General features: G+C 36.8%; 1 long non-coding RNA gene across 2 annotated transcripts; it reads right to left on the bottom strand.

Moving 5' to 3' along the window:
* Nucleotides 1-17,462: 17,462 nt before the first annotated feature.
* Nucleotides 17,463-56,492, bottom strand: LOC112448560 (uncharacterized). Of its 2 annotated transcripts, XR_003036958.2 has the most exons (5): nucleotides 56,419-56,492; nucleotides 21,105-21,316; nucleotides 20,459-20,661; nucleotides 17,912-18,012; nucleotides 17,463-17,670 (listed from the first exon to the last, which is right to left on the bottom strand). It is a non-coding gene; the product is annotated as an uncharacterized lncRNA (long non-coding RNA). The 2 variants fall into 2 exon arrangements; XR_009496185.1 differs by lacking the exon at nucleotides 21,105-21,316.
* Nucleotides 56,493-72,089: the final 15,597 nt, after the last annotated feature.

Below are 72,089 nucleotides of genomic sequence, written 5' to 3'. Positions count from 1 at the left end.
ACATTCCTTCTGAATACACAACATGCTGCTGCTGCTGCTGCTGAGTCGCTTCAGTCATGTCCAACTCTGTGCGACCCCATAGATGGCAGCCCACAAGGCTCACCAGTCCCTGGGATTCTCCAGGCAAGAACACTGGAGTGGGTTGCCATTTCCTTCTCCAACGCATGAAAGTGAAAAGTCAAAGTGAAGCCTCTCAGTCGTGTCCGACTCTTAGCGACCCCATGGACTGCAACCTACCAGGCTCCTCCATCCATGGGATTTTCCAGGCAAGAGTACTGGAGTGGGGTGCCATCGCCTTCTCCGAATACACAAGTTAGAAGAGTCAACATATTTCTCATCTAATAAAATCAGTTACTTCCCACATTTTAATATATTGAAAATTGCTTCAAAGGTAACATGTTAAAACTGAAATCTTATATTTCATTTGCCTTTTTACACAGTTCATGGGGTTCTCATGTCAACTATACTGTGGCAGTTTGCCATCATCACCGATGCAATAGACATGAACCTGGGCAAACTCCAGGAGAAGGTGAGGGACCTGGAAGCCTGACGTGGTGCAGTCCATGGAGTCACGAAAGTTGGACATGACTTGGCAACTGAATGACAACGTATTTCATTTTAGGTGCAAGCTATTCTAGTTAAATGGAGAAGGCAATGGCACCCCACTCCAGTACTCTTGCCTGGAGAATCCCAGGGACGGGGGAGCCTGGTGGGCTGCCATCTATGGGGTCACATAGAGTTGGACACGACTAAAGTGACTTAGCAGCATTCTAGTCAAACAAATAAAAAAGAGCCTCACCTTTATTACTTAGAACTCTTATTTTCAAGCCAATCAATATATTTGTGAAAAATATACAAATGCATGAAGAAACTTAGGGGAAGAGCATTAAGTGATGAGAATAAAATTAACAATAGCTAATATTTATTGTGAGCATATCATCTTCCAGGTAAGTGTGACATAAGTGGTTTATCTATATCTTTCATTTAATCCTCACAAAAGCTGTTTGAGATAAGGTACTGTCTTTATCTGCATTTCTATATGAGAACACTGAGATTGAAAAGATGAGGCAACTTGTCTAAGATCAAAGAAAAAGGGCTAAGGAATTGTCTGACTCCAGACATGGAGTCAAATCATTTCAAATCTGATTTCACTAACTCATTCATTTTTTTCTTTAACTTATTAAACAATATTTATCAAGCACTTAGAATGTGCTAAGATACTTTCTTTATGCAGGGAACATATTAATAAGACAGAAACACATATTTAAGCAGAAACTTTATGGAAGTTAAGGACAAGCCTTCTTAGACTCTAGGAAACCAAAGTGAGGAGCAATACTTATAAACAATAACAACAGTAACAATACAAACAAAGAGGAGGAAAAGAAGGAGAAAATGACAATTTCAGCGGAGTATAAGAGAGGAGAGTAAAGAGGAAACCTCTTGGCATACATTGCTTCAATTACTCCTGTGATTTAAGTACCTTGGGACCAGTGACAAGATGGCATATTTTTTGCAGAGTGGCTTTAATATTATTTATTACAAATTCTAGGAAGTATTCCAAAACTATTCCTTTCACTTTATCTGGTTACCCTATGGAGTATCTTCCCCAGTGGCCATCACATATTTGATGTTTGAGCACTGCATATTTTTCTCTCCTTGGAACTCTGTTCAAAGCAAGTAATAATTCTAGTGAATGCAAATGTGCATGTTTGAGCTGATAAGCATTAAAAGACAATCAGCAGTAATAGAAGACAGACCTTTCAAGCAAACTGATGACATCTTTCTCTTTCTTTGACTATATACTTCATTGCTTACTGATTTAGAAAATAGGTTATAAGATTAGCATATGGAAGAAAGACACTGAAACTATTTTTTATGGGCACTTATTCAACAACTAATTAGATCTTGGATGAAAGTTATTTCTTTCAACTTGCTAAATATGTTTCCCTATTGGGGTTAAGAATTCCAGTTAACAACTCTATTTTTAGCTGATAGAAAGTGTTCAAAGGGCTGCATCAGCTTGCCCGACAGCCTATGTGATTCTGTGGATAAATCACCATGAGTAAAGCCATACAATCTTAAAATGATCTATCACAACTGAAAATCAATATATCAAGCACATAAAATAGTGTAAGATAATTCGCTTGCCAAGTGATAAATTACACATGCATATCAATGCCACATGTAATGCAGTGCTCATAAAAAGTAAGCTTAAAATTCTTAAAATATATGATTAATGAAACTAGCATAGTCTGAAAAAATATATATTATACTGCTTACACTAACCAATATATTATACTCAGAGTTTTATGCTTCTGAGAAGTGACATTTACATATACAGTACCAACATTGCAGATAAATCAGGATTTCTTGCACTGAAGTCCAATTCTTTGGGTAGTGATTCATGTTTCACTTTTAAAAATGGTGATTTACACTAATGTGTTTCTCATAAAAGATTTAATACTCCCTACAATTATTGCCAAAACTATGTTCTAACCCTCTCTATCAAGATGTCCACAGCAATGCTTCCCAAAGCAATAATAAATTTGTGAACTTTGATATTTTACAATAAAGCAACAATATTTCAAACAGAAAATTCTTGTGCTACAAACCTGAGCCTCCTCCTCGGCCTTCCCATCTGCTATAGATATCCATGCTGATTATGCATAGGGCGGGGAGAATTTACTGGTTTAATTTGATTTTGGGTCTATTCCATTTCACTTTCTGCACTAACCATAGTATTCATAAACGTAACCAAAAACAGCCTTTGGGGGAATTCTAATTAACAATTAGATTGTTAATTAGAATTATCAATTCTATTGACAATCTTGAAGGTTACCTGAACCACATACTCTTGGAAAGAAGTGATGGTTAAGAAAAAAATCTCCCAGTGGGAACTCCCCTGGTGATCCATGGGTTAGGACTCCATGCTTCCAAAAAGCAGGGTCAGGGTTCAATCCCTGGTCAGGAAACTAGGTCCCATATGCCACAACTAAAGATCCTGCCTGCTGCAACTAAGACCCTGTGCAGTCAAATAAATAAAAAACGAAAAAAGAAGAAGAAATAGAAATATCCCACTGCTTTGTGTCCCAGGAAACGATTACTGCAAAGAATCACTCCTCTCTATGTGACTTAGATAATATTGTTCCTCTTGTTTACCAATGGCAAGGCCAAAAATAGACTCTCCAAATCCCAGTCACTGTTTCATAAACAATTAGCTGAACTGCGTGTCCTTGCCAACTAGTCTGGACTAAATGTTCCCTAATTTAAATTGATCCACCTTTAGTCATGCTTCAGCATGTCCCTCAGGATCCTAAACTTTGGCCCATCCTTGAGCATAATAAAGCATTAGAATACTGAACAACCTCCCCTTCACTGCTCCTCCTGGGAACCAGCTGACCACAAGGAAAGACATTACCTGGTCAACTGTCCCACCATGTCACCTACTCATCCTCTCTAGCCACATGTATTCCTCCCTATAAAAGCCTTTTCTGCCTGACTTTGAGATACTTAGAGCTCTCCTGAGTGGGCATGTCCTCCTTATTGCAATAATATTAGCTGCTCAGTCACGTTCAACTCTTTGTGACCCCATGGACTGTAGCCCATCAGGTTCCTCTGTTCAAGGAATTCTCTAGGCAAGAATACTGGAGTGGGTTGCCATTCCTTTCTCCAGGGAATCTTCCCATTCCATAGACTGAACCCAGGTCTCCTGCATTGCAGCAGATTCTTTATCATCTGAGCCATCAAGGAAACCCATCACAGTTGTTCTCCTTCCCCCATTACAATCGTATTTTAGAACAAAGTCTCTCCTTACCAAAGTCAAGATTTGTTTGTTTGTTTATTTGACAGCATCAAAAATATATAAAATAAACCATTGCTACTGATAGCTGAATATTTTTCTCTTTAATTGCTACATTAGAACATTGTTTTTTGGTTTTTTTTTTTTTTTTTTTGTCTTTTAGTAACAGCCTTATTGAAATACACTACATATAACATAAAATTTACCCTTTTAAAGTATATAATGGGCTTCTTCCCAGGGGTGGCGCAGTGGTCAAAAAAGCCACCTTCAATGCGGGAGACCTGGGTTTGACCCTGGTTTGGGAAGATACCCTGGAGAAGGAAATGGCAACCTACTCCAGTATTCTTGCCTGGAAAATTCCATGGACAGAGGAGCCTGGTGGGCTACAGTCCATGGGGTCACAAAGAGTCAGATATGACTGAGTGACTTCACTTTCATTACATGAGATTCCATGAACAAGGCAATCTGATCTAGTAGGGGGAGATGGGAATTGATCAGAGAAAATTTTCCTGAAAACAAAACAAACCTTTTGGTATGACCTCCAGTTAACTTGGAAAAGATCAGAAGTGAATTGATCTGGAGGTCTGGAAAGAACTTCCATGAATAGGAAACAGAAAATGCCCATGGGCCAGAATGAGGTTTACTAGGTCTGGGTCAAGAAGAGCTACAGATCAGTGTGGTCTGCAGTCAGAATGAACAAGACAGTTACACTATGCAGGACTGCAACATGTCAAGTATTTGGGGTTTTCTCTGGAGAAGGCAATGGCACCCCACTCCAGTACTCTTGCCTGGAAAATCCCATGGATGGAGGAGCCTGGTAGGCTGCAGTCCATGGGGTCAGGAAGAGTCGGACACGACTGAGTGACTTCACTTTCACTTTTCACTTTCATGCATTGGAGAAGGAAATGGCAACCCACTCCAGTGTTCTTGCCTGGAGAATCCCAGGGACTGCGGAGCCTGGTGGGCTGCCGTCTATGGGGTCGCACAGAGTCGGACACTACTGACTACTGACGCGACTTAGCAGCAGCAGCAGCCCAAGAACAAAGGGAAGCCATTGAACAGTTTTCTGCAGGGCAGTGACAAAATGAGATTTGCATTTTAAACAGATCGCTCTGGCTCTACTGCTGGGAAGAGATTGGAGCGGAGCAAGAGAGGCTCCAAGAGCATATTAAGGCTACATTTTCAGTCCAGTGATTTGGATCTGAAATGGTTTTTCATCATAACTATACAATATAATATTCTTGTTATTTATGGTCTTCCTCAGAGAGAAGCAGTTTCATAATATGATGTCCTCAGACTTTGGTTTTGGCCATCCAAATTTGAAAGGCACTATATTGCCTGTTGGCAGAAAAACCTTTCCCAGAACTCCTGTGTATTGGGTGAATTTGGCAAGTTTCATGGCAGACCATCTGTGCAAAAATTCTCTGCTTTTCTAGCACATTTAGCTCTGTGGCCCCATTCGGAATTGCCTCAAAATGCTGTTTCATTATTTCACTTCAGTTTCAAGCAGAGGAAACAAAAATAAAGAGTTTCTTTAAAAGGTTTACACTTAGCAAATTTTAATTTTTGCTCCTTTATTTTTATCAGTATAATTTCTGAAATAGGTGGTGTTAATTACCAATTGATATGTGTTGAACATATAATTTTTAAACTTCAGCTTCTTCTAAAGTGTCTCATATTAATAATTAAATCAATGATTCTATGAGAGGCCTCCCCTATTTCTTTCTGGCCCTTTCTATATGTGTGAAATATAGCAAATCAGGCAGATTTCGTATTTACTTGCAATAAATATCTACACTTCTATAATGAATTGTTGTAGACTTAAATCTCCAATGTAGTTTCCTAAAAAATCAATACGGTAAAGATAATGTGAATAAGAACATAAAGCTAACAAGTTATTCACAAGATATGTTTCTGTGAATAAAGAAATAACAGATATGAATTTCTGAGAAGGAAGTCAAATTTAAGTTTAGTATTTTTCTTACAAAAGCAGTACAAATTATTAACTCATGCTTTTCCAAATCACAAGTAAAAAATACATTGTGTATATTGTTTTCAAATTTGGAATTCATAATTTAGCACTTAATCCATAAATAAAATTAGGTGTTACAATTTAGGGTATGATTTCATATTTCTAGTTATTTCTAGAATAAAATAACTATTACAGCATTCAAAAATGTTCATAAAATAAGTTTAATGACTGTCTTATATACATTGTTGTTAGTTGCTAAGTCATGTTCCACTTTTTTGCGACCCCATGAACTACAACCCACCAGTTTCCTCTCTCCATGTGATTTCCCAGGCAAACATACTGAAGTGGGTTCCCATTTCCTTCTCCGGGGGATTTTCCCAACCCAGGGATAGAACCTACATTTCCTACATTGGCAGGAGGATTCTTTATCACTGAGCCACCAGGGAAGTCCCACATCAGATATATAATCTAAAATTTTCATAACTGAAAATAAATATTAGATGATTTCCTCAACCCACAGCAGGCTAAACCTTAAAGAAAATGAGTTTTTTTAGCTAGGTCCATTGGTAGATGGACTCCAAGTACCTAAGTACAGAAAAAAGAATAGAACTTTCCAGAGAGCTCTAATTATAGGAGAAGAAAGCATGAACTGTCATAGTTATACTTGGAAAAGTGAGGAGAGAGAGAGGGACTAGAAAAAATTTTAGAAGGGAAAGATAGAGTGTAAGTAGAAAGATTATTACAAAAGTCACCCTGTGAAAGGAACCATGGTGGAAGTCTGGCATTTAAAGAGGATTTTTATGATGTCCACTCTTCTCCACTGTATCATGGAAATTTCATTAAAAATATATATCATCCATTAAGGTTTTCGGAGTCAGGTATATGCTTTTGTGTATGTATTTATGTGTTTCCCTTTGAGTGTGTGCTGTGGGGCAGGGAACAACACAAAGTCTGCCAAGACTGAAGCCTGGGAAGCCCAGTTGCTCTTGGGCTAAATTCAAGAAATATAAAAAGAAGCAAAGGTAGGTTTTTTTTTTTTTTTTTTTTTAATTCAACCTGTTAGATTTGGTTTGCAAAGTTAAAATAAATCATTACCAGGTTAAACCTAGGGAGTGGTTTGGGTCAAAAACTTTTATCTTGAACACACCAGTAGTTAGAAACCTCGCTCTATCATTCAGGATGCAGAGATCTTGCTCAAATGATTGAGTCAGTCAGTTTTGGCATCTATAAATGGGAATGAGAAAATGATAAAACCAGGGATATAAGGATTAAAGTGGATAACAGATGTGTAATTATCAGTGCAGTGTTTGGAACATAGTAATTGCTCAATAAATGGTGGATTGTATTATTTTAATTAACTTTTCAAAAGAGAATCAATATTTTTTGAGGTATATGCTGCTTTAAGACTTTGTTTTTTCTAAATAATATGATTTCCTCAAAAACAGACAATAGTTTAAAATAGTACAGTATGTGTTCAAGTACCTGGAAAAGGTCAGTGTTCATTTCAATACCAAAGAAAGGCAGTGCCAAAGAATGTGCAAACTACCGCACAATTGCACTCATTTCACATGCTAGCCAAGTAGTGCTCAAAATTCTCCAAGCTAGGCTTCAACAGTACATGAACCTAGAACTTCCAGATTTTCAAACTGGATTTAGAAAAGGCAGAGGAACTAGAAACCAAATTGCCAGCATCTGCTGGATCATAGAAAAAGCAAGAGAATTCCAGAAAAACATCTACTTTTGCTTCATTGAAGTGCTAAAGCCTTTGACTGTGTGGATCACAACAAAATGTGGAAAATTCTTCAAGAGATGGGAATACTAGACCACCTGACCTGACTCCTGAGAAATCTGTATGAAGGTCAAGAAGCAACAGTTAGAACCAGACATGGAACAATGGACGGATTCTAAATTGGGAAAGGAGTACATCAAGGCTGTGTATTGTCACCATGCTTTTTAACTTATGTGCAGAGTGCACCATGCAAAATGCCAGACTGGATGAAGCAGAAGTTCAAACCAATATTGCTGGAAGAAATATCAATAACTTCTGATATGTAGATGACACCACCCTTATGGCAGAAAGTGAAGAGGAATTAAAGAGCCTCTTGATGAAGGTGAAAGAGGAAAATGAAAAAATGGATTAAAACTCAACATTCAAAAAACTCAGATCATGGCATCTGGTCCCGTCACTTCATGGCAAACAGATGGAGAAACAATGGAGACAGTGACAGACTTTATTTTTTTTGTCTCCAAAATCACTGCAGATGGTGATTGCAGCCATGAAATTAAAAGATACTTGCTCCTTGGAAGAAAAGCTATGACTAACCTAGACAGCATATTAAAAAGCAGAGACATTACTTTACAGGCTAAAGTATGTATGGTGGAAACTATGGTTTTTCCAGTCATCACGTATGGATGTGAGAGTTGGACCATAAAGAAGGTTGAGCACTGAAGAATTGATTCTTTTGCACTGTGGTGTTGGAAAAGACTCTTGAGAGTCCCTTGGACTGCAAGGAGATCAAACCAGTCAATCCTAAAGTAAATCACTCCTGAATATTCATTGGAAGGACTGATAAAACTGAAGCTCCAGTATCTTGGCCACATGATGTGAAAAGCTGAGACATAGGAAAGACCCTGATGCTGGGAAAGATTGAAGGCAGGTGAAGTGGACAAAAGAGCAGGAGATGTATGGATGGGATCACCGACTCAATGGACATGAGTTTGAGCTGGCTCCAAGAGATGTTGTAGGACAGGGAAGCCTGGTTTGCTGCAATTCAAGGAGCTGCAAAAAGTTGGACATGACTGAGTCACTGAACAACCCACTCAAGTGCTTATGCTGATAGATATCAGCCATTCCTTAGCTACCTTTATAAGACACAAGGTACTTCACGTTATTATATATAGAGATAGATAGATAGATACATACATACATACATACACACACACACACACGTTATTGGGTTAGCCAAGAAAGTTCAACAAATCTTTCTGGCCAACTCAATATACAATATGTATTGTGTATATTGCTGCAACACCATATATAAAACACATTTATATATAGATCAAAGGCTACACACAGCACACAGAATTTAATAGGCACTTTTGCTGTTTAGAAACATCCATGGTAAACAAAGGGCTTCCCTTGTGGCTCAGATGGTAAAGAATCTGCCTGCAATGCAGGCAGATCCCTGGTTTGCGACGATCCTCTGGAGAAGGGAATGGCAACCCACTCCAGTATTCTTGCCTGGAGAATCCCATGGACAGAGGAGCCTGGAGGAGTACAGTCCATGGGGTCTCAAAGGGTGGGACACGACTGAGCAACTAATACTTTCACTTTCATGGTACACATATCAGTATTCTACTTAGATTCCCCAAACAATTCCACACATTTATTTCTTCTCTCAATAATATCATATTCTTCACAATGAAACATGACTATTCTTAAATTCTAGTCTTCATAGGTCAATTTCTAATCATCCTCTTTTCCTATGCTCTCTGTGAGTGTTGGGTGACAAATTTTGTCCAAAGTCAACCCTCTGTTGCAGTAGTTCTCTCCTTCCCTTTCGTCTTCCACCTCACCCTCGCCTCTGCCATCACTTTTCCTTTCGGTGGAATTTGTTCCACATATTCTCTCTCTCTTCAGATATTTCATCTCATGGATTTATGGGGAAAAAATACTTTTGTATATATTTCCTAAAATAATTTATATCAAAAATATTTTCTCATTAAAAAATTCTTCCTTTGTTCACATTGAAAATTCCTATTAACAAATGCTACCTAGTCTACGAAAACTCTATGATTCCATTAGAGGGAGTTAGAAACTATGTTCTCTGTGCTTCCAAAGAATGATGTGCATATTTTCATTATCTTCTGATTCCTTTATACTCCCAAAATGCAAACATTTTATTGGCAGACTGTGTCCTGAAGCATTTCATACTTTCACCCTTCCCCCTTTATTTTGTGTCCACTAGTCACAGGTTGTGCTACATCCACAGTATGAGAAGCCTCAACCTTTCTTTCATTTGAGATTAGATTACATTTTCACAAAAATGATCTCAATTTTTCTTGTACGAATTGCTCTTGGATGTCTATGTGTTTTCTTATATTCCACTGACCAGAACTCCTTGTTAAAACCAATCATATGCTTTTTCCTGGACCTCAAAGAAAGAATTTAGACTATTAGGGCCATTAACAATGTATATTTTAATAGTTTTGTATGTGTGTGTTTCTTCTTTCTTTCCTTCTAGAATATGAGCTTTTTGATACCATTAAAATTAGGTCCAAATTAAGATTCAGTTTAAATTCTGTTCATTTTCTGTACCTTCTATTTTGTTTTCTGAGTTAATATCAAGATGTCTTTGGTTTCAGTTGTCTCCTATATGTAGATGTCCTATCCATTCAGGCTGATCTAATAAAATACCATAGATTGGGTAGCTTATAAACAACTGATAAGTATTTTTCATCATTCGGGAAGGTGAGAAGTCCAGTACCAAGGCACTGCTACTGCTGCTAAGTCGCTTCAGTCGTGTCCGACTCTGTGCAACCCCATAGACGGCAACCCACCAGGCTCTGCCGTCCTTGGGATTCTCCAAGCAAAAACAATGGAGTGGGTTGCCATTTCCTTCTCCAGTGCATGAAAGTGAAAAGTGAAAGTGAAGTCACTCAGTCGTGTCCGACTCTTAGCGACCCCATGGACTGCAGCCTACCAGGCTCCTCTGTCCAAGGGATTTTCCAGGCAAGAGTACTGGAGTGGGGTGCCATCTCTGGTGAAGGCTCTCTCCCTGTTCATAGCTGGCACCTTCTCCCTACATAGAATAGGCTAGAGAATCTCTCTTGATCATCTTTTCCAAGGCATTCAGTTCAGTTCAGTTCAGTCGCTCAGTCGTGTCCGACTCTTTGCGACCCCATGAATTGCAGCACGCCAGGCCTCCCTGTCCATCACCAACTCCTGGAGTTCACTCAGACTCACATCCATCGAGTCAGTGATGCCATCCAGCCATCTCATCCTCTGTCATCCCCTTCTCCTCTTGCCCCCAATCCCTCCCAGCATCAGAGTCTTTTCCAAGGGGTCAACTCTTCCCATGAGGTGGCCAAAGTACTGCAGTTTCAGCTTCAGCATCATTCCCTCCAAAGAACACCCATGACTGATCTCCTTCAGAATGGACTGGTTGGATCTCCTTGCAGTCCAAGGGACTCTCAAGAGTTTTCTCCAGCACCACAGTTCAAAAACATCAATTTTCGGGACTCAACTTTCTTCACAGTCCAACATCCAAGGTATTCAGTTCAGTTCAGTTCAGTTCAGTAGCTCAGACGTGTCCGACTCTTTGTGACCCCATGAATCACAGCACGCCAGGCCTCCCTGTCCATCACCAACTCCTGGAGTTCACTCAGACTCACATCCATCGAGTCAGTGATGCCATCCAGCCATCTCATCCTCTGTCATCCCCTTCTCCTCCTGCCCCCAATCCCTCCCAGCATCAGAGTCTTTTCCAATGAGTCAACTCTTTGAATGAGGTGGCCAAAGTACTGCAGTCAGCTTCAGCATCATTCCCTCCAAAGATATCCCAGGGCTGATCTCCTTCAGAATGGACTGGTTGGATCTCCTGGCAGTTCAAGTGACTCTCAAGAGTCTTCTCCAACACCCCAGTTCAAAAGCATCAATTCTTTAGCACTCAGCTTTCTTCACAGTCCAACTCTCACATCCATACATGACTCCTGGAAAAACCATAGCCTTGACTAGATGGACCTTTATTGGCAAAGTAATGTCTCTGCTTTTCAATATGCTATTGAAAGGTTGGTCATAACTTTTCTTCCAAGGAGTAAGCGTCTTTTAATTTCATGGCTGCAACCACCATCTGCAGTTATTTTGGAGACCCCAAAAATAAAGTCTGACACTGTTTCCACTGTTTCCCCATCTATTTCCCATGAAGTGATGGGACCAGATGCCATGATCTTTGTTTTCTGAATGTTGAACTTTAAGCCAACTTTTTCACTCTTCTTTCACTTTCATTAAGAGGCTTTTTAGTTCTTCTTCACTTTCTGCCATAAGGGTGGTGTCATCTGCATATCTGAGGTTATTGATATTTCTCCCGGCAATCTTGACTCCAGCTTGTGCTTCTTCCAGCCCAGCGTTTCTCATGATGTACTCTGCATATAAGTTAAATAAGCAGGGTGACAATATACAGCCTTGATGTACTCCTTTTCCTATTTGGAACCCGTCTGTTGTTCCATGTCCAGTTCTAACTGTTGCTTCCTGACCGTATAGGTTTCTCAAGAGGTAGGTCAGGTGGTCTGGTATTCCCATCTCTTTCAGAATTTTCTGCAGTTGATTGTGATCCACAGAGTCAAAGGCTTTGGCATAGTCAATAAAGCAGAAATAGATGTTTTTCTGGAACTCTCTTGCTTTTTCCATGATCCACCGGATGTTGGCAATTTGGTCTCTGGTTCCTCTGCCTTTTCTAAAACCAGCTTGAACACCCGGAAGTTCACAGTTCACATATTGCTGAAGCCTGCCTTGGAGAATTTTGAGCATTACTTTACTAGCATGTGAGATGAGTGCAATTGTGCGGTAGTTTGAGCATTCTTTGGCATTGCCTTTCTTTGGGATTGGAATAAAAACTGACCTTTTCGAGTCCTGTGGCCACTGCTGAGTTTTCCAAATTTGCTGGCATATTGAGTGCAGCACTTTCACAGCATCATCTTTCACGATTTGAAATAGCTCAACTGGAATGCCTTCATCTCCATTAGCTTTGTTTGTAGTGATGCTTCCTAAGGCCCGCTTGACTTCACATTCCAGGATGTCTGGCTCTAGGGGAGTGATCACACCATCGTGATTATCTTGGTCATGAAGATCTTTTTTGTACAGTTCTTCTCTGTATTCTTGCCATCTCTTCTTAATATCTTCTGCTTCTGTTAGGTCCATACCATTTCTGTCCTTTATCGAGCCCATCTTTGCATGAAATGTTCCCTTGGTATCTCTAATTTTCTTGAAGAGATCTCTAGTCTTTCCCATTCTGTTGTTTTCCTCTATTTCTTTGCATTGATCGCTGAGGAAGGCTTTCTTATCTCTTCTTGCTATTCTTTGGAACTCTGCATTCAGATGCTTATATCTTTCTTTTTCTCCTTTGCTTTTCACTTCTCTTCTTTTCACAGCTATTTGTAAGGCCTCCCCAGACAGCCATTTTGCTTTTTTGCATTTCTTAATTAATGGCGTATAATTTTGCTAGTTAAATATATCAGACACTTTGGGTCAGCCTTTACTTCCTTATGCAACCATCACCAAGTCCTATTGATTTTACTTGATAAAAATATATTTTCTTTATCTGAAGGCTGGGAATCCAGGATCAAGGCACTAGCCTTGTACAATTCTCTCTTCCAACTGTACAGGTATCCTTAAATAAGTAACCATTCTCTTTTCTTAGGAATTCTATCCTAAATTTTGTGCCTACTTCCAATATTGACTCCCATTAATAAATTCTCCAGAATTATCTGGTAGCCAGGATTATCTTCTCAAAGCACACATCTAAAGAATTCACCTCTGCTTAAAACATTTCAATGATTTGCCCTTTTCTTAAAAGTAAATGGATGGTATGGGGAGGGAGGAGGGAGGAGGGTTCAGGATGGGGAACACATGTATACCTGTGGCGGATTCATTTTGATATTTGGCAAAACTAACACAATTATGTAAAGTTTAAAAATAAAATAAAGTTTAAAAATAAAATAAAATTAAAAAAAAAAGTAAATCAAAACTCTATAATTTGTCCTATAATTTTCAGAAAGGTCTAGCTCATTCCTCTCTAGGCACACTAGCCTCTGTCTAAAAGTTAGATGTCATAAGAAGTCAAAGAATGTACATATAGTTTCAGCTATTAGGTTACTAATTTTTCTTTTCAATTGTTGCTCAAAAGTTGTTATTCTCATCTGTTATACACGCTCTACTGCTGCTGCTGCTGCTAAGTCGCTTCAGTCGTGTCCAACTCTGTGCGACCCCATAGATGGCAGCCCACCAGGCTCCGCCGTCCCTGGGATTCTCCAGGCAAGAACACTGGAGTGGGTTGCCATTTCCTTCTCCAGAATGCATGAAAGTGAAAAGTGAAAGTGAAGTCGCTAGTAACTGTTAATATCTCTGAGCTATCAATTGTACTCAATAATTCATCATTATTTTCTAAAATCAGAGTAAATAAGGTCAGAATAAATAGAATGTCATTGATTAATTCATCTTTACATGGAGTTTTGTCACATGGACAATTTAATGCATTATGATATTCTATATGGAAAAGACATTAAAAATTCTCAGCTGAGTAACTAATAAACCTTAGCTATTCTATAAAAATATACCTACATTCTGATAGCCTTTGTTTTTTAAAGAGACTGCACTAAATGGAGGAGCATTAATTGACTGCTGAGCATAACTTCAGAATCTTTATTCAAGTTTATTTAAAAGCAAACTAATTCATTAAAAAATTCATGCATCTCATAGTGGTGAACTGTGTTGATTTTGATTGGGTTTACTTTGTCTGTGTTTAAAGAAAGACCTCGTGGCATTTGCTTTGCCTCACATGGAAATTAACTGAAGACACAGCCTGCTGGTTTTCAGTGAAACAGAAGTAATTGCTTATTAAATGAGCTTTAAAGCCATGCTATACCTTGATTAAATGCTCTTGATTTTAAATCTGTTGTAACACTATTCATTAACTAATATGGTTCTTAATAAAGAATTTTGTATTATGCAATTTTACTTGTTTTAATGTAATCATCTGAAATTTTATTCAGTAATTTACTTTATTAAAGTTCTTTAGAGACAAGAACCGTATGCACATTTTTCAGATTTTGTAGAAAGTTTCTAAAGTTCTCTAGAAGAAAATAAGATATTATCAATTTATTTTCTAACACAAATAATACTTTGAAAGCAGAACATAGTTTTCAAAAACATGATGTGAAGAAAGTGCTCATTGAGAGCAAACTCCCAAGCATCTATTGTAGCTATAACCCTGTTCAAATCTGTCTAATGAATTTATGAAATATCTTTCATTTCTGAAAAATTTACTTAACTCACACCTGTAATTAAAGCCCAAAGTTACGTTCTACTCTCTAAGATAACATAAATAACCCAATATAAGTATTGCTGGGCTGTAATGGATTCAAAGCATAGTTGTAAAAATATAGAGATTCATTTTGATATTTGGCAAAACTAATACAATTTTGTAAAGTTTAAAAATAAAATAAAATTGTAGTTGGAAAAAAAAAATATAGAGGTTCAGTAAAATTCATTGCAAAAAAAAAATCAACATTTGGGAGTTGACAGGGAAAGTTCTCCCACTATGTAAATACTGATATGTGGTTTTATCAGGAGTATTTAAATTTTTTTTTCTGCTAATATGTGATGACAATCTATTCTAGACTAGAAGGGTAGGTAAAACTCACTTCCTAAAACTGATGAAAATGTGATATCTAACTGGTTTTTCAAGCACTTTATTTTAACATTGACATTTACATAAAATTAAGGCATGTGCTCAGAGAAAGAGTTCCAAGTCTTGGAACTGAAACATTTTGTGAAGAAATGAGAAGCTGGAGGCTGGCTCCAGTGCAGTGCTGTTCCGTGCAAACCACCAGTGCTGTGGCCGGTAGTTGCTTTCACCATTGCCTCCTGTTATTCTGTTCTCGTTTGTTTGCTTTTTCCCATTGGATTTAATATATCTTCCTTCAATCTTTAGCCACTGTTCTTTTCTTAAGGCTGGAAAACCAGATATTTTGACCTTGTTTTCAAATTCCTACAACATACTCAATATTTACTTTATTGTGCTCCCTCTCTGCCTCCTTTTGTCACGGATGATAGTGTCAAATACAGTTGCGCTGGGCTTTTATATATTATTGTTAAAAGTTCCACCTAACAAAAATCCATACAATATATCATGTAATCAAAAATGAGGAAAAGACTTGTGTTTTAGTTTTATATATTTTTTCCACATATAAATTTAAAAGGGCTTAGACGAGTGCAACATCCAATGGTAAGTGGTGTTGTTTAGTTTTATAACAATTAATTTTTCTATAGGTAAAACATTTAAAGTGCATGGAATGAGGTGTATCAATATTATAAATACAATAATAGTTTGATTTAAGTTATATCTGGCTGAATATCTGGTTATTTTAAATATTCATCAATTGGGAGGCTTTCAAAACACACATTTGTGAGTATATAAAATATTCAATTAATTTTACAGGGAGATATTTAAAAATCTGTCCTTGGAAATAATCAATCTCATGTGGCAAACACACTTTAGAGCTATGAATCATAATATCAGAGAATCAGACTAATAAAAGCAAGCTGCTATTCCAGATATTTTTCTTTGGTGATTTAAGAGCTTTATATTTTAACCTCTTTTTAGGAATGTGTCCAGCTACAGCTTTTTCAGAACATATTTGATTCCACTTTTAGATAAGAGCAGAGTCCATTGTTTTTAGCATACCGCAGGTGCTCAATTAATGTTAAGTGAACAAGTGGACATTCACTTGGATGGATAAATAATCCTACTTGGATGATATTTACACAGTCTCCTTGCTTTCAGGCTTTCCCCAACTCTAAGTCATTATTGGACACTATTACATCAATCTCCTTGGTATGCTATCACAAGGTTTTTTTTGAAAAAAGCCTGAGTTTCATAAAACCATAAAGCATGGACTCTATATGACATTCTTGGTTCTCCATAAAATAAACCCGCATTTGTTTTTCATATATATCTTTCACTATTCCCCTACAGGAATCTTTGATCCACACAAACTGATATACTCAGTGTCTCTCCAATTTTTTCAAGTTGTTTTCTTCTCTACCTTCATGCCTTGGCACACTACTTTCTAAACCCTAGTAGTCCTTTAAAGAACTGTTGAGATTCTTAATCTTAAGCAAAGTTTTTTTCTGACAATCACAAAGCTGTCCTCAGGAGGAGTGATCAGGAATCACTGCCTGAGCCCTGTGTTTTTTAAGTCTCCAAGGATGCAGGGGAAGGACCCAGTCTTACACATATTACCCAACCATCAAGCCCCCATCACGAGGGATACAGCTGGACTGTTCATATGCAACTAATACCACCCCAACCAACACCCAGTCCACCAGTGAGCATTGCCTACTGTGAATCCAAAATGCATTCTTTCTATCCACTAATGGTTCCTTAGGATGATTTGCCAACATCACTTGCATGGACGATGACAGTGTTTCCACTCTGGTGCTCATATATTCCCCATTCTTTACCAATACTCGCCCTCACTGCCGATTCCATTCTCAAAGCAAGCTTTTTTTTAAATGTAAATCTGATAGATTTAAATATAAACTTGATAGCATCTAGGATCTTTAATATGCCAATAACTTCCTATCATATTTAGAATGAAGAACAAACTTCTCTCCATGACATATGAAGCTGTAGTGTGTTGGTCTCTCGTCGTCTAGACTATCCTCAATTTCAGTTCCCACCCTTCTCTCCTTGCTTTCGATGTAGTTACATGAGCTTTTCACTGTTCATAGAACACAGCAACTCAGACACATCTGGAGGAATTTACACTTTCAGTTCCACTGAGCTGTAATTTTCCACCCACCAAACTTAACATGGCCATCTCATTGTTGTCTCTTGGATCCCTACCTGCTGTTTGTTTCTGAGAGAAGACCTCCTTAAGCAATGTCCCTGACACACATACCGACACCACTTTCTTTCATATCCTTTACTTTGGAACGTTTACTACTACTGAAATAGTACTATGATGTTTACTTTTTTTTTTTCCTGTCTATATTGACTAGATTTTGAGTTCAAAGAGAACTAAGACACCATGGTCTTGTTAACTTCTATTATCTTCAAAACTTAGATCAGCGTTTGTCATTAAGAGAGTGGACAGTCAAAAAATGTTCTTTGAAAACCTAAATGGGAAAAAAAAATAGATGAATTAGGTAAAATTGTTTATGTAAAAGCATTTCATATACTCTTAAAAATTATGTTAATATCACTACCATCTATTTGATACTCAGCTAAATATTGCCTTGTACTCATTGTTATAACATTATAGTATCTTAAATTCTTTCATTTATTCATTCAGTTAAAATTATTAAATGGTACTACGGGCCTTGAGAGATACAGCAGTAAATTCTACAGATTCATTACCAACATCAGGTAGGTGGGATGTACTGGAAATCCAGCCTAGGTTGGGGTAGTGGCAGCAGTTAGGAAAATCTTTCCAGAGGACCTAACATTCAAATGGAGATCTGAAGAATGAACAGGAAGCAACAAATCAGAGGTGGATGAGGTAGAAGAATAACATGTTTACTAACTTCTTTATCCCTCATATGACCCAGCAATGTCCTCTGAACCAGAACTAGAGTAAGAAAATAGATACAGCACATAGGCAATAAATAATGACTGTTATATTTGATCTCCTATTCTTTAAAGGGCTATGATGTGGAGGCATGATGCAGAAAAGAATAAAAAAATATTTATTAATGCCCATTACATGCCAAATTCTAGGCCATCAGTTTTCACACGAATAATTTTATTTTATTCTCTTGATGGCTGTTTCGAAGGCTGAGCCTCATCAGGTTTTATTGACCCTCATAAATTATACTTACAGCTGAAGCTCTAACTGGGTGTATTCTGACTCTTGAAAATCCATGCTCCTTTCTGTTACCTGACTGGGTCAGTAGTTCTCAAGCTGACTGTACATTAGAAACAGGAAACTGAGGCTACGCTTGAGACCAATAAAATCAGAGTACCTGGGCGTGGAACCCAGGCTTCAGTAGCAGCTAAAGTTTCTCAGCTGAATTTGATGTGCAGCCAAGTTTGAAAAAATCACCTGTTTAGGCCAAGGAACAAATCTCCAGCTAGTTTAATTAATTCATTTTGGCTTTCTCATTCATATTTCTGTCTTCAACCAAGATGTCACCCAAATGACAATAAGCAAAAAAAAATTATTCTCTTCTTTGGAATGGCCTCCTTAAAGCTTCAGTCCTGAAAAGTCAACTGTGAAGGTTGAAACAGCATAACTAAATAATTAAGCCACTTTTATCTCTCAACATACTACATACTGTGCCTGTTTTAACAATTCCTGACTCCACCAACATATGCTATCAGATTTAATTCTCTATGGTCTGGCACTACGTATTTTTAGTAACCTTGGCTTCCAAAGAAGAACAGAAGAAAGTAACACCATTTACATAACTACAGGAACATGATTTATTTAAGTTTGCAAAAGAATATCACAGGGGAATCCATAAAACTTAAAAATTCATTTTCTTTATACTTGCTACTACAAAGGATCAGCTGGCACTTAACAAAAATTCTGTGGTATATATTATTATTAGATTAGGCTTTTGCAGCTTAACATAAAATGGGTTAACAGTGCTGGTAGCCATTGTTCTCAAATGAATCAATATTCTCCTACTTCCCTGGGCTACAAAACATTTTCCTGGCTTAGAGATAATATGCGATCCTTGTCTTACAGTTGTCATTATGAAATTTAATACCACAAGCAGTAGACTCTGTAAATAAATACCTAATATAAATTCCCTCTTAGTCCCTTGAGATAAAGCAATGAGTCATATTTTAGAAAAGTATTTTTCACCAGTCAATACATATCCTGATCTTTGGATCATCATATCAGTTCCTATGACTGATAACTACTTAGCACAGAGATCACTGAAAATTAAAACTATATGATGTCATTATGTGACCCTCTAACCCAATGATTCCTCTTTCCTCTGTATTATATCCATACTCATTAATCATGAACTTGATTTATTATTAGGAATATTTGAGACAGAGATAGAATAATTTATCTTGTAAAAAGTGATTTGCTACACAAAGATGTCTTTAGCAGCTTTATTCACAATTACCCAGACTTGGAAATAAATAAGATATCCTCCATTATATGGAAAGATAAACTGTGGTACATCCAGACAATAGAATGTTATGCAGTGCTAAAGAGAAAAGAGCTATAAAGTCATGAAAAAACAGGAGGAATCTTATTTTTAAATACATATTACTAAATGAAAATAAGACAATCTGAAAAGACAATATATTTGTGTGATTGCAATTCTATGAATTGGAAAAGACAAAACTATGAAGACAATAAAAAGATCAGAGGTTTCCAGGAGATAGGGTGTAGTAAGGGGATGAACAGGTGTAGCGTAGAGGATTTTTAGAGCAGTAAAAATACACTGTATGACTCTATAACGGTGGATTGATATCATTACGCATTGTCCAAACCCATAAAATGTACAACTCTAAGAATGAAACCCAATGTAAAATACAGACTTCAGGTGATTATGATATACAGTGTAGTTTATCAGTTGTAGCACCATTCTGGTAGAGGGTGTGGATAATCAGGGAAGCTATGCATGTGTGGAGGAAGGGGATACATGGGAAATCGCTATACTTTCCTCTCAATTTTACAGCAAACCTAAAAATTGAGCCTACAAAACAATTATATATACAACATAATATATAAGTTATATATATAGGAAATGAACTACAGAGATATACCTCAACATAGAGGAATCTCACAAACATACATACTGCACAATTGCATTTATATTAAGTTCAAAAGCAGGCAAATATAAATTATGGTTTTAGAACAAATATTCATTATCTCCCATGTGTGAGGTGTTATGATGATAAAATTTAAAAACTGCTGTGAAAAATTAGGATAATACTTACCTTTGGGGAGCAGAAGAAATAGTGATTGCACGGGACTCTAGAGAATGGTCTATATTGCTGATAATGTAACATTTCTTGAGCTGAATTGTGACTACTGGGATATCTTTACTTCAAGGTACTTTATTGTTTATTAATTGTGTGTATGTAAGATTGGGTTGGTCAGTTCATTGTCTCTTTTCACCATTTTGTTGACATCACCCCTACTGGAAAAATAAAATGGTTTTTTAAGGAAGTCATCATTACATATCAGGTTGTGGAGTAAGCAGGGCTGAGATGAGAATAAGAAAAGTTTTATCTGTAGTTTTAAAATGCTTATAATATGATTCTTTTATACTTATAAATAACACTATGATTATAAATAATTGATTTAATCTATTCATTTGGGAAATCTTGGTATTAACTAGAAACACTTTTGATGGCTAACCTAACACATATAACAAGATGTAACAAAGCTGCATTTCTTTTAAAAATATTCCAATGAAGACTATCTCTTACATCTTAACTAAACTTTAGTCTTCATAGCTTAATCTGAATCTGAAAGTATTAAAAAACTAATTATATAAATTCAGCAGTATGAAACACATGTAAAAATACCTCAAAGGTTAATCTTAAATCATATTTTAAAGATCATCAAAATTACACTGACCTTAGCCATTTTATAGCACTCTCATCTTCTGACCAAAGAAAATTCTCCTGATTTGTCACTTTACATTTACAATTATATGTGATTAAGCAAGATTTGACCAAGAAGTGACAGGTCAGATTTTCTCATGGTATGTTGAAAATGCGGCACTGCTGCATTGCATCTGCAAACTGTGACACTGACTCAGACGTGTATCGGGGCAGAACTGATGTCATCTGTCTCAAACAATGGAGAAAGATTCTCAGCATGTGGCCTAGAGGCTATATCATGCTGACGACAAAATGGCCAACATTTATTGCTTGAGGTCAATTCAATAATATAATAGGATTAGCCATACATGCCCCCACTTTCATTAAGCATTATTTGCTTATTCACTTCTATAACATCGCTGCTTTGTTGCCGTTTTTAGCCTTCTTATTGTATCCTCCCTTCTTACTCCTTTCACTGGACTGGCTACACTTTAGATATTTGGCATGCATCTGTGTGTGTGGTGCTCCAAATATAAATGTTTTCTCTTAATTAGACTAGCCACATTAGTATGGGTTTCCTTTTATAGGCGATTTTCATTTATTCTGTAGTTAAAATATATTTGGAATATCATCAAACAGAAAAGAGAGAAATGAGACATTTCTTTGTGCTGAAATGTAGCATTCTTTTGTTTCTTCTTCCATACCATATTTTACTGTTTTTCTGTGTATACTAAACTTGTACCAATCATGTTTTAAACAGTAGTTGCCATGCTAAGCAATGGAGATAAAAATATAAGGGAGAAGACATGATTGTGAAATAGACAAAGATCAACACAAATATAGACAAAATAGGTATAATAAATTGTTACAGTTGATGAAATAGATTAATGAGCTATAATCATGGCAAATGGATGAGGATATCCTCATATGAGGATAAAAAGAGATTTCAAATAAAGGTTGAAAAGTTAAAGCAGGATAGGTATTCATTAGCTGAAAGGTGAGATATGATAATGTAGGCATACTGCTGCTGCTGCTGCTAAGTCGCTTCAGTCATGCCCGACTCTGTGCAACCCCACGGACTGCAGCCTACCAGGCTTCTCCGTCCATGGGATTCTCCAGGCAAGAACACTGGAGTGGGTTGCCATTTCCTTCTCCAATGCATGAAAGTGGAAAGTGAAAGTGAAGTCGTTCAGTCGTGTCTGACTCTTAGTGACCCCATGGACTGCAGCCTACCAGGCTCCTCCAACCATGGGATTTTCCCGGCAACAGTACTGGAGTGGGGTGCCATTGCCTTCTCCCAATGTAGGCATACAGTGTAGCTTAAATATAATCAAGATCTGAAGTAATCTTGCTGTGAATGGTAATTCCCAGTTGCAGGAGCAAAGACTGTGACTCTCTGGATTAGAGAAAGGAGTATAATAATGAATGTGGTCACTAGATACATATAAGCTTGGAGAAGTAGGGAGGAATATCGTTGAGACTGTGTATGTTGTTTTAAGGGGTTTCATCTCTTGCTGTAGAAAATCAAAAAACCCTGAAGCATCTTAAGCAGGGGGATAATATAGCCAGCTATCTCTGGCAGCAGTGCAGAGGGAAGACTGGATTGGAACAAGGCTCTAATGAAATGATCCTAATGAAAGGCCTGAAGGTAAACAAAGCTTTGTAAATACAGAGAAGAAAATGGAAATTAGAGATGTTAAGGAAAAAGAAAATGCAAAATTTAGTGATTATAGCAAGTGAGAGTAGGAATCTTGGGAGAAATCTAAGATGACACCTGAGCTTTTAGCTTGAGTGATTCTGTTTTCTATTTGATTCATCTGCTCTTGTCATGTATTTTTTCTATTTTCCTGCTTTCTTTTGGATTAACTGATTATTTAGTTAAAGATATTTTTATCAAATTTACTGATTTACTATTATACTTATTTCTAGTGTTTTCTTGGTTTATTTAAGACAATATTTCTCAACTTTTGAAATAGGGGACATTTGGCAATGCCTGAAGACACTTTCAATTCAGTTAAGTTCAGTCACTCAGTCATGTCCAACTCTTTGCGACCCCAGGAATTGCAGCACACCAGGCCTCCCTGTCCATCACCAATTCCCGGAGTTCACTCAAACGCACGTCCATCAAGTTGGTGATGCTATCCAGCCATCTCATCCTCTGTCGTCCCCTTTTCCTCCTGCCCCCAATCTCTCCCAGCATCAGAGTCTTTTCCAGTGAGTCAACTTTTCACATGAGGTGGCCAAAGTACTGGAGTTTCAGCTTTAGCATCATTCTTTCCAAAGAACACCCAGGGCTGATCTCCTTTAGAATGGACTGGTTGGATATCCTTGCAGGCCAAGGGAGTCTCAAGAGTCTTCTCCAACACCACAGTTCAAAAGCATCAATTCTTCGGCACTCAGCTTTCTTCACAGTCCAACTCTCACATCCATACATGACCACTGGAAAAACCATAGCCTTGGCTAGAGGGACCTTTGTTGGCAAAGTAATGTCTTTACTTTTGAATATGCTATCTAGGTTGGTCATAACTTTCCTCCCAAGGAGTAAGTGTCTTTTAATTTCATGGCTGCAATCACCATCTGCAGTGATTTTGGAGCCCAAAAAATAAAGTCTGACACTGTTTCCACTGTTTCCCCATCTATCTGCCATGAAGTGATGGGAACAGATGCCATGATCTTAGTTTTCTGAATGTTGAGCTTTAAGCCAACTATTTCACTCTCCTCTTTCACTTTCATCAAGAGGTTTTTTAGTTCCTCTTCACTTTCTGCCATAAGGGTGGTATCATCTGCATATCTGAGGTTATTGATATTTCTTCCGGCAATCTTGATTCCAGCTTGTGCTTCTTCCAGCCCAGCGTTTCTCATGATGTTCTCTGCATAGAAGTTAAATAATTTAGTTTCACAGTTAAAGAAAGTGCTACTTGCATCTAAAAGATGATGCTGTTAAAGTGCTGCACTCAATATGCCAGCAAATTTGGAAAACTCAGCAGTGGCCACAGGACTGGAAAAGGTCAGTTTTCATTTCAATCCCAAAGAAAGGCAGTGACAAAGAATGTTCAAACTACTGCACAATTGCAATAATCTTACACATTAACAAAGTAATGCTCAAAATTCTCCAAGCTAGGCTTCACCAGTACATTAACTGAGAACTTTCAGATGTTCAAGCTGGATTTAGAAAAAGCAGAGATCAAATTGCCAACATCCATTGGATCATAGAAAAAGCCAGAGAGTTCCAGAAAAACATCTGCTTTGCTGACTATGCCGAAGCCTTTGACTGTGTGGATCACAACAAACTGTGGAAAATTCTTAAAGAGATGGGAATACCAGATCACCTGACCTGCCTCCTGAGAAACCTGTATGCAAGTCAAGAAGCAACAGTTAAAACTGGACATGGAACAGACTGGTTCCAAATTAGGAAAGGAGTATGTCAAGGTTGTATATTGTCACTCTGTTTATTTAACTTATATGCAGAGTACATCATGGTAAAATGCTGGGCTAGGTGAAGCACAAACTGGAATCAAGATTGCCTGGAGAAATATCAATAACTCAGAAATGCAGATGACACTACCCTATGGCAGAAAGCAAAGAGGAACTAAAGAGCCTCTTGAAGTCAGTGAAAGAGTAGAGTGAAAAAGCTGGCTTAAAACTCAACATTCAAAAAACTAAGATCATGGCATCCAGTCCCATCAATTCATGGCAAATAGAGAAACAATGGAAATAGTGATAGACTTTATGTTGAGAGGTTCCAAAATCACTGCAGATGGTGGCTATAGCCATGAAAGTAAAAGACACTTGCTCCTTGGAAGAAAAGCTATGACCAACCTAGACAGCATTTAAGAAGCTGAGACATTACTTTGCCAACAAAGGTTCGTCTAGTCAAAGCTGTTGTTTTTCCAGTATTCATGTATGGATGTGATAGTTGGAGTATAAGCTGAGCACCGAAGAATTGATGCTTTTGAACTGTGGTGTTGGAGATGACTCTTGAGGGTCCCTTGGACTGCAAGGAGATCAAACCAGTCAATTCTAAAGGATATCAGTCCTGAATATTCATTGGAAGGACTGATGCTAAAGCTTGAAGCTCCAATGCCTTGGCCACCTCATGGGAAGAACTGATTCATTGAAAAAGACCCTGATGCTGAGAAAGATTGAAGGCAGGAGGAGAATGGGACGACAAAGGATGAGATGGTTGTATGGCATCACTGACTCAATAGACATGAATTTGAGCAAGCTCTGGGTGTTGGTGATGGACAGGGAAGCCTGGCATGCAGCAAGCCATCAGGTGGCAAAGAGTTGGACAGAATTGAGCAACTGAACTGAACTGAACTGAACTTGCATCTAGGGGCCAGTCAGAGATGCTATTAGACATCCTACAATGTATAGGACAGTCCTCAACAACAATGATTTATCCAGCCCCAAATATTAATAGTTCTGAGTCTGAAAATAATGTGTATAAAATACATATTTAGCTTATCACAGGCTACCTTCCTATAATATTAATGTACTTCACACATAGGTAGAAAACCTTATATCATCATGTTTTCCTTCTCTATCCCCCTCCCCCAAACACACTGCTTTTTTGGTATTATTGTCATATTCTAATTCTACTATTTTTATAAATGGAAATGTATTTTTATTTGCTTTAAATAGTCCTTTTAACTTTTCAGATGTTATTTTGTATCTGTTTCCTAGGTACATGTTATTTAAAATATGTAGTTGCTATTAAAAGACACATTTTTAATTGTTTCCAAAGCCACACTTAAAAAATTGAAGCCTGAGCAGTCCACTAATTTGTAATGTTTTCACACTCATTATCAGTCAGCAAGACATCACATTGGTGATCTGCCCCAATCACTAGTATAGCTAGATAAATGGATCTGCTGTCCTGTATTCAATGCATTGCATCTTTTAAGTATGACTTAACTTTTCATCAACTCTTCCTACAAATGTGAAGCTGCTAGGTTATGTATCTTTAAAACTGCAGCAGTTTCCTTGAAATATACCATATGTCACTAAGTTAAATATTGAGGCATTTTAAGATTTTATCTTATGTTCCATGTTTTTAAATATTTATATTTCTCAAAGTTAAAAATTATATCATACTTTTATTATTCAGTACATGCATTTTTATTGCTTCAGGATTTTATGTAAATACACTTGCTAATTTTATTTTATTTTATTTTGAACACTTGCTAATTTTAGTTTATTACTAAATCCATTTCTTTTATTGAGCTCATATTTAGAAGTATTATACATTTAACATTTAGCAGAGAAAAAGTGACAATTCTATTAGCATTAATAAAAATATAAAATCTTAATTTTTAAAAAATTTTGAAGTATATTGATTTTATAAAAAAGTGAACATTAAAAATAGGGAACACTGTTAGGGCTTAAAATCCTAATCCATTGTAAAATATTATAAAGGCCGTTTCATTTTCTTTTAACAAAGAAACTGAATCTTGAACTTTTCTGTATGTTATGGTCTCTTCACATTACAATTCCAGTAAGGTGATCTTACTAAGAATCTGTTGAAAACAGCTTTAGTCCTTAATGTCACTGCCCCTCTACTTTATGATTGAGATAGTGAGCACTTTAGAAATCAAAGCTGGGAATGATTACTTTTTGCATATTCAATCATCCTTTTATTGAAAAAGAAACTTTTCTCTGATCCAATGTCCTTTGCCTATGTACAGTTTTAGTTTTTCTTCTAGTTTCTGACATAAAACAAAAATCTTCAAAAGGTCCAGAATAATTATTAGCTAACAACAACAACGACAAAAAGCTCTCTGCCTTCAACTGCCTATGAACAAAACTTAATGGACTTGAATCTTAATGTTCCTCTAAGCCATTCATTTGCTTAAAATCTTAAATTGCTTTAGTATTAAAGTGGACTTTTACGTTTTTTAGCTATTTATGGTTTTTTGAGCAAAACAATATTTTAATGCTTCTCTTTTCATTATATAATTTTCTCCTACACAATATTATAGCCCCTTTCAAAATATTTGATGTACTGTAGTAAATATTTATAGTATTTGATGTATTATAGTGCCCACTTTTAATGTTACTGCAATGAACAGGTTACCTACATCAACAAACTTAAAGATAATAATAAAGGAAATGTTTTTAAAAACAATAATGTTTGTTTTTACACTTGACACATTAATTAGACCATGTTAACAAAGATAATGAATCAAGCATTTAAAACCACATGAAATCTTGCAAAGTTTTATATAAAACAAAATATATGAATTATCTAGCTATAGAGGAATTGAACAAGATCTCTTCATGGAAGTTATACCTGTTATCATAGTAGAATCTATATCTGGAAATGATGGTACTTCTCCAGAAAGCGCGGTTTCCATAGTTATATTGCACATTGAACATGTTTTTTTAAGAATTGGATTGATTTGTTTATGAAAAACAGAAAATGGAACTAAAACTGTCTATGAAAACTGTCTCAGTTCGGTTCAGTTCAGCTTAGTTGCTCAGTCATGTCCGACTCTTTGCGACCCCAGGAATTGCAGCACACCAGGCCTCCCTGTCCATCACCAACTCCCAGAGTTCACCCAAACCCACGTCCATCGAGTCAGTGATGCCATCCAGCCATCTCATCCTCTGTCGTCCCCTTCTCCTCCTGCCCCCAATTCCTCCCAGCATCTGAGTCTTTTCCAATGAGTCAACTCTTCGTATGAGGTGGCCAAAGTACTGGAGTTTCAGCTTTAGCATCATTCCCTCCAAAGAAATCCCAGGGCAGATCTCTTTCAGATGGCCTGGTTGGATCTCCTTGCAGTCCAAGGGACTCTCAAGAGTCTTCTCCAACACCACAGTTCAAAAGCATCAATTCTTCGGCGCTCAGCCTTCTTCACAGTCCAACTCTCACATCCATACATGACCACTGGAAAAACCATAGCCTTGACTAGACGAACCTTTGTTGGCAAAGTAATGTCTCTGCTTTTGAATATGCTATCTAGGTTGGTCATAACTTTCCTTCCAAGGAGTAAGCATCTTTTAATTTCATGGCTGCAGTCACCATCTGCAGTGATTTTGGAGAATTAATTGGTTTGGGTAACTGAAACTAATGTAAGTTTCTATAAACAGAATAGCTTGCTCAGAACTTCACCAGACTAGGAAATGTAGCCTTCCTAGAAAATTTATCATTCTCTAATGTCTGAGCTTTTCTGACTCCAAACTGCCTAGTTCTTCTAAATAAGGCACTGAATACTTCGCTAATACTTTGTATTAGCATTGTCTTAATACATCTTCTTTCTCAAAGGATAAAGATCCCTGTTTTATAGCCTTTGAATGAAACGTTCCCAAGTATCCCATTCTCCTGCCTGCTGATAATCTTGCCTTTTCCTGCTGTCAAAGTGTAATTTAAAAAAGTCAAAAACATGATTCATGCAAATAGATAGAGAACAACCTCGTGTTAAAATTTATGTAATTAATTAATGAAGAACAAGCCAAATGGTAAAGCTAATTCAAAAAATTTAAGAGGCCAAGTATTTTCAGTGAATAAAAGCAATGTAGAGAATAAGATAGTTAAATAACATCTCGTTTTTTTTTGTTTTTTTTTTTCTAGCACATACTTATGTATGTGTATATTCTAAGAGCTCAGCAGGAAAATATATAAAAGGATCTTACAAGGTAAGGGTAGAGATTTTAAGACAAACTTTATTTGACTTATCTATACTTATCATGACCAACCTAGATAGCATATTCAAAAGCAGAGACATTACTTTGCCAACAAAGGTTCATCTAGTCAAGGCTATGGTTTTTCCTGTGGTCATGTATGGATGTGAGAGTTGGACTGTGAAGAAGGCTGAGCACCAAAGAATTGATGCTTTTGAACTGTGGTGTTGGAGAAGACTCTTTAGAGTCCCTTGGACTGCAAGGAGATCAAACCAGTCCATTCTGAAGGAGATCTGCCCTGGGATTTCTTTGGAGGGAATGATGCTGAAGCTGAAACTCCAGTACTTTGGCCACCTCATGCGAAGAGTTGACTCATTGGAAAAGACTCTGATGCTGGGAGGGATTGGGGGCAAGAGGAAAAGGGGACAACAGAGGATGAGATGGCTGGATGGCATCACTGACTCGATGGACGTGAGTCTGAGTGAACTCCGGGAGTTGGTGATAGACAGGGAGGCCTGGTGTGCTGCGATTTATAGGGTCGCAAAGAGTCGGACATGACTGAGCGACTGATCTAATCTGATCTGATACTTATCGTGTTTTCTCTAACTGGTCCAGTTCTACATCAGAAAGGGTTACATTGTAACACAGCAAGGAAAGAGAAAGCCAGGGAAATCTAATTGATAAAATCTTTGTAAAATCACTTTTCTTTAAAATTTGCATAGATATCCATAACATGAGATATGCCATTTGATCAGTGAAATATCCCAAATTATTTTTCTAAGAATGTCAAGCTAATTTTAATATGTACATCTAACCTTAGGAACTACAGTTATGGGAAAATCTATTTACATATTAAAGAAAGAATATTCATTGGAAGGACTGATGCTGAAGCTGAAGCTCCAATACTTTGGCCACCTGATGTGAAGAGCTGACTCATTAGAAAAGACCCTGATGCGGGGAAAGATTGAAGGCAGGAGGAGAAGGGGACAGAGGACAATATGGTTGGGTGACATCACTGACTCAGTGGACATGAGTTTGAGCAAGCTCTGGGAGATGGTGAAGGACATGGAAGCCTGGCGTGCTGCAGTCAACGGGGTCGCAAACTGTCAGACAGAATTGAGCAAATGAACAACAATTTGCTTTATTTAAGTTAACTTAAATATTATAAGATGTATGTATCTTAATAAAAGAGTAGCATGAGTTTGACAAATGTCTATACTCATGTAATCAATTTCCCAATCAAGAAAAAGAACATTTCTATCAACCCAGACATTTCATTTCACTCTCCAATAAAGCTCTGCTCCTGGAGGCAACCACTAACATGGTTTCTATTAACACAGATTAATTCTGCCTACATAAATTATATATAAATGGAGTCACTTCTTTATTCAACATGTTTTAAAAATTCATCTGTCTTATCATATGTCTCTGGTTCATTAATCTGTACTGCTACATGTTATTCTATTGAAATTCACATACCAGAATTTATTTAACTGTTGATGGTTATTTGAGTTACTTCCAGCATTGAGCTATTATAAATAAAGTTGATAATTAGTCATGTACAATATTTCTATGGCATGTCTTCATTACTTTTGGGCAAATACCAAGGTATGGAATAAATAGGTCGTAGAGTAGTTGTATGATTTTTTTGCAAAAAATTGCCAAAATGTGTTCTAAAAGACTTGATTGTTTTACACTCCCACCAGAAATATATGAAATTATTTTGCTCCACATCCTTGCCAACATTTTGCATTGTCAGTATTTCCAAATTTAGTTACCAAATGAATAGTTAGCAATATCTCATTGTACTTTTTATTTGCATTTCCCTGTTAAGAGTTTTTTCAAGCAATTTTTGAGCACCAAAATATTTTTAGAAGGGTCTACTCAAATATTATTTCTTTTTATATGACAGTTTGTATTATAATTATTATTGATTTGTAGAGTTTTTTTAATATATCCTGGATATGAGTCCCTCATCAGATACATGTTTATAAACGTTTTCTCCCAGTTTGTGATTTATCTACACATTTTATTAATGACATGCTTTGCTGAAGCCTTAAGGCCATTGGATATCCTTATGAGAAAGATGATAGAAATACCAAAAAACTTTCTAAAGTATGAATATATCTGCATATTCAAAACTCAATGAATTTTTAAAAATAGTTTAGTCATGGTAGTGTCTAAAAATAAAAGATTGAAGGCAATTTTGGAAGGGAGCACTTAAAGGCTTTAGGAAAGAGGTGCAGGTGGAAGTAAAAGGAGGGCCGCAAATGAAAGGTGCCACAATTTGAGCTTCAAGTTGAGCAGGAGGATAAGGTAATAATGTGTGGGCAGGAACAGGATGGCCAGAAGCGGTGTTCCAACTGAGGGAAAATTTACTGTGGCAGTAAGACTAGCAGCAAAAACACGTGTGAAGAATCTTCTCCAGAGGGGGAGAAGAATCTTGAGGCCCTCTGCTCCCATTTCTACTCCTTGCACTATAAGGAATGAGTAAAGGCCCATCTCAAAATAAGTGGAGGTGGCAAATCATTAAAAATATAAAGTCAGATTTAGCCACAGTTTAACTCAGTATCAGACAAGTAGAGACAAAAAGAGGTTGCTTTACACTCCAGGTAGGTGATGAGAGTAAGATTTGCATGTTTGTGTGTGTGTGTTCAGTCGTGTCAGACTCTTTGTGACTCCATGGACTATATAGCCTACCATGCTCCTCTGTCCATGAAATTTTCCAGGCAGGAATACTGGAGTGAGTTGCCATTTCCTTCTCCAGGGGATCTTCTTGACCCAGGGATTGAACCCATGTCTCTTGTGTCTCCTGCATTACAGGAAGATTCTTTACCTTTCCACATGCATGCACAAGGCAATTTCCATAAAAAGTAATGACGTCACTGGGGAGAAAAGCATTAAACATAGAAAGCTTAAAAAAAAATCATAAAATGGGACAAGCTCTGATCCAAGACCAAACCACTCTTTGGAATTCTTTTGTGTTCCTAGATCTAATTCCCCTACCCACTTCCCACACAACACCAAGCAATTCTCTGGCACCAGAATAGTGTCAAAAATTCAACTGGATTCTGATACCATCTAACTAGAGAGAGCATCAGATTCCACACGTGAAGGGCTCAGTAGCACAAGACTGCCCCTACCCTGCTTCCAAGTCCCAGTTGTTGCCTGTACTTCTGACCAATTGGCTAAAAATCAAAGGTGTCCATGCCTTCCTCCCTGGGCTCGACTAATTTGCTAGAGCTGCTCACAGAACTCAGAGCAAGTTTATCAACTAGATTTCTGGTTTGTTATAAAAGGATATAATTTAGGAACAGCCAGGTGGAAGAAATGCAAACAGCAAGGTAGGCAGGATTGGGAAAAAAGCTTCCATGCCCTTTCCAAGGCACTTTTTCACCAACTCAGAAGCTCTCTACAGTCCTTTTTGCAGTTTTATGGAGGCTTTATCACATAGGTACAACTGATTAAATCATTGGCTATAAGCAATCAATTCAACCTCTAGTTCTTCTCCTGTCTCCTGAGGTTGAAATCACCAAAGGTAAGAGAAGATAACTTTGGTTGTTTCTAAATATTTCAACTCTTTAATTATGGGGTTGGTTTTTTCCCCTACCAACTGCCCTCATCCTTTGGCTACCTAAAGACTTTCCAAAAGTCATCTCATTAACATAACAAAACACCATCATTGCTCCTATCACAGGAAAAATCAAAGGCCAAATGTATATTTCTTACTATAAATCATAATATTACAATAAGTTTTCAAAGAAGGGAATCACAAGCTGGCTTGGACAGGCAGTCATGTGCTTCCAGAAGGACATGCCACTGGTTCCACCTGTGGTTGGGCAAATGTTAATGTCAACTTAAAAGAAAAATATTCAAAATGAGAATTGTGAGTTTAAGTTGTATTCAGGATTTAATCCTCAGCATAGGACTAGAGCCCAGAAGACAGTCACTAATTTAAGTCTGAGTGACTGCTCTGAAGAAGTAGGGGGAAAGCCAGTTTATATGTGACTTTCAGCTAGGAAATACATGCAGCTAATCATGTATCTTGGTAAGATTGCTGCTAATGACAAAGAATAGATACCTCAAAAATTTTAGAGCTTTTTTATGAATGAAAAGAAAGAAAGTGAAGTCACTCGGTCGAGTCTGACTCTTTGCAACCCCATGGACTGTAGCCTGCCAGTAACCTCTGTCCTTGGAATTTTCCAAGCAAGAATATTTGAGTGGATTGCCAAGCCCTCCTCTAGGGGATCTTCCCAACTCAGGGATTGAGCCCGGGTCTCCAGCACTGCAGGAAGACTCTTTACCATCTGAGCCACCAGGGAAGCCCTTTTTATGGTAAGATGCAAAAACTTGAGGTCATTAAAATTCTTCCTAAGGTATCTAAGAGTCTGCTTGTCCAAAGCACAAAATGCCTCATCCTGTCTTTCATCCTGAAGCCCTTTCAGGGTACACTGTTGGGCAGCTCTGCAGGGAGTTACACCTTAGCCTTTGCAGAACTGGGTTGTGAGCAGCGCTCTTTGTCTTAGTGATTTTAATTTTTTTTTTTTTTTGGCATCCATATTGGACAGGAGCAATTAGGATGAAAGGAGAAAAACTTCAGGGGCAAAGCATTCTCTTGGGATCTATCTCTCATCAATAAAAAGGTTATTTATTGAGTACATCAATTTTCTAAGATAATTGTTGATTTAAACATAGACATGAGGTAATTTTTTACTTACAAGAAAATTATGAGGCAATTTCTTCTTATCTAAAACTAATGCTTTTTATATATGTCAATAGATAATTTTTTTCCATAATATAAAAGTCTATCTTGAAACCTTGACTCTTTTCTTACTAGCTATACAGCTTTATTGATTTGTATTGTGAGATATATAATTAAAGCATGCATTATAAATACTATATCATTCAATGAAATAGATTGTCTTTATACAAAATATTTTATTTTCAAAATGACATTGACCTTTTTGTTCCTGGCCCAATGAAATGCATCCTGAAAAGGATAAAAGAAGTGGTTTGTCTTTCAATACATTTAAGTTAAAGTCTGAATTCTATAACTATTATTTAAACATATACTATTTGTCTTCTTTTAAGCTACCTTTTTTTTATCACCAACACTGTGCAAGATACTTTTGAAGGAAGGTGCTTTTAATATAATGTCTCATTTAATTCTCATGACATCTTTATGATTAAAGTTCAGAGAAGTTAGATATTTCCCTTATAGTACAGAGCTGCAAACTAAAACTCAGAGAAGTGAAATAGCATCTCCAACTACCAAGTCTGACTAAACACAAGATCCTCTCTTGAAATGTTAACTGGTGAATTAATGAATTTTCATATAGGAATCATTTGTATTAGTCTTCTATAATTTTGAAATTATTTCAAAATTAACATAAAAACTCTTAAAAAGTAGTAAAAGTCATTAGTATAAAATATTGCCATGCATTCATTTTAGTGTTTGAAAGTCTGAGTTCATCACTGATTGTTGCATAATATATAACCAATATTTATAATATTGCCTTCCAAAGTAATAGAAACACTTTGCATGTAAATAATATTCTTTTCAAATCATTTACAATTTTGTTTACTGTTTTAGATATTTTCTGACATAGTATTGAAATGTTCTGCAAAGAATATCCATTTTGTAGTCATTTTAACAGAAAAAGCCCCCAGATTTTAAAAGGGTTCATTAATATCTTGTATGTACATGAAACAGATTTAGTGCCTATAGCTGTATTCCTTGTTCTTAAATTACCATGAATGATATGCTGCTAATTATAGATCAAAAGAATATTTCTTTTATAGTTCCTTTTCTCCCTAAGGTTATATTTTCTCACTTAAGAGGGTGATATGTAAAATTGGTGGTTATGAAATAATACTTACATAAAATCATCTCTGCAAATAATGTAAGAGTTACTGTAGATCAAGTAGAGAAAGATTTTCCCTAAGAGGTATAATCACCACAAAGACTTTCTAGAGGATGATGGTTTTTCTTTCCAAGGAATAGCCTTAATTTCTTTTTTAAAATGCCAGCTGAAGAACAGCAATATTTATTTTTCTCTTGCCTTAATGCCAGCAGTAATTGAACACGCACAAAAGTTCATAAATAGTTAAAATAGTCTCAGTTTTACCATAGCTTTTCATATGTCAGTTAGAGGGTAACTTTTAATTTGTTAATTTAGTCCAAATTTGTTACTGAATATTTTAACATTAAAAAAAATAGATTATATTTTATATGTAAAAAATACATTAATTAAACATTATTATTTAGTTTTTAATTGTTGGTGTGACCATTCAGAAATTTATTGGATACGGGTGATCTTGTTCATGTGAGAAAATTAATAGTTATTAGATACCTATACTAGTGTTAATACCTTATATACTTTAAAATATTGAAAAATTGGTTTATAATTAATATGCCTTAAAACTGAAAGTACATAAAACTAACTTATACTGCCTTTATCACTTTCCTAAGAGAAAATTTCCCAGGAAGACAGTTAGACTATTTCAACTCTTCAGCTTTATTCTTACTTTATGGAAAATAACCAACTCTATGGAATGAAGACTTATGTCTGATGTACAGTCCTATACTTTACTAGTTGTTTGACTTAAGTTACTAAATTTTTCATAACTTCTGATTCCTAATAAATAAAATAGGAGTATTATACATATTGGCTTCCCTGTTAGCTCAGTTGGTAAAGAATCCACCCTCAATGCAGGAGACCCCAGTTCAATTCCTGGGTCAGGAATATCCACTGGAGAAGGGATAGGTTACTCACTCCAGTATTCTTGAGCTTACCTTGTGGCTTAGCTGGTAAAAAATCCACCTGCAAAGCAGGAGACCTGCATTCAATCCCTGGGTTGGGAAGATCCCCTGGAGAAGGGAAAGGCTATCCACGCCAGTGTTCTGGCCTAAAGAATTCCATGGACTGTATAGTCCATGGGGTCACAAGTAGTCAGACACTGAGTGACTGAAAAAATATATATATATACGTATTACATACATCTGTTTTCAATATTGTCTGTCATAAATCAGTATTAAATTATGTAAAGTATAGAAACAATACAATGTCTGGCATGTGATAATACTCAAAAGTAGTTATGGATTATGTTATTATTATTTTTCTTTCTCTCAGGTGAAATGTGCAATTAATTGTGCTTACAGTCTGAGATTAGCTATATTCACCTCAAGCAATATTTTTGTCTTTAATCCTCTCCTTTCTTGTTTCCTTCAACATTTGTTCAACTGCCTAAGAAAATTATCTTTCCTTGTGTGTTTTTCTTCCTTATTATATTAACAGTTTTAACTTTTTAAGAAACCTAGATGTCCATTAGCAGATGAATGGATAAGAAAGCTGTGGTACATATACACAATGGAGTATTACTCAGCCATTAAAAAGAATACATTTGAATCAGTTCTAATGAGGTGGATGAAACTGGAGCCAATTATACGAGTGAAGTAAACCAGGAAGAAAAACACCAATACAGTATACTAACACATATATATGGAATTTAGAAAGATGGTAAAGATAACCCTGTATGTGTGACAGCAAAAGAGACACAGATGTATAGAACAGTCTTTTGGACTCTGTGGTGGGGGGGATGATTTGGGAGAATGGCATTGAAACATGTATAATATCATATAAGAAACGAATCACCAGTCCAGGTTTGATGCATGATACAGGGTGCTCAGGGCTGGTGCAATGGGATGACCCAGAGGGATGGTATGGGGAGGGAGGTGGGAGCGAGGTTCAGGATTGGGAACATGTGTACACCCATGGCAGATTCATGTTGATGTATGGCAAAACCAATACAATACTGTAAAGTAATTAGCCTCTAATTAAAATAAATAAATTAAAAAAAAAATAAAAATAACACAAATTGCTGTCACCAAATACTGGTGCTTTTGATATACCAGTTTATTGGAAAATAAATTCATAAGCTTTTAGATAATATGACAGCAATGTCTTACTAATCCAAGGCAGTATATATGAATACTTTTCATGTCAGAGACTTATATAGTTAATATGTAAGAAATAGAAATTTCAACTTAAAATGCCCTTAACAATAAGGGGTATTTTTTGTTCAAGGACAAAAAATAAAATAAAATTATTATGTAGCACAAAGGTGAACCCAGATTAACAATTTCAATGAAGGACCCAGTGTTTTCTATAGCTTCATTCTGCCTTTTCTATCACCAGCTTTGATTAAAAGCTTGCTCCACCTATGATCATAAGATGACTAGCAATAGCAATCTGTTATCTGCTTCTTGGACAGCCAGCAGGAAAATAAATGTCTCCCCCTAAACTAGTACTTCTGAAATTTGACGTGCATGTGGATCACCTGGGCAGGTATTTTGTTAAATTGAAAATACAGATTCAGTAGGTCTTCAAGTTCAAAACCCTGAATTTCAAACAAGCTCCCAAATGAGGTCAAAGCTGTTGATATGTGGATCACACTTTGAGTAGCAAAGCCCCAAACCAGTGATCCTCAGAATGTGATCTTCCAATTAGCAGAGTTTTGAGAATTCTTAGGCCTCATCTATGACCCCAGAAATTCTGGGGATGAGGTTCAGAAATCTGTATTTTAATAAGTCTGCTAGATGATTCTGATGCACACTGAGTTTGAAACCCACTGACCTAAATGATACATAAAAGACCTGGGTTTGCTCTTATGGAAACCTGGTGACTGCCATGCACTGACGAACTTCAGCCTAATATACTTATTCACCATTTCTGAGCCAACCACAGGGGGATAATATTGGAATAATTCTAATTAGTCGTTAAAAATCGAACTATTCTTGTAGCTGGAGGTGAGATTTATACTTCATGATGACAACACAATAATACAAGTGAGGAATAGTAGCTGTGGGAAAAAATGACATTTTCCATTGAGTTTCAGCATAAACCCCTGGGAACAAACTGTGTAACAAGAAATTGATCTAAGAATCAAAATAATTCAACAAATGGTTACTAAATACTTACTAAACCCTGTATGTGCATGCTTAGTCATTCAGTCATGTCCAACTCTTTGTGACCCCATGGACTTCAGCCCGCCAGGCTCCACTGTCCACGCAGATTCTCCAGGCAAGAAGACTGGATGGGTTGCCATGCCCTCCTCCAACCCCCTGAATAGGAAGCATTAAATTAGGTATTGTGAGGCATAAAAGGTAAGATGCCATATAACTGAGAAAGCGTGAACCAAGGGACACTCAACAGTCTCACACCTATGTAAGTGTTAAAATAAAGTGATCCCAAAACTTACTGACCATGAGACAGTGGGGCCTGAGCTGGAACTTGATGCACACATAGAAACTAGATATCAGGAGGGAAAGAGACAGACATGTTAGGTTAAGTGAACTGTAAGGACTTGGATATAAAGATTCAGAAGACAAAGGAAAACCCAACTAGCCTTTCTAAAAAACATTGCTTGAGGAACTAAAATAGTTCAGATACAGTTGGGCCAAATTATGGAAATCCTTTAATGTTATGTTTTGAAATCTAGAGCAACCCTATTAGGTAGATATTATTATCCATATTTTAAAGTTGATACACTGGAAGATAAATTAATCTGTTAGGGTCACATAGCTAGGAAATGGCAAATTGGAGTGTAATCTGGGGAAGCGGAAGTTAGGAGAGAATAATTAGGCATTAAGGCAGTAATCCAAACATTTAAAGGAAAGTGTAGGCCAGGGTAGTAGCAGAGAAAATTACACAGGAATGTAATTTTAAGCCGGAAATATTACCAAGGGAGAACAAAATTAGTACCAAATGTGAGGGAAAGAAGTAAGTTACAAGAAAGAATCATGAATTCCAAGTAGGACTAATCATGGCAATATAAGAAATATATATGTTAGGAGACATCCCTGATGGTAGAGTGGATGGGAATCCACCTGCTATTGCAGGGGACATGGGTTTAATCTCCGATTTGGGAAAATTCCACACACTGTGGACAACTACTCGAAGAAGGCAATGGCACCCCACTGCAGTACTCTTGCCTGGAAAATCCCATGGACGGAGGGCTCCGGTCTATGGGGTCGCACAGAGTCGGACACGACTGAAGCGACTTAGCAGCAGCAGCAGCAGTGGACAACTAAATTTCATGTGCCACAATTATTGTAACCCACATGCTCTAGGGCCTGCGAGCCACAACTAACGAGCCCCTGTTCTGCAGCTATGAAAGCCGGCAACCTGAGCCTGTGTTCCACAGTAAGAGAAGCTACCACAATGAGAAGCCTGTACAGCACAACAAAGAGTAGCCCCCACTCACTGCAACTAGAGAAGCCCACATGTAGCAATGAACATGCAGCACAACCACAAATAAAATTAATAAATTAATTTAAAAAGGAATATAAATGCTAGAGAGAGCTCAGATTGGGATTTTTTAAAAAAGTGAGTTTGTATATTCTGAAGTAATAGACATTTGAGTGAAATATAAGAAAATAGAATTTAGAGGTTCTATTATGGGCTTTATCAATAGATAATATGAGCTGAAACTCTAGCTCTGTCCATAGACTTAAGTAGTCTGGCCAATTTCTACTAATTTTAGTTGGTTTTTATTTACAAATGGGGTTAATGATAATAATAATATGGGAACCGAGAACTTTCAGATGTACAAGCTGGATTTAGAAAAGGCAGAGGAACCAGAGGTCAAATTGCCATCATCCATTGGATCATAGAAAAAAGCAAAGGAATGCCAAAAAAATCTACTTCTGCTTCATTGATTACGCTAAAGCTTTTGACTGTGTGGATCAAAACAAACTGTGGAAAATTCTTCAAGAGACGGGAATACCAGACCACCTTACCTGTCTCCTGAGAAATCTGTATGCAGGAAAAGAAGAAACAGCTAGAACCAGACATGGAAAAAATGGACTGGTTCCAAATTGGGAAAGGAGTACGTCAAGGCTGTATATTATTACCCTGCTTGTTTAACTTCTGTGCAGAGTACACCATGAGAAATGCTGGGCTGGAAGCACAAGCTGGAATCAAGATTGATGGGAGAAATATCAATAATCTCAGATATGTAGATGACACCACCCTTACGGCAGAAAGTGAAGAGGAACTAAAAAGCCCCTTGATGAAAGTGATTGAGGAGAGTGAAAAAGTTGGCTTAAAGCTCAACATTCAGAAAACTAAGATCATGGCATTTGGTCTCATCACTTCATGGTAAATAGATGGGGGAAAAGCGGAAGCAGTGACAGACTTTATTTTCTTGGGCTCCATAATCACTGCAGATGGTGACTGTAGCCATAAAATTAAAAGAGGCTTTTTCCTTGGAAGAAAAGCTATGACAAACCTAGACAGCGTATTCAAAGCAGACAACTTTACTGACAAAGTTCTGTAGTCAAAGCTATGGTTTTTCTGCTGGTCATGTACGGATGTGACAGTTGGACCATAAAGAAGGCTAAGTACTGAAGAATTAATGCTTTCAAACTGTGGTGCTAGAGAAGACTCTTGAGAGTCCTTTGCACAGCAAGGATATCAAACCAGTCAATCCTAAAGGAAATCAACCCTGAATATTCATTGGAACAACTGATGCTGAAGCTGAAATTCCAGTACTTTGGCCACCTGATGTGAAGAATGAACTCATTGGAAAATACCCAAATGCTGGGCAAGATTCAAGGCAGGAGGAGAAGGGGACAACAGAGGATGATATTACTGGATGGCATCATTGACTCAATGGACATGAGTGTGAGAAAACTCAGGGAGATAATGAAGGACAGGGAAGTCTGGCATGTTGCAGTTTCTGGGTCGCAAAGAGTTGGACATGACATCGACTGAACAACAACAGTAACAAACATTGCTATTTTGAAAATTAAACAAAGTAATGAATTTAAAGTACTTGGAAATATTCCTTCTACTTGACATATGCCCAATGAATTTAAGTTTTTCTTATATTTTTATTATTTATAAATGTCTAAATGATGGTTTTAGATTTAATAGTATAATTTAAATCCATAATATAAAAATTGAGCTCATGTAATGAATGAAGACTCCATGGAAGAAGTTTAAGCAAGAACAAAGCAAAAATTATGACAGTCAACAATCCACATTGTTGTAAATATAGAAGAAATCAGGAATGAAAATAAACAGCTCTCTAATTTTAATAAAATTGTTACCAAACCAAACTTGGGTCTACTAGCTCACATGCAGTAAAGCCAATCTACTGACATTGAGCTGTGGTGAAGGAAAGTGCAGCACTTACTTCAGGGGCAAGACAAGGAGTCCAGGGAAGCTAATGTTCAGAAAAACAAAACAAAACCCTTCTGAATGGTTTCAAGAAGCATTTTTAAAGGCAAGGTGAAGGAAGGAATTAATCCAGGTATGATCAGTTAGTGCACAATTCTCTGTTTGATGGTGAGGTATCAGGGTGGTGTCACAGGGGTTTAAACTGCTATCCTCAGGCTGTAACAGGTCTGCATGCTACATGCTCATGGTTACCATTTGGAGGAGGCTTTAGTAATTGCAATACAATTGCAGGAATATGCAAATATACTCTTATCTATGTCTTTCAGGAAGGAACTAAAGATTCTGTGACTGCCATATTGCTTATTTATTGTTTAAGTTGATACCAGTTCTCCTGGCCAGTTTGTCACCACATGTTCACATCCTTTCAATCATTAATTCTTGATCAGGGAAGGCATGGAAGACTACAGCTTTTTTACAAACAAGAGACAGGCAGATGAAATGGGGAGAGCAGTCTTTCCTAGGAAGGGTTCTTGTTCCATACAGTTAACAGGTACTGACATTAAGAAATAGCGCCAAGACCAGCTATGTAGGAAAGGCTAGTATTTGTTGAGCACTTATATGTGCCAAACATTAGTATGTATATTTCATTTATCTAACAGCCCATTCTATTATTATCTCCATTTTATAAGTGGGGACATTGAGGTATGGACTATTTTATAAGTTGGTCCAAGTTGCACAGCTTATACATGATAGAGCAAAGATCTGTCCACAATCTTACACTAGAATCCGGATGCTTAGACACTACACTATACTCTGTAATCCAAGCTACATATAAAGAAATATGTAAAAAATACAGCTAAGTTGCTTTCAACAAGTCTCTTTAACACCCCATTAGAATGTAAGTATTTGATGGTTTAAATGAAACAATTATGTAGTCTTTCTCTATCTTACATCTTATGCCTATCTAAGATATGTTAGATATCTTAATAACTTTAAACTCACCCCAACATAATGGTAAAGGGAAGGCAATTTAACATTCATATATGCAACTTAACATTTTTAAGTTACTACATTTTCTTCTTCAAGGAAACCATGGCTTAGAAACATTTATTATGGAGAATAAAAGTTTTAGTTGATAGGAAAACACCAGAGACCCTACAGCCACAACTGAAATATAATTCTGCTGAAATCTGTAAATAATAATCTAAAACTCAAGAGAGTTTTATAATAATATTTTGCCTGTGTATAACAACTTTTCTTGAAATATCTCAGTGGATCTTATTATGAATCATAATTATAATTAAGCTTCAGAATATCCCTTTTATATTTTTGTTGTTGTTTTGGGTTTTTACCTTGAGAGATAGTAGGAGGAATACTAATTTTTCAGGGTCATTGAAAGAGTCAGAGGCGGAAGTAGGAATGGATTAAAGGTTTCTTACTCAAGTCATCTGATAAATATCACCATGGGTTTACAAATGTTTTGGCAAAGAACATTAAAGTTTCAGAAAAAAAAATCATAATTGAAGAAAAGAAGTATACCACAGGGAAGTCAAAGAAAGCAACTTTGAAAGTTTTCATTTGTGAAACTTAAGAATATTCCTACCTCTACACTCTCCACATGCATCCTACTTGCTCCATAAATCAAAGTAATAAAGAAATTAGGGGGAAAAAAAACTTAAATTGGACTTCCTCTGAATATCTGTATATCTAACTGAAATCCCAGTGATCAGTGATCAGAAATCTCTCTCTCTGTAAGATGAAAAAACTAGTAGAGTATACATTCTATATAGAACCCCAGTAGTAAATATATTAATAAGTATTTTTTTTTGTTTGTTTGGAATAGTATAATCACTGAAATCTAAAACAAAAATAAAATTAAAGGTAAATATAAAATTAAAAAGTTTTAGTTGTAGAAAGCAAAAGATTTTTATAGAATCTTCACATCAATATATTAAAAAGTAATTTTAATTTGGTTTCATAATTTAAAGGCCAAGAATTGTTACATCCCAGAAATAGATAACCTTCTATAAAGGTAAGATACCTTACATACACTACACTCAATTTCAACTACTTAGCCCTCCCTTTTATAGGTCTTTCGGTGGACACAGTAAAGGATTAATGAGCTAAACATTTACAGACAAGAAATAGTTAAATAAATTTCCATTATTCTGTAACCCTGTGCATTAGTTTTACTCACTATGTTTTAAAGTACTCATAATGATATGGGGCGGGGCTTCCCTGGTGGCTCCGTGGTAAAGAATCCACCTATCGATGCAGGAGATGAAGGTTGGATCCCTGGGTCAGAAAGATTCCCTGGAGGAGAAAATCGCAACCCACTCCAGTATTCTTGCCTGAGAAACCCCATGGACAGAGAAGCCTGGAAGGCTACAGTCAGGACTGCAAAAGAGTCGGACACAAGCTAGCAACTAAAACAACAAAGATATGAAGCAAAAAATAGCTCTTTTACTCACCAAATTAAAGAATGGAAACATAGCTTTATCACATTTGTACATGCAAAAACAATATAAAAATCTCATGCATGTAAAAATCAACATAAAATTAAGAACAAAAATGTTAATATCAACACATTCCATTTACTTAATTAAATTTGGAAATTATCCTCTAATAGATATCACATGGTATTATCAAGATACTAATAATTTAGTGGAGATTAGAGATAATTTTTCTCGAATTTTCTCAAAAGTCAGATTTGTCTAAATTCTCAGGGTTAGTTAGGGTAGAGTTAGGATGAACTCTAAGGTTATGACTTTCTCCACTATAAATCACAACTTGTTTCTTTTTCTTTCTGCACAAATGCTTTTAAGAAACATAGGTATCGTCAAATCACCAGTTAGATATTTTTTCCCAAATGCTATCACAATTTTCTGCTTCTATCTCATTTTAACTGATGAAATGAGTGTCAGATAATGAAAGTTCATAAGAGCAAAGGAGATTCCTGAGAATAAATGTGATTGCAACAATCATACAATGCCCTAAAAAAGATACAAAAGAATGATTCATAAGAATTCCGTGAATAAACTCATTTTTTTTTCAACATAAAACCTTTTCAATCCTAGCCACTTTGCAATCAGTTCAATTTCTCTTGACACTCTTTGAAGGACAAAAAGTCAAATCATTTTGCAGTTTTCTGCAAAATCAAATTTTACCCACACAGCATAATTTATACTTATTTAATTAACAAAACAATAGCCATCCAACCTTCAAACTGACACATTGGTGCTAAAAAGAAAATGTATTTTAATCCATCAGTAAAAAGAATAATTTCAGGTAACATTAACTGAGCAATTTCTTTGTGAGAGGGACCACACTAAGTTTTACATGTCATTTGGTGGTGTGGGTATAATGGTTAGCAACTCTGACAATTGAATCTGATTGCAAGAAAGGTGATCCTATCATACATTAAAAACATTCCATGTCTAAAGAAATCCCTACATTACTTGAGAGGCTTCTCTAGATCCTCAGATATATTTGACATATTACTTTATTTTTTCTAAATCTATCATTCATAATTAGTTCTTGAAAGTATTAAATATAATACTGAAGTTTGACCAGTGTGGTAAGGCAAAATTGTAGAGGGTCTCCACAGTTATGATTATCACCATCTAGTGTCAATGTCCTGTATAATCCAGGCCCCTCCCGCATGGGTAAGCCATATGAATAGGATACTTTAAGGTAGAATACCACTCCTATGATCAGGTCATGCTATATGGCAAAAGCTGAAAAATTTTGCAAAAGTAATTAAAACCTTTAATCAGCTGACTTTAAATTAATCAAAAGGGAGATTACCTCATGCGAAGAGTTGACTCATTGGAAAAGACTGATGCTGGGAGGGATTGGGGACAGGAGGACAAGGGGACGACTAGAGGATAAGATGGCTAGATGGCATCACTGACTTGATTGACGTGAGTCTGAGTGAACTCCCGGAGTTGGTGATGGACAGGGAGGCCTGGTGTGCTGCGGTTCATAGGGTCGCAATGAGTCGGACACGACTGAGTGGCTGAACTGAACTGAACTGATCCTAAGGGAGCCTGACTTACTCAGGCAAACCCTTTAAAGAAATTGCGAGTGGAGGGATTTTAGAAGTTGAAGAAATTCAATACCGCAGAGATATGCTCCTTCTGGCCTTGAAGAAGCTAACAGCCATACTGCATGTGAAAATGACCATGTGGCAAGGTCCTGAGGATGACCTCTAAGAAATAAGTGTCATTTCTGGTCAACAATACGTAAGGAAACTGGAGCGTAAGTCCTATAACAAGAAGCTGATTTCTGTCAACAAACAGTAAATTCAGAAAGGGTCTTTGAACCTCAGATGATATTGTAGCCTAGCCAATACCTTGATTTCAGCCTAGTGAGATCCTCGGCAGGGGAGGATCCTAAGCAGACAGTGCATCTACCCATAATACTGGTCCACAGAAACTGAGATAATAAATTTGTGTTGTCTTAAGCCACTAAATTATGAAATTTGTTACGCAGCAACAGAAACTAATAGAACCAGTAATCTAATTTCTTATACAATTCTAAAACATTTAGATTGACTTGGGACCTGGGTACACCTCCACTCTCATCTATTGAGTAAAATACTTAGCGAAATACTTTTGTGATTAGAGTTCCTATTGGTAAGGTTACATTACATTTACATTAAATAAATTTTATAAAATTAGCTTTTGTGTCTCATTAAGAGTGTACACTTAACAAAAACCCAATAATGTACTTATTTTTATCCTAACATTTTAATATCAATAAATTTCAAATATTAATGCTATGTATTTTGCTAGATACTCTTGTAGGGAAAAAGAAGGGATTAGAAGCAGCCCTAAATGAGTTTCTAATCTAATTTAGAAGGAGCAATTAACTTAAAATTTAGAAAGTGACTTTATATACAACTATGAAGCAATAACCATTCACAACACTCACTGGCATCCTGTTTCTCTTGTTCATCTCCACTGTGAGATGAGAGAAGACAGATACTTGCCTGTCTCAAAGTAGCCATATAATAGAATTTTGCTCATCAAGATTCAAGTGGAACTTGCCTGGTGGTCCAGTGGTTAAGAGTCTGCCTGCTAATGTAGGGAACACAGGTTCAATCCCTGGTCTGGGAAGATTCCACATTCATGGGGCAACTAAGCCCATGCACCACCACAACTGAGAGCCCACGTGCCCTAGAGCCCATGCTCCATGAGAAGAGAAGCCACCACAATGAGGTCAACACACCACAAGTAGAGAGAGCCCCTCTTGCTGCAACTAGAGAAAACCCTCATGCAGCAATGAAGACCCAGCACAGTCAAAAATAAACAAACAAAATTCAAATGGAACTCTGCTGCTACTAGTCTATTCATCAGTTTATTCCTTTCTGGAGTATAGACACCACACTTGGGATTGTGGCAACCATTTTTCTTTTTTTTTCTTTTTTCTTTTTTTTTTTTATTTTATTTTTAAACTTTACATAATTGTATTAGTTTTGCCAAATATCAAAATGAATCCGCCACAGGTATACATGTGTTCCCCATCCCGAACCCTCCTCCCTCCTCCCTCCCCACACCATCCCTCTGGGCCGTCCCAGTGCACCAGCCCCAAGCATCCAGCATCGTGCATCGAACCTGGACTGGCAACTCGTTTTCTACATGATATTTTACATGTTTCATTGCCATTCTCCCCAATCTTCCCACCCTCTCCCTCTCCCACAGAGTCCATAAGACTGTCCTATACATCAGTGTCTCTTCTGCTGTCTCGCACACCGGGTTATTGTTACCCTCTTTCTGAACTCCATATATATGCGTTAGTATACTGTATTTATGTTTTTCCTTCTGGCTTACTTCACTCTGTATAATAGGCTCCAGTTTCATCCACCTCATTAGAACTGATTCAAATGTATTCTTTTTAATGGCTGAGTAATATTCCATTGTGTATATGTACCACAGCTTTCTTATCCATTCATCTGCTGATGGGCATCTAGGTTGCTTCCATGTCTTGGCTATTATAAACAGTGCTGCGATGAACATTGGGGTACACGTGCATTTTTCATCCATAAGGGAAAAGCCAAGAAATTTTACAAATATGTCAAATATCTATCTCTACACTTGCTTTCAGTGGAGGAAAAAAATCTATTTAGGTTGACATTAGTTGAGTTTTACCTTACTCATGGCAAAAGTTTTCGTAACTACCATAATACAATTTCAAAGGCACTGTGCATTTACACAGAGTAGAGCACACGAGCCTCAAAATCTGTTGTCACAAGTGAAAAGGCAGTACAGAGCGGGAAAATCTCAGGTCCATTTCCCATTTCCTCATCTCTTCATCTATGCATGCTAAGCATTAAGGTCTTCTTTACTCTATTGTACTATCTAAGCTTATAAAAGAATTAAAGGTATCATGGAAGAAAACGCAACTATTTTGTGTTTAATCACATAAAATGTGACTCTTTATACATTTTTTTAATTACAATGAAAAAAAGCTTTAGCAATAGCTATTCAAAGCACTTTTTAGTTTGCTTTATCTAATTGAAAGGTTTTTTGTATCCTTCATTCTTTCAAAAGCAGGGCTTGCTGGCTTACAGAAATATGTATTTTATTACACCAAGTAATGATTAGTGAGTTAAAAGGTTGAAATTAATGGAATACATGATAAATCTAAAAATGTAATTAGAAGCAAAATACCATAATATTCTGTGTAATAACTAATGATAGTCTGAGTTCAATTCTTAACTTCTTAAAGAAATAAGAGTAACAAAGCCAGCCTCAATGTCTATATCCAATGGCTAATAATATACCAACCATTCAGAAGTGCCATAATTTTTATTTCTGAGATTGAGCAAAATTTATCTCAGTCTCAGAAGAAACACTCACTGTATGATGCCTGTACATCACTTTAGACAGCACCCTATCACTAAAGTCAACAGCCCATTCTTAATAGCTGGTGCTCTTGAAGCATTTGAAGGGACAGTTCCACAAATGGCTTTTGTATATAAAAATCTCATTAAATCAATAAATAAAATATTAAAACCTTTAAATGAATAATGTACAAATAATATGAATCTTTAATATTTATACTGAGGACAGTAGATGTTTTATATATAGAAAAAATTTATACCTACTAGTAATCAAAGGTATGCAAATTAATGAAAGAAAATATGCTTTACTACAGAATTTTTAAATAAATAATAATGGATTGATTACAGTACAACTTAGATTCAATCACTCTGTTACAGAGCAAATTGTTCATTTTTCAGAAAAAATAATTTGCCATCTGTATTTTGGAGCCCTAAAAGTGTTTACCTCTTTTGACTCAGAAATTTACTTGAAGAAAACTTCCCTAAAATATTGAAATCAAATTTTGAGAAGACTTTTTTTTGTAATACTAGTTACAACAGAAAACACTTAAAAGTACCTTAAAGTCTAATAGAATGTTAGTTCTCCTTTAGGATGTTTTTTTTAAATGCTTGAAGTTATTTGGTAAATATTTATAGGCTTAAGAGAAAAACAACCCTGATACATACTTTACAGTTACATTATAATTTACAACTATTTTAGGATATACACATACAAATGTAGATATTTAAATATAAATATGTAAGATATAATTTAAAATAATATGGAGTGTTTAATGCAAATAAGATTATAAATCTATAACTACAATATTAGTATAGGACTTAGTAACTATGGTAAAAGTGGAGATTGGAAACAAATCATAGGTGTAGCACATAATAAATAACTGATAATGAAGCTGATATTGTTTTATGCTGTTTTTTTTTTTTTTTAAAGCCTGAATGAAATAAAAAAAAAATAAGGGGTCATTATTATGTTTGGTTAATAGATATTTATAGCTAATTTTGGAGAAGGCAATGGCAACCCATTCCAGTACTCTTGCCTGGAAAATCCCATGGGTGCACGAGCCTGGTAGGCTGCAGTCCATGGGGTCGCTAAGAGTCAGACAAGACTGAACGACTTCACTTTCACTTTTTCACTTTCATGCATTGGAGAAGGAAATGGCAACCCATTCCAGCGTTCTTGCCTGAAGAATCCCAGGGACAGGGAAGCCTGGTGGGCTGCCGTCTCTGGGGTCACACAGAGTCGGACATGACTGAAGCGACTTAGCAGCAGCATAGCTAATTTTTAACAGCTACCTACTTCCAAGTTAAAATCTTCTAAAAAGAGAAAACACTACTTCTAAGGAAAAGTTAAACTTTAACTAAGGTGAAATGAGTTCAGTTCAGTTCAGTCACTCAGTCGTTGTCTGACTCTTTGCAACCCCATGAATCACAGCATGCCAGGCCTCCCTGTCCATCACCAACTCCCAGAGTTCACTCAAACTCATGTCCATTGAGTTGGTGACACCATCCAGCCATCTCATCCTCTGTCGTCCCCTTCTCCTCCTGCCCCCAATCCCTCCCAGCATCAGAGTCTTTTCCAGTGAGTCAACTCTTCCCATGAGGTGGCCAAAGTATTGGAGTTTCAGCTTTAGCCTCAGTCCTTCCAATGAACACCCAGGACTGGTCTCCTTTAGGATGGACCAGTTGGATCCCCTTGAAGTCCAAGGGACTCTCAAGAGTCTTCTCCAATACCACAGTTCAAAAACATCAATTCTTCGGCGCTCAGCTTTCTTCACAGTCCAACTCTCACATCCATACATGACCACTGGAAAAACCATAGCCTTGACAAGATGGACCTTTGTAGGCAAAGTAATGTCTCTGCTTTTTAATATGCTATCTAGGTTGGTCATAACTTTCCTTTCAAGGAGTAAGAGTCTTTTAATTTCTTGGCTGCAATTATAATCTGCAGTGATTTTAGAGTCCCAAAAAATAAAGTCTGACACTGTTTCCACTGTTTCCCCATCCATTTGCCATGAAGTGATGGGACCAGATGCTATGATCTTTGTTTTCTGAATGTTGAGCTTAAAACCAACTTTTTCACTCTCCTCTTTCACTTTCATCAAGAGGTTTTTTAGTTCCTCTTCACTTTTTGCCACAAGGGTGGTGTCATCTGCATATCTGAGGGTATTGATATCTCTCCCAACAATCTTGATTCCAGCTTGTGCTTCTTCCAGCCCAGCGTTTCTCATGATGTACTCTGCATATAAGTTAAATAAGCAGGGTGACAATATACAGCCTTGATGTACTCTTTTTCCTATTTGGAACCAGTCTGTTGTTCCAGGTCCAGTTCTAACTGTTACTTTGTGACCTGCATATAGGTTTCTCAGGAGGCAGGTGAGGTGGTCTGGTATTCCCATCTCTTTCAGAATTTTCCACAGTTTATTGTGATCCACACAGTCAAAGGCTTTGGCATAGTCAATAAAGCAGAAATAGATGTTTTTCTGGAACTCTCTTGCTTTTTCCATGATCCAGCAGATGTTGGCAATTTGGTCTCTGATTCCTCTGCCTTTTCTAAAACCAGCTTCTGTGAACTGTGAACATCTGGAAGTTCACAGTTCATGTATTGCTAAAGCCTGGCTTAGAGAATTTTGAGCATTATACAGTACTAAAACCTCATGTTTTCCTCTCTCTTCTTCATTAAAAATCACAGTAAATTGGCTTGTTTATTATGGTATAGATCTTTTAGAATTTGTTCTAAGTTAAGAATGCCAGTTAATTTAACCCATAAAAGGAACATATGCATTAAACTGATTCAATTTATAATTATAAAAGTCCTTGTCCCCCACTCACAAATGCACCCAACAGAATATAAATTCTTTGGAATAAGTTTTACTTAATGATGAGCATCTAGAATAAAAACCTACTGCTATAGTATATGCATATGTAGGAAGAACATAGAATTTTCAAAGTTCTATTCAATTTTATATATATATATATGATCAATTTTTATGGACTAGAGGTCTAAATACCTAATCAAGGAGTTTTGATCACAAAACACTATGAGCACAGCATGAGAGCACAGTCTGAGCACATACTCGGCCCCAATTCTAAGCTAAAGTTGTGTGCAAGGTGCAAAAAGCTGACAAAGACAGTGATTTGTACAGTAAAACCATATCTCTTACAGAACCAAGATCAAATCATAGCTGTGTTCAAAGCAAAACAATGCTAACTCAAAAAAGGGGGAAAAAATATATATATGTAAACCTGTCCAAAACATGAAATCAATAACCCCAGATATGCAGATGACACCATCCTTATGGCAGAAAAAAAAGAAGAACTAAAGATCTTCTTGATGAAAGTGAAAGAGGATAGTGAAAAAGTTGGCTTAAAACTCAACATTCAGAAAAGTAAGATCATGGCTTCTGGTCCCATCACTTCATGGCAAATAGATGGGGAAACAATGGAAACAGTGACAGATATTTATCTTTTGAGGCTCCAAAAAGACACTTGCTCCTTGGAAGAAAAGCTATGACCAACCTAGACAGCATATTAAAAAGCAGAGACATTACTTTGCCAACAAAGGTCTGTCTAGTCAAAGCCATGGTTTTTCCAGTGGTCATGTATGGATGCGAGAGTTAGACTGTAAAGAAAGCTGAGCACCGAAGAATTGATGCTTTTGAATTGTGGTGTTTGAGAAGACTCTTGAGAGTCCCTTGAACTGCAAGGAAGTTAAACCAGTCCATCCTAAAGGAAAATAGTCCTGAATATTCATTGGAAGGACTGATGCTGAAGCTGAAACTCCAATACTTTGGCCATATGATGTGAAGAACTGACTCATTAAAAAGACCCTGATGCTGGGAAAGATTGAAGGCGGGAGGAGAAGGGGACGGCAGAGGATGAGATGGCTGGATGCCATCACTGATGGCGATGGACATGAGTTTGAGTATGGTCCGGAAGTTGGTTATGGACAGGGAAGCTTGGCGTGCTTCAGTCCATAGGGTCTCAAAGAGTAGGACATGTCTGAGTGACTGAACTGAACTGATCCAGAACATGAGATAAGCTTCAGGAAAGCAGAATTCTAGTCAATATTGATCACAAGTGGGAATACAGTAGAGAAAATAACAACAAAATTTAATTCTATTTAGGTAAAACTTTTGAGATTCCCTTGGATAGCAAGGAGATCAAACCAGTCAATGCTAAATGAAATCAACCCTGAATATTCACTAGAAGGACTGATGCTGATGCTGAAGCTAAAATACATTGGCCACCTGATGGGAAAGCCAACTCATTGGAAAAGACCCTGATGCTGGGAAAGATTGAGGGCAGGAGGAAAAGGGGGTGACAGAGGACGAGATGGCTGGATGGCATCACTGACTCAATGGACACAAGTTTGAGCATACTCTGGGAGATAGTGAAGGAAAGGGAAGCCTAGAATGCTGCAGTCATGGGGTCACAAAGAGTCAGACAGGAATGAGAGACTGAATAGCAAAGTTTTTGAAGGTTATTCAATTTTAATTAGAAACATTCAGAAGTGATTATCCATTTGTGATGTCATGAGATCACTTATCATAATTATAAAAGTAACATCAATCACTAAGGGTAATTTTAGTATTTTTAAAACTAGATGTGATAGGCAGAGTACTTATAGACAGTTGGGAGAGAGTACAGACTTCCATTTGGAGAGATATTCATATTCCAGAGTAAAGAATAGGCTAGTAAGAACTCAGTACTGAACTTTTGAATTAATGTGTGTTAATTAAGTTCATTTTTTTTTCAAGGAACATATCAATAATTTTCTACCTCATTTCTGAAAACATCAAGAATGAAAATACTTCAAGGATAGTACAGATATAATACCTTCTTTAATGTCAAGGAGAAATGCAAATTTAAAAGCATTTCACCTGATTTTATTTTCCTCCAAATGATACTTTAAATAGCTCAGAAATACCAAATTGGGCCAAGTAGTTAAAATGATAATGATTATTTCATTATCTTATTAAATGAAAAACAAGAGATACCACACACAGTCTATACATATTAAGAGGAAGAGATGGATAGAGTGTTATTTACAAATGTCTAAAATTAAAAATAAACCCTCTGACACATGTCTGATTCTCAGTTGACTCATATGTTATTAACATAGCTCAGTGAGTCTTGCATCTTTACATATCAGTAAATATGTAAAGAATCACTAGCATTATAGGAGAGAACACTTTAAAAAGAATTTCACAGTACCAGAAACCCAGTTCTCATTTTTCTGACAGTAAACATTTCAATAATGGATGAAAATACTCATCACCTATAGAACTGCTACTTGAATGAAGGAGTTGTTTTTGATTACTGAATTCAAACTATTTTGAGTTCAGTCCAACTAATATTTTTCACTGTGGTAAATATGGGGGGGGGGTGTACAAGGATGAATATTACCCAACACTTTGTACTGGAAAAAAAAAAAAACAAGGAAAAGGGCAAAGTATATAATAAAAGTTCAAGGCACAAACTCTTTAGATTGTTTGAGCTTACACTTTTGGAAAGACCACCTTATTTCTTCTTAAGTACAAAGTAAAAAACCTTTCAAAGATTAAAAATTGAGATCTTTTTTTTTCCCCCTAGTGTCTTTCAAAGAAATAAAAATGTAGAGAAATGACATCCCATACATACACACACACACACACACTCATAAACAACAAAAATCACCTAAATTCTGATAGATCTGGTCAAGATTTGAAATAAGAATTAGATCATACTAATTCCTTATACTCCTTTTCCTATTTGGAACCAGTTGTTGTTCCATGTCCAGTTCTAACTGTTGCTTCCTGACTTGCATACAAATTTCTCAAGAGGCAGATCAGGTGGTCTGGTATGCCCATCTCTTTCAGAATTTTCCACAGTTTCTTGTGATCCACACAGTCAAAGGTTTTGGCATAGTCAATAAAGCAGAAATAGATGTTTTTCTGGAACTCTCTTGCTTTTTCCATGATCCAGCGGATGTTGGCAATTTGATCTCTGATTCCTCTGCCTTCTCTAAAACCAGCTTGAACATCAGGAAGTTCACGGTTCACATATTGCTGAGGCCTGGCTTGGAGAATTTTGAGCATGACTTTACTAGCACGTGAGATGAGTGCAATTGTGTGGTAGTTTGAGCATTCTTTGGCATTGCCTTTCTTTGGGATTAGAATGAAAACTGACCTTTTCCAGTCCTGTGGCCACTGTTGAGTTTTCCAAATTTGCTGGCATATTGAGTGCAGCACTTTCACAGCATCATCTTTCACGATTTGAAATAGCTCAACTGAAATTCTATCACCTCCACTAGCTTTGTTCGTAGTGATGCTTTCTAAGGCCCACTTGACTTCACATTCCAGGATATCTGGCTCTAGGTCAGTGATCACACCATCGTGATTATCTGGGTCATGAAGATCTTTTTTGTACAGTTCTGTGTATTCTTGCCACCTCTACTTAATATCTTCTGCTTTTGTCAGGTCCATACCATTTTTGTCCTTTATTGAGCCCATCTTTGCACAAAATGTTCCCTTGGTATCTCTAATTTTCTTGAAGAGATCTCTAGTCTTTCCCATTCTGTAGTTTTCCTCTATTTCTTTGCATTGATCGCTGAAGAAGGCTTTCTTATCTCTTCTTGCTATTCTTTGGAACTCTGCATTCAGATGCTTATATCTTTCCTTTTCTCCTTTGCTTTTCATTTCTCTTCTTTTCACAGCTATTTGTAAGGCCTCCTCAGACAGCCATTTTGCTTTTTTGCATTTCTTTTCCATGGGGATAGTCTTGATCCCTGTCTCCTGTACAATGTCACAAACTTCATTCCATAGTTCATCAGGCACTCTATCTATCAGATCTAGGCCCTTAAATCTATTTCTCACTTCCACTGGATAATCATAAGGGATTTGATTTAGGTCATACCTGAATGGTCTAGTGGTTTTCCCTACTTTCTTCAATTTCAGTCTGAATTTGGCAATTAGGAGTTCATGATCTGAGCCACAGTCAGTTCCTGGTCTTGTTTTTGCTGACTGTATAGAGCTTCTCCATCTTTGGCTGCAAAGAATATAATCAATCTGTATATTGTCACCGTGCTTATTTAACTTATATGCAAAGTACATCATGAGAAATGCTGGAGTGGAAGAAACACAAGCTGGAATCAAGATTGCCGGGAGAAATATCAATAACCTCAGATATGCAGATGACACCACCCTTATGGCAGAAAGTGAAGAGGAACTCAAAAGCCTCTTGATGGAAGTGAAAGTGGAGAGTGAAAAAGTTGGCTTAAAGCTCAACATTCAGAAAACGAAGATCATGGCATCTGGTCCCATCACTTCATAGGAAATAGATGGGGAAACAGTGGAAACAGTGTCAGACTTTGTTTTTTTGGGCTCCAAAATCACTGCAGATGGTGACTGCAGCCATGAAATTAAAAGACTCTTACTCCTTGGAAGGAAAGTTATGACCAACCTAGATAGCGTATTCAAAAGCAGAGACGTTACTTTGCCAACAAAGTTCGTCTAGTCAAGGCTATGGTTTTCCTGTGGTCATGTACGGATGTGAGAGTTGGACTGTGAAGAAGGCTGAGTGCTGAAGAATTAATGCTTTTGAACTGTGGTGTTGGAGAAGACTCTTGAGAGTCCCTTGGACTGCAAGGAGATCCAACCAGTCCATTCTGAAGGAGATCAGCCCTGGGATTTCTTTGGAAGGAATGATGCTAAAGCTGAAACTCCAGTACTTTGGCCACCTCATGCGAAATGTTGACTCATTGGAAAAGACTCTAATGCTAGGAGGGATTTGGGGCACGAGGAGAAGGGGACGACAGAGGATGAGATGGCTGGATGGCATCACTGACTCGATGGATGTGACTCTGGGTGAACTCCGGGAGTTGGTGATGGACAGGGAGGCCTGGCATGCTGTGATTCATGGGGTCGCAAAGAGTCGGACATGACTGAGTGACTGAACTGAACTGAACTGAATTCCTTATAACTCTCTTCTTAGTTTCCAACCATTATTATAAGGGGAAATAAGAATTTATTGTCACTCTAGCAATAGTTTAAGTAATATAAGAAATTTTATTATCAGTGATAACAAAGTAAGTTTACTATGAACCAGTTTAAAATGAGGAATAAAAGACACACATAATCAGCTGCAACCTCTGGATGTCACCAGGAAGGACTGGTGATTTTTATCACATTTCACAGACAAACATATGAACATTTACCATGGTTTCTTGACCCCCACAAACTTAGGCACTTGATTTTATTAGCAAACTGAGAAGAATTTCATCTCTCAAGAGGGTTCCCCAAAACTGAAATGACTAATGCATAAAGTCATGCTCTGGTTTAATTGATTTACAATGAGAAACATGCCTCTCCTGGGAGGTGGCTAAACCACATGGTCAGAAATAGACAAGAGCCAATTTCTACACAGATGGATACTTGTCAGGCATAAGATCAGAACAAAGAGAGATTAATGCAGGTAATTATGGCATCCAGGTGAGACTGGAATGAGCTTGCCAATGGGAATGGGAAACTGAAAGCCCCTTGAATAGGATTCTCTTCCCCTAGACAGTGATTGGATAGGCACTGACAAGGTTCATTCACTGCTGATGGGAATGAAAATGTTACAACCACTTCAGAACACAGTTTGGCAGCTTCTTACAAAGGTAAATATAGTCCTATCATATATTACAGGTTGAATTGTGTTCCCCTCAAACTTACATGTTGAAGTCCTGGTCCCCATTACCTCAAAATAGGAACTTACTTGAGAATAGAACCATGACAGATATAATGAGCTAAGATGAGGTCATACTCCAGTAGGGTGGGGCCCTAATTCCATATGACTGGTGTCCTTAAAAAAGAGACATTTGGATGCAGAGAAAATGACAAATGGAAATGAAGGCCAATTTCAAAATAATGCTTATACAAGCCAAATAATGCCAAAGATTGCCAGCAACCCACCAAAAGCTAGGGAGAGGCATGAAAATTCTTCCTCACAGGCTTTAGAAGGAATCAACCCTCCCAGCACCTTGATCTTGTACTAAAAGGGGCTGGTTTCCAGTATCATATCTGATAGAGAAATGCAACTATAGAAAATGAGTACTGTTAAAAATGTTAAATACTGCTTAAAAAGTTTTTTTTTTTTTTTTAAAGGAACTGTTTTCCATCATGGCTGCACTAATTTATATTTCTATGGACAGTATGCAAAGGTTCCCTTTTCTCTACATCCTTGCCAACATTTGTCATCTCTTGCCTTCTTGATAACAGCCATTCCAACAGGGTGTGATAGACTATGATTCAGCAATTCCACTTCTGGTTACATACCCAAAGAAAGTGCAAACAGAGTATCAAAAAGATATTTGCCCTCTCATGTTTATTGCAGCATTATTTACAATAGCCAAGGTATGAAAGAAACCTAAGTGTCCAATGATGGATGAATAGTTAAAGGAGATGTGAGAAAAAAAAAAAAATATATATATATATATACATACACACACATGGAGAAGGCAATGGCACCCCACTCCAGTACTCTTGCCTGGAAAATCCCATGGGTGCACGAGCCTGGTAGGCTGCAGTCCATGGGGTCACTAAGAGTCGACACGACTGAGAGACTTCACTTTCACTTTTCACTTTCATGCATTGGAGAAGAAAATGGCAACCCACTCCAGTGTTCTTGCCTGGAGAATCCCAGGGACGGGGGAGCCTGGTGGGCTGCCGTCTATGGGGTCGCACAGAGTTGGACACGACTGAAATGACTTAGCAGCATAAACACACAAGCATTTGCCAAAGCCTTAGACTTCTGCTTTATTGACTACGCCAAAGTCTTTGACTGTGTGGATCACAACAAACTGTGGAAATTTCCTAAACAGAGGGGAATACCAGACCACCTGACCTGCCTCCCGAGAAATCTGTATGGAGGTCAAGAAGCAACAATTAGAACAGGACATGGAACAACAGACTAGTTCCAAATCAGGAAAGGAGTACGTCAAGGCTGTATATTGTCACCCTGCTTATTTAACTTATATTCAGAGTACATCATGCGAAATACCAGACTGGATGAAGCACAAGCTGGAATCAAGATTGCTGGGAGAAATATCAATAACCTCAGATCACCACCTTTATGGTAGAAAGCAAAGAAGAACTAAAGAACCTCTTGATGAAAGTGAAAGAAGAGAGTGAAAAGCTGGCTTAAAACTCATCATTTAGAAAACTAAGATCATGGCATCTGGTCCCATCACTGCATGGCAAATAGATGGGGAAACAATGGAAACAGTGACAGATATTCATTTTGGAGGCTCCAAAATCATTGCAGATAGTGACTGCAGCCATGAAATTAAAAGACACTTGTTTCTTGGAAGAAAAGCTATGACCAACCTAGATAGCATGTTCAAAAGCAGAAACATTACTTTGTGAACAAAGGTCTGTCTAGTCAAAGCTATGGTTTTTCCAGTAGTCATGTATGGATGTGAGAGTTGGACTATAAAGAAAGCTGAGTGCCAAAGAATTGATGCTTTTGAACTGTGGTATTGGAGAAGACTCTTGAGAGTCCCTTGGACTGCAAGGACATCAAATCAATCCATCCTAAAGGAAATCAGTCCTGAATATTCTTTGGAAGGACTGATGCTGAAGCTGAAGCTCCAATACCTTGGCCACCTGATGTAAAGAAATGACTCAGTGGAAAAGACCCTGATGCTGGGAAAGATCGAAGGCAGGAGAAGAAGGGGATTACAGAGGATGAGATGGTTAGATGGCATCACCGACTCAATGGACATGAATTTGAGTGTACTCCGGAAGTTGGTGATTGACAGGGAAGCCTAGCGTGCTGCAGTCCATGAATTCGCAAAGAGTTGAAGACGACTGAGTGACTGAACTGAACTGATAGACACAAAATAGCAATATGCACTGATATGTGCCAAAATGGTAATTGTTATAATATTTAGATTTAGGGGTTTGAGATTTTTTTGCTTGGTTCAGAACCTGATTTCTTTGGCAGTATACAGAGAGTAATTATCATAACATAAAAAATACATATTCAACTTCATTAAGATTAAAATCTTCTACTTATTGAGTAACTCCATTATTCGGCCTACCACTTTTTTTTCAGCCTCTTGCAGAAATACAAGAGACTGGCATTTTCCCTAATCAGATGAAGTGTTTCCAGGATTCTTTCTGAAAGTGAAAGTGTTAGTTGCTCAGCTGTGTCTTACTCTTCGCAACCCCATGAGCTGTAGCCCTCAATGGCTCCTCTGTCCATGGGATTCTCCAGGAAAGAATACTGGAGTAGGTTGCCATTTGCTTCTCCAGGGGATCTTCCTGACCCTGAGTCTCCTGCATTGCAGGCAGATTCTTTACCATCTGAGCCACCAGGGAAGCCTGATTCTTTCTGAGAGGGAGTATTTTTTTCTCCTAGAAATGTTATACCTCATGCATTTCTGCTACATTATACAATACTATTATTCAGTTATTATCTTCCTTCTGTATTAAAGCTGTACTCTGTTAGTACCAATGTTTTTTTGGGTTTTTCTTGTGGCATGGTCTGGCTTTTAATTGTCTCTACACTTTGGTCTTTAAAGTAGAGCCAGTCAAAATTATGTATCTACAATTTCAGATGTTCTCTCTATAGTTAGATGTTTCCATCAAACATAAATGATTACAGCAAATGTCATGGAAAGAAATTCTACTATTATCACATAGCAAAACGATGAGCTACTGCTCAGTATACTAAGTTGTCTAATCAGTATATGGAAAGTATATTTATATATTTATAATTTTGTTTTACTTTTTAGTTCAGCTTTTCATGATATCATCTTCTTGAGTCTGCTTAATATGATTTATTTAAACATGGGATTATGTGGGAAATATAATTGCTTAGCACTTCTGGAATGGTTTATGTAAGATCACTTCTTCCAAAGATCACAAGATGAGAGAGCTTTCAGATGTGTGCTGCTGCTTTTCCTACTTTATTATTGACTTTCTGACATCCAAAAGGCAACTGGCTCTTCTTTCTATATTGACTGACTTAGTGCAGGAGTCCTACTTTTTTCAAATTATCAATGTGCTTTTTCTTTTCTTGCAGTGTTTTTTCTAAAAGGTGTATAATTACAGACCGCAATTTTGTCTTTTCATTTTTAAAATGGATACACTTTTCTATAATTAAGCCTCAGATTCTCTGCTTCATGTATTGAGGATTGACAAAGTACCAATAAAAGTAATTTTAAAACAAAGGAATGCTGTGGTTACATATGGTGTCATAATAATATGACTGATTGGGAAAATATTAAACAATCAAGAATTCAGGTGGGTATCAAAAATAATCCCATTATTTAGAGTTTTTTTTTTTTTTTAACTGTCAGCTCTAAACTGATTATTATCTGTTTGACTATATAGATGTTCTATATTTTAAACTAGGGCTTCTCTGGTGGCTCAGTGGGTAAAAGAATTCACCTGTCAATGCAAGAGATGCAAGTTCAATCCCTGCTCCAGGAAGATCTCCTGGAGCAGGAAATAGCAACCCATTCCAGTATTCTTGCCTGTAAAGCCCCATGGACAGAGGAGCCTGGTGGGCTACAGTCCAGAGCACCTCAAAGAGTCACATACAACTTAGCAATTGGAAAGAAACAACAAAAAATTTTCAAACTACAAGTACAAAGAGGAAATTTGCTCATATTCTTTCTCCTCAAATAATAATAGGTTATAAAATAAGATGTTATGAAATTTAAAGAGAAATATAAAAAGCTGGTGAGAAGAACTGTGTAGGTTTATGTCAAGGGAACATAAATTCAGCAGAGTGTGGTTACCTAGATGCTTCATCTCACCCCACACTACATCATCACTTAGTTACTTGAATCATTCATTAATGTATCTGGATCTCAAGGTCATATCTGTAAGAAGGGCATAACAATGCCTGTCTGCCTGAAGAAAAGGGGTTGACTCTCTCAAAGGTTGTCCAAATATGGGATTTTGTGAATAGAAAAGAAGGAAAAAGTCTTATGGTTAATTTCTCTAAGTGAAACAAAATTTTTTCAAAACATCATTTCAACTCTGTAAGACTAAGTGAAAAAATACGTATACAAGAGAACCTTTATACAGACTCACATAAGTAATGTGTACTATTTATATAGCATTTTATATAGCATTTAAGGATGAATTATATGCAATGGTAATTATAAATTTAATATATATTTTATATAAATATATAATACAGTCAATCATCTGTCCATTGGGAAAGAAACAATGGAAGAAAATTTTCTTGTATTAACATTGGTCCTCACTGAATGATAGACCCATGTATAGTTTTCATTTTCATATGTTCTTCTATATTTTTGAAATTTTCTATAGTGATTAAATATTATTTTGACTAATCTATTTTTATGCATCTTGGTATATATACCCACACCTGAAATTATATATAATAATACAAAATTGTTAGAAGGTGGGTATTTGGGAACTTAATCCTAAGAAGTTGGAGACGATGATTCTCAATAATGGGAAGATTGTTAAATAGATTATTTTATTATTCTCTTTTCATTAGAAGATAATTTAAATAAATGTACTGATGAGTTTTAATGAAATTAAATTAAGTTAGCAACATAAAATAAGTAAAATACCACATAATATGTATAACATATACAATCTTTGAAAGTGAAAAGTGAAAGTTACTGAGTTGTAGCCAAATCTTTGTGACCTCATGGACTGACTGTAGCTCACCAGGCTCCACTATCCATGGAATTCTCCAGGCAAGAATACTGGAATGGGTTGCCATTCCCTTCCCCAAGGGATCTTCAAAACACAGGGATAGAACCCAGGTCTCCCTCATTGCAGGCAGATTCTTTACAGTCTGATCACTTTCTTAAAAATTCCTTTCATATAATCCTTAACGTATATATAGATATATATAATCTTTATATAATATATAACCTTTAACATGTATAATCTTTATATACAAAATATTTAACATATATTAAAAATAAAATATGTCCTTTTCATCATCAGTTTCAGTTCAGTTCAGTCACTCAGTCATGTCCGACTCTTTGCTACCCCATGAATTGCAGCAATGCTAGGCCTCCCTGTCCATCACCAACTCCCGGAGTTCACTCAAACTCATGTCCATCGAGTCGGTGATGGCATCCAGCTATCTCATCCTCTGTCGTCCACTTCTCCTCCTGCCCCCAGTCCCTCCCAGCATCAGGGTCTTTTCCAATGAGTCAACTCTTTGCATGAGATGGCCAAAGTATTGGAGTTTCAGCTTTAGCATCAGTCCTTCCAGTGAACACCCAGGACTAATCTTCTTTAGGATGGACTGGTTGGATCTCCTTGCAGTCCAAGGGACTCTCAAGAGTCTTCTCCAACACCACAGTTCATCATAGTGGACTGAAATGCAAAAGTAGGAAGTCAAGAGATACCTGGAGTAACAGGCAAGTTTGGCCTTGGAATACAAAATGAAGCAGGGCAAAGGCTAACAGAGTTTAGCCAAGAGAACGCACTGCTCACAGCAAACACCCTCTTCCAACAACAAAAGAGACAACTCTACACATGGACATTACCAGATGGTCAATACTGAAATCAGATTGATTATATTCTTTGCAGCCAAAGATGGAGAAGCTCTATACTGTCAGCAAAAACAAGACCGAGAGTTGACTGTGGCTCAGATCATGAACTCATTATTGCTAAATTCAGACTTAAATTGAAGAAGACAATTGTGCAGTAGTTTGAATATTCGTTGGCATTGCCTTTTGATTTAGGTATAACCTAGATCAAATCCCTTATGATTATGCAGTAGAAGTGACAAATAAATTCAAGGAATTAGATCTGATAGAGTGCCTGAAGAACTATGGATGGAGGTTCGTGACTTTTTAGAGGAGGCAGTGAATAAAACAATCCCCAAGAAAAAGAAATACAAAAAGGCAAAATAGTTCTCTGAGGAGGCCTTACAAATAGCTGAGAAAAGAATAGAAGGTAAAGGTAAAGGAGAAAAAGAAAGATATATCCATCTGAATGCTGAGTTCCAAAGAAAAGCAAAGAGAGGTAAGACAGCCTTCCTCAGTGATCAATGAAAAGAGGGATGAAAACAACAGAATGGAAAAGACTAGAGATCTCTTCAAGAAAATCAGAGATACCAAGGAAACACTTCATGCAAAGATGGACACAATAAAGGATAGAAATCGTATAGACCTAAGAGAAGCAGAAGATATTAAGAAGACATGGCAAGAACACACAGAAGAACTACACTAAAAAGATCTTCAGGATCCAGATAACTACGATGATGTGATCACTCACCTAGAGCCAGACATCCTAGAATTCTAAGTCAAGTGGGCCTTAGGAAGCAACACTACAAACAAAGCTAGTAGAGGTGATGGAATTCCAGTTGAGCTATTTTGAATCCTAAAAGACGATGCTGTGAAAGTGCCACACCCAATATGCCAGCAAATTTGGAAAATTTAGCAATGGTCACAGGACTGTAAAAGATCAGTTTTCATTCCAATCCCAAAGAAAGGCAATGCCAAAGAATGTTCAAATTACTGCACAATTGCACTCATTTCACATGCTAGGCAAGTAATTCTCAAAATCCTCCAAGTTAGGCTTTAACAGTACGTGAACCAAGAACTTCCAGATGTTCAAGCTGGATTTAGAAAAGCCAGAGGAACCAGAGATTAAATTGGCAACATCTGTTCACTCATAGGAAAAGCAACAGACTTCCAGAAAAAAAAATCTGCTTTATTGACTACACCAAAGCCTTTGACTATGTGGATCACAACATACTGTGGAAAATTCTTAAAGAGATGGGAATACCAAACCACCTGACCTGCTACCTGAGATATGTAGGTCAAGAAGCAATGGTTAAAATCACACATGGAACAATGGACCAGTTCAAAATTGTGAAAGGAGTCCCACAAGGCTGTATATTGTCACCCTGATTGCTTAACTTATATGCAGAATACATCATGTGAAATGCTGGGCTGGATGAAGCATAAGCGTGAATCAAGACTGCAGGAAGAAATATCAATAACCTCAGATATACAGATGAAACCACCTTTCTGGCAGAAAATAAGCAGAACTAAAGAGCCCCTTGATGAAAGTGAGAGAGGAAAATGAAAAAGTTGGCTTAAAATTCAACTTTCATAAAACAAAGATCACGGCATCTGGTTCCATCATTTCATAACAAATAGATGGGGAAACAATGAAAACAGTGAGAGACTTTATTTTCTTGGGCTCCAAAATCACTGCAGAAGGTGACTACAGCCATGAAATTAAAAGATTCTTGCTCCTTGGAAGAAAAGCTATGACAAATCTATACAGCATATTAAAAAGCAGAAACATTACTTTGCCGACAAAGGTCTATCTAGTTAAAGCTATGTTTTTCCAGTAGTGATGTATGGATGTGAGAATTGGACCATAAAGAAGGCTGAGCACTGGAGAACTGATGCTTTTGAACTGTGGTGTTGGAGAAGACTCTTGAGAGTCTCTTGGACTGCAAAGAGATCAAAGCAGTCAATCCTAAAGGAAATCAATCCTGAATATTTACTGGAAGGACTGATGCTGAAGCTGAAACTCCAGTACTTTGGCCATCTGATGCGAAGAACTGACTCATTGGAAAAGACCTTGATGTTGGGAAAGATTGAAGGCAGGAGGAGAAGGGGACAACAGAAGATGAGATGGTTGGATGGCATCACCGACTGAATGGACATGAGTTTGAACAAGCTCCAGGAGTTGGTGATGGATAGGGAAGCCAGGTGTGCTGCAGTCCAGGGGGTCGCAGAGTTGGACACAACTGTGTGACTGAACAGCACTGAATGTATATAATATCCACATAATATTATATGAGAAAAATAATATTGAGTTTTTCTTTTTTCAGATATTTATTGTTATAATACCATAGTTATTTCCATAGGGAAGCAAAGTCATCATAACAGGAAAATTTCTCATTCATCCCCTTTTGATATTTACAAATATGAACAAAAATAGAAATAAAAACTGGGCATTGCCTAATCATTTTTACCTTTCAGGTTCAGGACTCTGTTTTATGGTTTGAAAAGCATTAATCTAAATTATTTAAGCATCTATATATATATGTATTTCAAACTCAAGATAGTTGAACCAAAAAGTCTATGCATATTTATGAAGTTCCATAAGTCCTTAAAAACAATACATGAAACATATAGTCCTTAAGGAGACTTTCATCTTTAAATAAATAATACTACCCTGAATTAGCATCTTATTCTCTTGGTTAATGCTCTTTTTTCTGTGGGACAGAAAATTTCAATACAGGATGGGTGGAGACATACACATTCATTTAGCTATGGAAACTTCATATTTGTTTCTATGAAGAAAATTCTTATCTCATCCAAAGAAATCAGTGTCACTAGTAGTAGAGGTATAATTGTAGACTTGTATGCACTGGAGATAGATATTATATTAATACATATGTAGATACATACGGTTCACACCAAGTATAAGGCTTCATTCAATGTGATGCAAATAATCCTAATGAACAATGACTACTAAACCTTGAAAAATGTTAACAAAATATAGTCCTTTAAAAAGAAAAGTCAGAGTAACAGGGAAAACTGTATAACCCAAAAGAAGGCAAGAGCTTTATTACTTATGCAAAGATATGTGAAAAGTTTTATCCCAGAATTATAATATTATCATAATATTGAAACAAAATTATATCAGAGAGATTCCTTCTGCAAGTTAAATTGAATACAGATCAAATCATTTGATAAATTCTATAGCAGAGAGTATTTGAACTACTTTAACTTGTATTTTACTTCTAAATATGTGTTTGTATCATATTATCTGGTCTCTCTTACAACTCCTGAAAACTTGGTAGAGTTTATCTTAAGTGTTGTATTTCTAAATTTATCACTTTCCCATCATATTTTTGTTCTTGCTCTTTCAGGAGTATTAATATATTCAAATGAACAAAGTTCTAAATATAATAAGTTATTTTGTATTTAAGTTCTAAATATAATAAGAAAAGTGTCTAGATAAAGTAGGATACAAGATAAAGGCAACCTCTGACCATCTGGTCACAATCCAGAGGGTGTATGAATTGAGGAGTATCTGTGAGGCACACTGGCCACAAACTGAAATGTGCTATTCCTTGAATACAAATGTCAAAGACTGTGATGAAAAGATGTCCCAGATAAACTGTAATTAGAACTATATTTATATATTGTTGTTCAGTCACTGAGTCGTGTCCGACTCTTTGCAACTCCATGGACTGAAGCAAGCCAGGTGTGATATAAAATGTAGTGATCCTATATTTATATAGTATATAAATAAGTGCTTCCATTTACCAAAATCCCCCTTCCCCCTCTATATTATTTATATTTTAACAATATCCCAAATAGATACACCATTATTCATCTTTGAATAATAGTATATCTAGGGCAGTATTAAAATAATATAAATAAAAGAACAATAACCAAAATGAACTTAAATAACATCTATGCATATATATAGGAGCAAAAGCATATGGGTGGAACATGTGGGAAACAAAAATGGCAAAGGTAAAAATTATAATATATGTTAAAAAAATCTATTTTAAATTATTTGAAATAAATCTAAGCAAATGAATGACTAATCATTGCAAACAATATGCGAACACTGTAAACCCTGGCAAGATTAAATGAGTAAATATATATTGGAGATTATGGGAAGATTATGTCACAAAGAAGGTGAGGGTAAATACACACTCAATTCCTTTCATTTCATACTTGAAGACAGTAGATATCTGCTCCAAACTAAAAAATTTATTAAGAAAATCAAAATTAATTACCTCAATATATCAATATTTTGCATATATTTTGACCATTACAGAGGTATTTTAAAAACTAATATCTCATTATAAGGAGATATAAAAATTATATAAAAAATAAATAAGGAGACTTTAAAAATTAAAGACAGGAATTTATACAGCTTAATTTCAGATGGTTTTTCTTCTTTCAAATGCCATCAAATAAAACTTTACTAGTTTTGGAAAAAATTCGTGTTTGTAGTCAAATTATTTTATCAATATTTAGCTGTCTGTATATATGCATAGAAAGAAGACTAAAGTTACGGTCATCAAGTGTTAAATATTCACCTCTCCATCATGGAATTTGGGGATGATACATTTATTTATATATAGTTAACCCCTGAACAATGCAGGAGTTACGGATAGATACCAGTAAAGTCAAAATTCCTTGTATTGCTATCTCTGCCTCAAAAACAAAAGAATTGATGCAGTAAATGAGTCACCCAAAGGCAGGAAGTTGAAACAGTTTGGATAGAATCAGAGCTAAAACCCTAGTTCTTTTGATTACATATACTGTGATCTCTAATCAAACAAGCTTTTCCCCACAATTAGTAATTTAAAGATTCCTAAAAGCAAAGTACAGGTACTATCTTTACAGGAAAAAAAATCCATGTATAAGTGTATTCACAAAGTTCAAACTCCTGTTGTTCAAAGATCAGTTGTAATGTTCTTGTTGCCTGCATTTTATAGAATTATAAAATACAATGTTATAAAACTATTTTAATAGGGTAAAAATATCTAGTTTTAAACAGCTTTTAGTTGAATGAATATACTCATAAACACAGAATCATATAGAACATTCTTAAGTAGAGTCAACTCTAGTGCCTAATCTAAAATTGCTATCAAATACCATATACCTATATGCAAACTGAAGGTCCCCTGAACCCATGGATTTGCTGCTTCAAACATGATATGAATGCTTGATAGCTGCTGAGCATCCTCAGAGTTTTATATAAATAAATTGTTTTATAATAATTAACAATAAACTCATTGGATTATTATTGCAGAAAGGAAATCAACTTGATTTATTTTAGTATTCTAAAGCAGTTCTATTTAAAAACCAAGTTAGTATAGAAACACTCATTTTTGAAGTTTGCATTATAGTGAGGATAAATAAACTACAAAAATGAGTAAAGATCAAATACAAACAGACTGGAAGGCAAGAGTCTAGGGAAAAGGATGCCAAATGTTCATACCATGTGATTCACGCATTCCTAGATGTCTGCCCATCAGTTAATCAGAAACTGGCAACTAATTTAAAATGAAGTGAGGAGTGACCAAATTTCAGAAAAATCTGTAAATTAGTCTTTACTTTTCCTTCTGATTTCTTTCAGAAACTGCAGTTTTGAACTTTTTGATTCAGTTCAGTTCAGTTGCTCTGTCGTGTCTGACTCTTTGTGACCCCATAGACTGCAGCATGCCAGGCCTCCCTGTCCATCATCAACTCCTGGAGTTCACTCAAACTCATGTCCGTTGAGTCAGTGATGCAATCCAACCATCTCATTCTCTGTCGTCCCCTTCTTCTCCCACCTTCAATCTTTCCCAGCATCAGGATCTTTTCCAATGAGTCGGTTCTTCGCAACAGGTGGCCAAAGTACTAGAGTTTCAGCTTCAGCATCAGACCTTTCAACGAATATTCAGGACTGATTTCCTTTAAGTTTGACTGGTTGGATCTCCTTGCAGCCCAAGGAATTCTCAAGAGTCTTCTCCAACTCCACAGTTCAAAAGCATCAATTCTTCGGTGCTCATCTTTTTTTATAGTCCATGACTATACATGACTATTGGAAAAACCATCATAGCCTTGACTGGATGGACCTTTCTTAGCAAAGTAATGTCTCTGCTTTTTAATATGCTATGTTGGTAATAGCTTTTCTTTCAAGGAGCAAGCATCTTTAATTTCATGGCTGCAGTCACCATCTGCAGTGATTTTGGAGCCCCCCAAAATAAAGTCTGTCACTGTTTCCATTGTTTCCCCATATATTTGCCATGAAGTGATGGAACCAAACTGCATTTTTTAACTTTCTGATTATTTTAGATAAAGTATTTTTTTTAAATACCAAAAGATAAGTATAAAAATATCTTTTCTCATAGCTGAGAAGTTATGCATATGTTAAGAAATACAGCAAATATATATAAGCAATGGAGTGTGTTATAGCATATATATTAAGAATTTAAATAGCCTGCTTGTACATGGGAACTTTTCAGTTACCTAAGAAGACTGGTTGTGGAAGAATATACAAGCTGAGTCACACCCAACACTGGCTGTTGGTATAAATGAGAAACCTGGAAACCACAGAATCACAGAATCACCTGGAAACCACAAAAAGGCAGGGTAAAATATTGGTTTTAACACTTCAGGGATGTTAAGCATGGAAGACCATCAATGTTAATTTAGCATGCGGAGTTGTATGCTGTCAAGCAATCTCCTTTAATCACATACATAAGCCAGCTCACCGGTACCCATTTACAAAAGAGGAAAAATGAGGCAGTTTCAAATTTTGATATAAAGAATAATTCATTTTTCATTCTCTAAATCAAGCCAGTGAGTCTCTAACTTTGTGTGAAGAGTGGCTTAAATCTGAGTGTGATCATCTGCTATGAGTTATTGTTAGACATAATCAGTAAGTAAAACAAAACCAAAACACACAGATACCTATATGTCTGATTCTTCGCCACCCCATAGACTGTAGCCTGCCAGGCTGCTCTGTCTACAGAATTCTCCAGGCAAGAATACTGGAGTGGGTTGCCATGCCACTTGTGAAGTCAAGTGGGCCTTAGGACGCATTACTATGAATAAAGCTAATGGAGGTGCTGGAATTCCAGCTGAGCTATTTCAAAATCTAAGTGATGTATCTGTGAAAGTGCTGCACTCAATATGCCAGCACATTTGGAAATTCAGCAGTAACCACAGGACTGGAAAAGGTCAGTTTTTATTCTTATCCCAAAGAAGGGCAAAGTGAAAGAATGTTCAAACTACCACACAGCTCAGTTCAGTCACTCAGTCATATCCAACTCTGCAACCCCATGGACTGCAGCACACCAGGCTTCCCTGTCCATCACCAAATCTGGAGCTTGCTCAATCTCATGTCCATCGAGTCAGTGATACCATACAATCATCTCATCCTCTGTAATCCCCTTCTCCTCCCACCTTCAGTCTTTTCCAGTATTAGGGCCTTTTCAAATGAGTCAGTTCTTTGCATCATATGGCCAAAGATTTGGAGTTTCAGCTTCAGCATCAGTCCTTACAATGAATATTCAGGATTGATTTCCTCTAGGATTAACTGGCTGGATATTCTTGCAATCTAAGAGACTTTCAAGAGTCTTCTCCAATACCACAGTTCAAAAGCATCAGTTCTTCAGTGCTCAGCTTTCTTTATAGTCCAGCTCTCACATCCATACATGACTACGGGAGAAACCATAGCTTTGACTAGGTTGACCTTTGTTGGTCAAGTAATGTCTCTGCTTTTTAATATGCTGTCTTGGTTGGTAATAGCTTTTCTTCCAAGAAGCAAGCGTCTTTTAATTTCATGGCTGTAGTCACCATTTTCAGTGATTTTGGAGCCCCCCAAAAATAAAGTCTGTCACTGTCTCCGTTTTTTCCCCATCTACAGCCATTAAGTGATGGGACCAGAAGCCTTGATGTTAGCTTTCTGAATGTTCAGTTTTAAGGCAGCTTTCACTCTCCACTTTCACTTTCATCAAGAGGTTCTTTAATTCTTCTTCACTTTCTTCCATAAGTGTGGTATCATCTGCATATCTGAGGTTACTGATATTTCTCCTTGCAATCTTGATTCCAGCTTGTTCTTCATCCAGCCCCGCATTTCGCATGATATATTCTGCATATAAGTTAAATAAACAAGGTGACAATATACAACCTTGACATACTTCTTTCCCTATTGGAACCAGTCTGTTGTTCCATTGCACTCATTTCACATGCTAGCAAGGTAATGCTCAAAATCCTTCAAGCTAGGCTTCAGCAGTACGTGAACTGAGAAATTCCAGATGTTCAAGCTGGATTTAGAAAAAGCAGAGGAACCAGATATCAAATTGCCATCATTCACTGGATCATAGAAAATGCAAGAGAATTCCAGAAAATCTTCTACTTCTGCTTTATTGACTACTCTAAAGCCTTTGACTGTGTGGGTCACAACAAACTGTGGAAAATACTTAAAAAGATGGGAATACCAGATCACCTTACCTGCCTCCTGAGAAACTTGTATGCAGCTCAAGAAGCAACAGTTAAAACTGGACATGGAACAACTGACTGATTCCAAATTGGGAAAGCAGTATGTCAAGACTGTACATTGTCACCCCGCTTATTTAACTTAAATGCAGAATACATGATGAGAAACGCTGGGCTGGATGAAGCACAAGCTGGAATCAAGATTGCCGGGAGAAATATCAATAACCTCAGATATTCAGATAACACTATCTTAATGGCAAAAAGCAAAAAGGAATTAAAGAGCCTCTTGATGAAGGTGAAAGAGGAGAGTGATGAAGCTGGCTTAAAACTCAACATTCAGAAAACTAAGATCATGGCATCTGGTCCTACAACTTCATGGCAAATAGATGGGGAAAAAATGGAAACAGTGAGAGACTTTATTTTCTTGGCCTCCAAAATCACTGCAGATGGTGACTGCAGCCATGAAATTAAAAGATGCTTAGTCCTAGGAAGAAAAGCTATGACAAACCTAGCATATTAAAAAGCAGAAACATGACTTTGCCAACAAATGTCCGTCTAGTCAAAGCTATGGTTTTTTCTAGTAGTCACGTGTGGATGTGAGAGCTGGACAATAAAAACATTGGGCACTGAAGAACTGATGTCTTTGAAATGTGGTGCTGGAGAAGACTCTTTAGAGTCCCTTGGGCAGCAAAGAGATCAAACCAGTAAATCCTAAAGGAATCAGTCCCAAATATTCATTGGAAGGACTGATGCTGAAGCTGAAGCTCCAATACTTTGGCTACCTGATGCAAAGAACTGACTCTTTGGAAAAGACCCTGATGCTGGGAAAGATTGAAGGCAGGAGGAGAAGGTGGCAACAGAGGCTGAGATGGTTGGATGGCATCACCAACTTGATGGACATGAGTTTGAGCAAGCTCAAGGAGTTGATTGACAGGGAAGCCTGAAGTGCTGCAATCCATGGGGTCACAAAGGGTTGGACACAACTGAGTGACTGAACCAGTTGTCACTTAATATAATTTACAGTTTCCTATTTGATATTAGAAAGTAAAGACACGTGGATATCCATATTGTTCTAGTATGTATTTCCCTGTGTCATGATTTGGTGCATGGATTATACATGGTCCACTGAATTAATTTTAATACTTCTAAATTTCTACTCTTTAAGACTTGTGATGCAAATTCAGTCTTTATTAAATGTCAGAAGCACAAACTTCTAACAACTGCCATAAGTCTGAATGCATGTAAGTTCCTTTGTTAAATTTTGAAATCAAGGTAAAAATTAATTCTAGTTGTAGAGGATGAATTCAAGAAATCACTGGTGCATTTTAATGACTGACAAAGGTAAGAGAATAAAAACAATATTAATTTTCAGAGATTTCTATGCTCGAGTAAACATAAAAATATGTAATT

The sequence above is a fragment of the Bos taurus genome, chromosome 10 (genome assembly GCF_002263795.3).
Source record: "Bos taurus isolate L1 Dominette 01449 registration number 42190680 breed Hereford chromosome 10, ARS-UCD2.0, whole genome shotgun sequence".
Taxonomy (NCBI): Eukaryota; Metazoa; Chordata; class Mammalia; order Artiodactyla; family Bovidae; genus Bos; species Bos taurus.
This window is presented reverse-complemented; position numbering and strand designations above follow the sequence as displayed.